The 60948-nt window shown below is 42.6% G+C and overlaps 2 protein-coding genes across 2 annotated transcripts; one reads left to right on the forward strand and one right to left on the reverse strand.

Moving 5' to 3' along the window:
• Positions 1–14428: 14428 nt before the first annotated feature.
• On the forward strand, positions 14429–25528 carry ASB8 (ankyrin repeat and SOCS box containing 8). Its single transcript, XM_049783233.1, has 4 exons — positions 14429–14466; positions 17255–17415; positions 20148–20252; positions 23748–25528. Exons 2-4 carry the CDS (start codon positions 17287–17289, stop codon positions 24378–24380), a joined length of 867 nt encoding a protein of 288 aa, XP_049639190.1. The 5' UTR covers positions 14429–14466; positions 17255–17286; the 3' UTR covers positions 24381–25528.
• A 1352-nt stretch (positions 25529–26880) lies between these two features.
• Positions 26881–60349, reverse strand: PFKM (phosphofructokinase, muscle). The gene is made up of 23 exons (XM_049783205.1): positions 60284–60349; positions 56614–56706; positions 44455–44528; positions 43534–43611; positions 42018–42207; positions 41622–41787; positions 38908–38952; positions 38424–38532; positions 38023–38118; positions 37693–37785; positions 36915–37040; positions 34843–34907; positions 34304–34367; positions 33069–33218; positions 32572–32642; positions 32131–32218; positions 31896–32048; positions 30965–31129; positions 30547–30608; positions 30203–30314; positions 27780–27879; positions 27592–27697; positions 26881–27401 (listed from the first exon to the last, which is right to left on the reverse strand). Exons 2-23 carry the CDS (start codon positions 56696–56698, stop codon positions 27257–27259), a joined length of 2343 nt encoding a protein of 780 aa, XP_049639162.1. The 5' UTR covers positions 56699–56706; positions 60284–60349; the 3' UTR covers positions 26881–27256.
• Positions 60350–60948: the final 599 nt, after the last annotated feature.

The raw sequence follows: 60948 nt of genomic DNA on the forward strand, positions 1-60948 counted from the left end.
TTTGCAGAATGACCCATGTACATTGGAGAAGAATGTGTACCAGTTTTCTGGGGATGGAAGCCATATATATATATATATATATATATATATATATATATATATATATATATATATATATATATATATGTATGTATGTATTAGGTCAATTTCTTCTATTGCTACTTTCAGTGCTAGTATATTTTTGTTAGGTCTCAACCTGGTTGACCTATCAAGTGTTGACAAGGCAGTGTTGAAATCTCCCACTATTATTGTGTTGTTTTGATATCTTTCAAGTCTACCAGGTGTTTTGAATATTTTGCTGGTTCCTCATTGGGTGTATATATGTTTAGGAGTGTGATTTTTTTCCTATTGTATATACCCTTAATTATTAAGAAATTTCTATTTTTGTCCCTTATTACATTTTTAAAGTCTAAAAGTCTGTGTCATCTGAAATTAGTATGACCACTCTGGCCTTTTTTTTTTCTTCCCACTCTGGCCTTTTTTTTTTTTCCCACTCTGGCCTTTTTAAAGGAGCTGTTTGCTTGAATGATTGTTCTCCAATCTTTGAGTATGAGTATGTGTTTGTTCTGACTATTTAGATACGTTTTTTTGTAGGCAGCAGAACATCAGATTCAGCTTTTTGATCCATTTTGCCACTCTGTCTCTCTTAATTGGTGCATTAAGTCCATTGACATTGAGAAACATGTTTGTCATGGGATTTAGTGCCATCTTTTAGTAGGAGTTTGATGTGTCTTGTGGTCTGTTTTTGTCTTGAAGCAGATCTTTCCGTTCATCCTTTAAGGCTGGCTTTAGGTCTTTGTATTGTTTTGTTCTGTTTTTTGGACTACAACCGGTGATGCTCAGGGGTTACTCCAGGTGATGCACTTAGAAATCACTGTTAGCTCAGGAGCCCATATGGGACATCAGGGATAGAATCCAGGTCTGTCCTGGGTCAGCTACCTGCAAGGCAAATGCCCTACCACTGTACTATCACTCCAGCCCCAGGTTTTGAGTCTGTAATGTTTCTAAGCTGTTGTTTATCAGTGAAGCTCTGTATTCTTCCTTCAAACCTGAATGTAAGTCTGGCTGGGTGAAGTACTCTTGGATATGCATTAATTTTGTTTAATTGTGTGTCTAACTTACATGACATATTGGGGCTTTTATTGATATGTTAAATTAACATGTTCATTTAGGCTTTACTTTTCATTTGTTCAGCTTTTATTTAGTCACTTCTGCTTTTTCTTTCTGGGCCACACCCAGTGATGCTCAGGGGTTATTCCTGGCGATGCACTCAGAAATTATTCTTGGCTTGGGGGACCATATGGGATGCTGAGGAATCAAACTGCAGTCTGTCCTTGGTTAGTGCACACAAGGCAAATGCCCTACCACTTGCGCCACCTCTCTGGTCCTACATTAATACATTTTATATATTTTAAGTCCTAAGAATTTTGTAACTATAGTTGCTATTAAAATTGAATATTTAGGAGGGGTCAAAAAATTGGATATTTATATTCTAGTCTGTATTAATATCTATCTCCTCATATTTATAAAGCTTTTGATAATAAGTTGCTTGTTCATATAGCTACCTTACTATTGATCTTTTATAGTTTGCAATTTATTTTTATTGACTTGTTTTCATTTTATAGACTTTATTTCATTTTATTTGCTAGGTATTCTAGACTTGCTTTATTTTCATTACTAGTATTATGATCATTACAATTTGCATATCAATTAATTTCTTTATAGTTATGCTTTTGAAAATAAGTCTAACAGCATGTTAAATGTTATAGGAATCCAGGTTTTATTTTAACAATGAGAATAAAATAAGTGTAAGTGATGATTAATAGTGTGCCTCATGATATTTTATGAAACTATTCTTCTTCCTCTTTTAGAAGTAGTATTTATAAGAAATACCTCTTGCATTTTCTCATGCTTTCCCAGAGTATCTAGTCAATATAATCACAGGACTTTTCTTATAAATAATATTACTAAATCTATTAATTTATTTCTTGACACTTAGCCAACTTTACATTCCTTAACCAATTTTCACTTGGCCATGACATGTGAAACTATTTGATTCAATTTGTTAATGTTTTATTTAGCATTTCTGGATTGATATTCCTATATGAGTTTGGTTTATGGTTTTTCTCTCCCTTGTTTTTAAAATCTTTTTCAGACTTGTTTCAACGATATATTTTACTTCATTGAAAATATTTTTAATTGTCTCTTTATAAATTTTGAAACAGAATGGGGACAAACGAAATAAAGGAAATGGGGGTGAAAGAAAGTATAACTAAGTATGTTTATGGGTCCCAGAATGTATATCATCAGTAGAGTATTTGTCCTACATAGAAGAGGCCCTGAGTTCAATCCTTAGCACCATAAAAAAATATATATGAAAAAACAAATATACTTGAAATTATCTGTATAATTTGGGGGATATTTTTCAACAATATTCTAAGCGGGGGACTAACCCTAACCCTAACCCTGGCATCCCATATGGTCCCCCAAGCCAGGAGCAATTTCTGAGCGCCTAACCAGGAGAAACCCCTGAGTGTCACTGAGTGTGGCCCAAAAACAAAAAAAAACAAACAAAAATACTCTAAGCAAGGAGCCAGAAATATAACTCAATGTACTTGAGAGCACTTGTTTTGCATGCAAGAGCCCTGAATTCTATCCCTAGCACTATTACCAAAACATAATCAAGAACACCAAGCACCAAGCCGGGAGTAATCCCTGAGCAACACCAGTGTGACCCAAAAACAAAAACAAATTCTAAAGGTCTAGAGAGATAGTACTTGCCTTGCGCACAGCTGTCCCAGTTTGATTTCTGGAATTATATATGTTCCCCATGTTACACAGAACCAGCAGTAAGCCCTGAGCACCACAAAGTATGACCTCAAACTCACCTTTAAAAATAACAGGCGTGACTTTCTCATGTCCAGGTCTGTTTTTAGGAAAATTTTCCTTGATCTTCCAGACTGAATGATTATTCTCTCCACACTTCCTTTCTAGAATTTATCACTACTGTGAAGATTTAAGCAGCTAAACAATTTTGCATCCCATGTTTATTTCTCACACTAAATTATCATTTTTCTGAAGGCAACGGATTATGTTTATCTTATCCTCGATGCAGGATTTTCAACTTCTATCATAAAAATAAATACAGTAATAGGATTTGTAAAGTGTTGAAAGAATGAATGAAAAATCTAACCACTAATTATTAAATTCTGGCAAGAAGCAATAAAAAGCAAATGCTCAATTTCCCCTCCAGGTGGAGACATACTCTTATCAAGAAAACTAGAATAGCAAGAAAGCAGAAAATTGAGGTCCACCATAATTTGTTGTTCAATACCCTGAAATTTATTCAAAGAATCCAATCATTTCTTTGCAAGTAGGAATCTCTAATCTGTATAGACAACCTGCTCATTCCAGAAAATGTGTTTTATCTCTGTTGATTTCCTTTCAATAGGAAATCTTAAAAGTTTGCCTGCTAACATTAATCTAAGCCAATCTTGGTTTACTAGGTAAAGTCGTTGCTACTGCCAATGGTCCTTGGAAAAAGTTTCGTACCCATGCAACAAACAATATTAACAGGTATTCGTATTTTCTCTGTAACTTTTTTCAAAAATATTCAGGCAATCTTTCTTTATGAAGTTTCCAAATTATTTTTTGATAATTTGAAATTTTTCTTTTAAATTTTTTTGATAATGTAACAATATGGTATCCTGAAGGCCGTAAAGTAAACTGTGAATAAAAATCTAATGAAAAGAGTGAAGTGATTTATAAATTTTCCTGAGTTTTGACAAAAAAGAAAAAGAAAAAAGTCAGAGTGCAGTTTAAGAATTGAGAGCATGTCTGCCTCTCAAGAGTGTCTGAAAGAAGCCCTTGTTCAGTCCTAGGGCCACATCTTGGGAGACTACGCCTGCTGCACGCTAATACTGTTCTTTCCTCCATTGAATCAGTTTCTCGAAGACAAGTTTGAAAGTGCATGAAAAAAGTTTAGCGAGATCTACATTCTTTCTCTGAACTTCCCATCCCCCATTTTTCTTTGCTCTATTTCCAAAGCTCCCTTAACAAATTTTCTTTTAAATGTGCCTCTAACTTGTTTCTCAGGATCAAATACATAGACACATTCTGTATTTGAGAGGTCGGTTCAGTTTGGTTTAATTCAGCTTGTATTTATCCAGACCCACAATGTAATTGGGACTGTGCTATGGGGAAAGGTGAGTATAAAATCTCAATCTCTGTCTTCAAAGTGCTTATAATATACATGGGAAGACTAGGCATTTGTTAGTTGCCTTAAAGAAATATAAAATAATATAAACATGGCATAGTGAACAGCATTAAACTATCTTAATAAACTGCTTCTACAAATGTGCTCTAATTTTTGTGCAATTTTCCCTGGGGTAGGTGGCGTTACTTGTATCGCCTTGTTCAGATTAGTAAAATGAGACTTAGATAAAAAAAAAAAAAAAAAAAAAAAAAAGAAATCTAGATAAGTCAAGTAAGTAAAGCTACTCTCAAAACTGGAAATTGGGACCCTATAGAATTTGCATGATATTGTATTATTTCTAAAACAGGAATATACTATTCAGCAAGTAACTTAAAATGAAAAAAAAAAAAAAGAGGCCAGAGCAACAGTGAGTGGCTAAAGCACTTGCCTTCCATGTGGTGGCTGACAATGGTTCGAATCCTGGCACCACAAATGGCACCCTCATTGCTACCTGATATGGTCCCTAAGCACACAGCCAGATGAGGCCTCTGAGGACCCTCAAGTAAAACACTTCAAAGTGAAAACACACTATTTTAGTAACACATTATATATTGAAAACAATAGAAAAGTTATTTATCCATTAGTCTAATACTTGGTATTACTGTTTTTCTGCCAACCTTGCTTATTTTGACAGATTCTCTCTTGTTCATATGGTATCTCATACATCTTTTTCTTTTCTTTTTCTTTAGTGATGAAAGAAGAATTTATTTAGAAGGAGTCACTTTTTTCTTAAGTTCAGGGGCTGGAGCTGTGGCACAAGCGGTAGGGCGTCTGCCTTGCACACGCTAACCTAGGATGAACCTCGGTTCGATCCCCTAGCATTCCATATGGTCTCCCAAGCCAGAAGCGATTTCTGAGCATAATAGCCAGGAATAACCCCTGAGTATCAACAAGTGTGGCCCAAAAGCAAAAAAAAAAAAGTTCAGAGGTAGAGCATGAATAATAATTTTTATTATAAAATAAAATAATTTTTAATTTAAAATTTTTATTTTAAAACTTTTTTAAAAAATAAAATAAAAAATAACTTAGCCATTAGTATTAGCTTGGCAGTTCCTGAAAGAAGAAAGATGAGGGCTTTTTAGACAGAAGAGTGACTGGTGATTTCTTGCAGAGGCAAACATGTTGTTGAAGTTTCTTATTAGCATTTTTAGAGAAGTTGCAAGGTAAAATTCTGTCCTTCAGTCACTGTATTTCCAGAGAATCAAAATCAGGAAAGAATTTTCAGCCAACAGGCAAAGAAAGGACTACTTTCATTCCAAACAGGAGTTTCTCAAGAGCTTATGGCGAGGAGGTAGTGGCCAGGTTCTAAAAGCAAGACTTTTTTACAAAGAAAGATTTGTAACCTGAGCACTTTGATGGCATCTATCCATGAGACTGGATCCATGTTGAATAGTGACAGTGGCAGTCATTACAAGCAAAATGTAAGGATCAAATCTCTGGTTCAAGTTTAAGCCAGAAACTGAAATAGAAAAAAAAAGAATTGTGCTTTTAGTCAACACCAAAACTTCTTGAGAGCAGAATTGCAATTAGCAAGGGAGGCATCAAATTACTTAAATGTCTTATGAGAGACATAAAACATTTTTAAAAATAAATAACAGTTATAGTTATAATAAAAACATGTATATAACACAAAAATATATAGAAAATGAGTAGGCTGTTGAATTAAGAATCATGGAATATAATCAAAATACATTTATGTTTTTGTTTAAAATTTACTACCTGAAGCTTTACTATAAAACCATAGTGATCAAAACAGCATGGTATTGGTACAAAGACAGAGCCTCAGACCAGTGGGTTAGAACAGAATTTCCAGACATAAGCCCCCAGATATACAGTCAACTGATATTTGACAAAAGAGCCAAGGACCTGAAATAGGACAAAGAAAGTCTTTTCAACAAATGGTGTTGGTACAACTGGAAAACCACATGCAAGAAATTCAAAATTGACCTATACCTCACTCCTTATACAAAAATCAACTCAAAATGAATCAAAGACCTCGAAATTAGACCCGAATCTATAAAGTTTATAGAGAAGAAAATAGGTAGAACACTCGAAGACCTACATATCAAAAAGGCCTTCGAGGATGGAGCACCAATGGCAAGAACTTTAGCGTCAAACATAAACAAATGGCACTACATCAAACTAAAAAGCTTCTGCATGGCAAAAGAAACCCTACTTAACACAAGAAGACAGTTAACTAACTGGGAAAAAATCTTTTCACCCATCAGATCAGAAAACGGGCTGATATCCAGAATATACAGAACACTCAGAAAGCTGAGCCCCCCCCCCCGAACCAAATAAAGCCATAAAAAAATGGGAAGATGAAATGAATAGACACTTCTCTGAGGAAGACCGAAAGATAGCCAACAAACACATGAAAACATGCTCACCTTCACTCATATTAGGGAAATCCAAATAAAGACAACAATGAGGTACCACCTTACACCAGTGAGGATGGCTCACATCAAAAATAATAGGAACAATCTATGTTGGCAGGGATGCGGCATGAAAGGCACTCTCATCCACTGCTGGTGGGAATGCCCCCTAGTCCAACACCTATGGAGAACAGTCTGGAGAGTGCTCAAAGAACTCAGAATTGACATGCCATTTGACCCAACAATTGCTCTCCTAGGTATCTACCCCCAAGTTGGAAGGACATTCATTCCAAAGTATGTGTGCACCCCACTATTTATTGCAGCACTCAGTATAATAGCCAAGTCTTGGAACCAACCTCAATGTCCAACAACAGATGAATGAATCATTAAGATGTGGTATCTATACACAATGGAATACTACATGGCAGTCAGAAATTATACAATCACAGACTTTGCAGCAACTTGGATGAACCTAGAACATATTATGTTAAATGAAGTAAGCCAGAAGATGAAAGATAAACACAGAATGATAGCACTATTCTGAAGCACCTAGAACATATACCTTATATACAACTAATACTCAACAATCAAATAACAGGGTTTAACAGGGTAGAAATCCCAAACACTGTAACAGTCAACATATACCGGAGAGCAGTGCCCAAAACACATAAAAGAGGAACAACACAAACTCTTGACTACACACTATACCACAAAAAAAAAAAAAAAAAAAACAGCAACAGCAGAAACAGCAGAAACAGCAGCATAGAAAGACCAGGTAAGTAATCAGCCTTCTATTACAGAGGCCCATAATAAGCCTTTAGGGATCTTATACAGGATTACAAGCAAAGGATACCATGGGAAACCACTGACTCCAATGGAAGCATGCCATAAAATAAGATTAATAAAATAAAGATTAATGCCTTAATCTTTCTATACTTAAAATAACCTCTCAGCTTTTCTGTCTACAGGCGTTCTTGGATACAAAGGGTGGACAAACTAAGATTGCATCTCTGGGCTCAATCACACGAGATACCATACCCAGCTTTCACTACGAGAATGTCCCGATAAAACTCTTTAACATTCCCTTTATCCTAGGTAATACCTTCATTTAGGACTTGAAGCACGTGACCACCCAAACCACCAAAGCAGCAACTGTGACCTATAGACTTATATACAGGCCCTACTCATCGAATACACTAAAACAAACTAGCATTCCCTCGCTCTTTTCTCTACTCTTCTCACTACTGTTTTTTTCTTTTTCTCTCCTTTTCTTTTTAATTTATTTTCTCTTTTCTTTCCTGCCCCTTCCATATACTTTCCCCTTTCACGCCTTTAAAAATTCGACTATCCCTTCACCCCACAATCCCATCCAGATTCCCCACATTAAAACTCTTCACCCTCAGTTCCTATTCCATTAGGCATCAACAATGACCTCCTACCCCAGCGAACCAGTACCCAGCACCCAAGCGAAGGGACAACCAGTCAAACCCACACCTCGCCCCCTACAAAAAAAGGCAACCAACTCCCCTGCTGACTCATGCTGCGTGGTCCTCCTTACCAACCCTTCCTAACGTGGACTGTTACTTGAAACCGGACTTAGCTCTAAAAGTATCCCCCAATGCATGAACTCTTCCCAAGTCCTCCCTACCGCAAATCTTTTGCCAATCTCAAGAAGGTCAGGTTGGGAGATGAAAAGGCGCCTGGGAACCCACACACCACAAGAAAATCTCAAAAGACAATGGGGAAACCTATACACCATCATAAGTATAATACCTGTATTACACTACCTCTTTACCTGCTTTTCCCCAAATGCAAGATACTTTCTTGTATCACCTTGTTCCTTTATTTAATTTTTTACTTCATTTCTTAAAAATCTTTTTTCTTGTCATATATACGTGAGCACATATTTTTTATTTCTATTTTTATCTTTTTTGGGTGTGTGACATTTTTTTGTTTTCTTCTCTCTCCATCCTCAAATGCACCAGCAATATAATGTAGCACCATTTCTCCCTGCAAAGGCACACTAAAAAAAAGGGGGAAATCTTACATATAAAAACTAGCTCTTATTTATTAGGGATAAGAACTCATACTTGTTTACAATACAGGGGGATCTCCCAACTTGAAAATATGTCACATGGACCCAACTTAGACCCCAGGTGATTAGACACCAACCATCCAGCCTTGAACCCTGAACCACAGACATAGAAATGACACACTTCTTCACAACAGCCACAGGAAACAAATCCCAACTGGGACATCCCTAACAGTGCTCAGACACCAGCAAGTGCCAGCCCTAATATGATACCCTGACAACGAGGAAAATGGGAACAACTTGACCAGCTAATGATAAGACAAAATCAGAAGACTTGTCACCCTTTGGTCTGTCCAAATGCCAAGATCGCGATTTATAGATGACTGGCTGACAGAACTATGGCCAGACTGTATGTATCCTGGGACCAATAAAAAAAAAAAAAAAGCCCTAGTCTAGGGTGTGAGTTACGACCTGCATAACAACTATGATCCCTAGTTCTAGAGGTCTGTCTGAGACTATTGCAACAGAAGGGGGCCTCTGGAAACATAACGGAAGACGCTATCCCAGGCCCCTTCCTAGGATCAGCGAAAAGACCAGGACCGCCAACCACAGAAGATGGATTAAAATGACACTGAGGGAACAGAACTTCTAGAACCACAAAGAAAGACATAACCGTAAGTTCAACTCCTTGACTCGTGCAGATACCAAGACCTCTAGATACAGAGGTCTAATTTTATCACCCAGGACGGAGCAGAAGTCTTCCATACACCACAAAAGCACCAAGGGGAGAGTAAATGAACCTGAAAGGAGTCTATAGTTAATCCCATGACAATATACTTCAAGGGTGGAGAAACTCTGTATCTCTTAGGCCAAGAAAATTCCTTTTTGAATGATCCCAATATTTACTGTGCATCTGCAGGAGGGGAAAAAATCACAAAACAATTTTTTATTATTATTTACTTATCTATTTTTTGTTGATTTCATTGTTGTGGTTTGGCTATTGAAGTGGATGTCTCCATTTATATTTAGTTATTTATTTTCTTCTTTTCTTATGTGCTCTGCCACATTTTTTATCTCAATTTCATGGCTTTCATATGGTGCTTACCCTTTTGTTTTGTTTGTTTGTTTGTTTGGAATGCTCACTGGATATTTTATTTGACAGTTCTTTATGTACTGTTGTGGTGTTTCACCTTCTTTTTCCCCTTCGTCTCTCAAACCAAGGATGAAAGCCTCTAGAAGGACTCCGCCCATTTCTGGAGTATCTGATTCTCTTTTTCTTTTTTTCCTCCAGGTTATTACTTTTCTCTTCTTCAAACAAAACCGCATAACTTGAACTATCTAGTCCCGCCTCCCAATTGGGGGGGGGAATAAGGGAGGTACCAAGACCAAATAGGTGTAAGACCACTAAGTAGTAAGCTAGACACAGAGGGGACCACTTGTTCTAGCAGCCCCGGGGGTAATGGAAGAGGCTATGAGAAGAAGGATGGGAACGGAGGTGGAGGGAGGACAATTCGGTGATGGGATTTCCCCTGATTTTATGTTAATATGTACCTAAAATATTATTGTCAATGATATGTAAGCCACTATGATTAAAATAAAAATTATATTTAATAAAAAAAATTTACTATCTGAAAAAAAAACTTGGGTAAGGATAATCTTCCCCTGCACGCACTGGAAGTATTAGGTAGATTCATGGACTTCTTTGTTCATTGTTCAATAATTAAAGATCCTTAGACCAGGGAGGCAGCTCATAGGGCATAGATACCTGAGCACTGCTGGGAGAGCTCTGAGCCTGGAGTAGGAAGTAGTTCCTCAGCACTGTTAGTTATGGCCCCAAAACCAAAACCAAACACACAAAATAATAACCACTTTAATTAAATCAGTTATGACTTAATATTTTCAGCCTGGGACCAGAAAGGTTTAACAACAGGTAATGTAATTGCCTTAAACACAGTCAATCTGGGTTTGATCCACTGCACTACAAATGATTCCCAAAGCACCACCAGGAGTAAACTCTGAGCAGAGATCCAAGAACAAGCCCTAAGCACTGTTGTGTGTGGCCCAAGTACCAAAATAAAAGTGTTTCCAGTCTGAAATAATAATCAAATATTACAGGCTGTCTTATATTTTTTCACCACCCCCATGTGAGGCCTCCTATGACTGGCAGATGCTCCTTCCTTAGGAATTAGGTAAAATCAAAATTTACATAAATAAAATATGTAAAGATCATTTCCATTTTTCTCATTTTAGAAATGAGAAATGAAGAATAAAAATATTGAAATAAAGTAACTCAATCTGAGACCTAGGTTTTGTGTACTCAGTTCTCTCTGCCACCACTGTTGAGGTTGGCACATGACATTGAACAACACTGCCATGACATGAAACCTCAGAGAAGGAACAAATAAATGTGTCTGGTGCAGAAATTTTCATTTGCTAAATACATTAATTCTATCACATCTACTGTGTACAAATTAGAGCATCCTTTTCCACAGTGGATTTTCAGTGAGAGGCACCCCCACTAGAACTAGACTTTATAAGATGAAAGTCAAAAATGCAATTGACAATCCCCCTTATTAAATCAACCATAAAAGCACCGCAAAGCTAGAGTGGTGCCAAGCAAAGCATCGCCTTAATGAATCTAGAGAAAGGAAGAAAGTTGGCCGGCCCCATATTATGAAATGGAATTGATTCCTCTTCCTTAATAATTGCCAAGTTAAACTGAAGCCAAATGGTCTCAGGAGAGTATATGTCATTTTTCTATTAATGAATCACTCAGTACTAGGTATAAATATGAAAGTATTACAAATACTGAAATGAGATTTAATCTGAACAAGAATGAAGATGGTTGACCTTTCTATAATTGTCCCTTCTTTGTATCCAGAAAGGATTAGGGTTCACAGAACATACTCCCCAGTTTGGAATAAACACCAACACAGGTAGTTCTTGCCTCCTCTGTGTACGGAGGTTTAAAATTTTATATAGTTCTAATTGGGCTCCTGCTTTAAAAGCAGCGCACATATAATTAGGCTGTTTTCCATCCACTCATACCCTCAGTGTAAGATGACACCTAATTATTAACTAAAAAAAGGCACCCCCATCTTGCTCTTTCCTTTAAACCTATCCATTTGAAATGTAAAAGGCACCAGAATTTCATTCCACCGTCCCCTGCCGGGTTGAATTTATACTGGAAAATAAAGAGAAAGTCAGTTTGGCTTGGTGTACAGTGTGCCCATGACTGACTCAATGATTCTCTCCTGGCTGGCTTGGTTCATGAATTCTTCATGGCTGCTCTCCCTGCTTCAGACCCTTCTGCTTGGGATTAGAAGTCAGGAATGTGGGGTGATTTCACAACAGGTGGGACCTATTTTACTCTCAGTATGAGCCTAGTGGTGAAGGTAGCAAACTCAAATGTCCACAAGCTCATTCAGGTTGTAAATCTATGTAAAAAATCTATGTAAATCTATGAATTAAAAACAATGTAGTTCTTATGTAACTATGATTTTAAGCCAACACCCCAGACTCCTTCCCAGTTAGAGCACATTTCTATATTCCTATCCCACAAGCTACCTCCCCAGGACCAAAGTAAGCTTTAATCTAAAATCTGGAATTAGCTCACGGGCCTATTGCAATTTTTTTAAGTTTCTTTAGAAACCATTGGGTTTTGAGATATTGAGATAATTCACCTTTTAACAGTTTAATATAGTTTATTAGGAAAAGTCAGACTAATTCATTGTAGCAGAGTGGCCAGAATTGGAAGGCACACCTGCATGGAAAAGTGCTTTGAGCTGGAACGCAAGGAAGTTCTCTCAGAGGGAAAATGAGTCTTTCCAGTTCTTCACACCATCAGAGATATATGCAAACTCTCTACCCCTTGCTCTACACTGACTAAATTTTGTCACTTAAAGTTTCTGTTTAATTGGGGTTTTTTTTGTTTTTGTTTTTTGTTTTTTGTTTTTTTTTTTTGTTTTGTTTTGTTTTGTTTTGGTTTTTGGTTTTTGGGTCACACCCGGCAGTGCTCAGGGGTTACTCCTGGCTCTACGCTCAGAAATCGCTCCTGGCAGGCTCGAAGGACCATATGGGATGCCAGGATTCAAACCACCGTCCTTCTGCATGTGAGGCAAACGCCTTACCTCCATGCTATCTCTCCGGCCCCCATCACTTAAAGTTTCAAGGGTGAGTGCAATACATTCTGGTTTAAACAAGAGTGTCATGAGCTAGACTTCTAGTCAGCATATATGAAGCTGTTTCACTCTTGGTTAGCCCCCACCGTGAATTGCTGGCTTCAGCGTTCCTACTTTGTAAGGAAATTGAAGCAAGCCTTCAACAGTGTCAAATCCTGGCAAAAGAGGTTTATTTATTATCTGCATGCACATCTTTTTTTTGTAATCCTCAACATTTGGGCTATCACACCTCTTGGGTAATAGTCTCTATCTAATACAGTTGCCTTGAAAAGGGTAAGCAACACTCAGGAGAGTTCTGAGCGTAGATGCATTTCAATATGATGACTAGTACAAGTCTCTCTCAACTGCCAAGGACACTCTTACTACCACCACTTGACAGTGTCCTAAGCAATGAGGTAAGTGCATCGAGTTTGGAAAGATCTGGGAATGAGATGCCTGGTCTCTGTTCTAGAGGGAAGTACGCTGAAGTAGCAGCAGGTTAGGGTTAAGATTAAGATTAAGGTTAGGGTTAGGGGTTAGAGGTTAGGGTTAGAGGTTAGGGTTGGGTTAGGGATTAGGATTATGGTTTATGTTAGGGTTAGGTTTAGGGATTAGGGTTGGGGTCAGGATTAGGGTTTAGGTTAGTGTTAGGTTTAGGGGTTAGATTTAGGTTTAGGAGTTATGGTCAGGGTTAGGGGTCAGGGTTAAGGGTTAGGGTTAATGGTTGGATTAGATACCCCCGGGGTCTGGGTTAGGGGTTAAGGATAATGGTTAGGGTTAGGGTTTAGATTATTGTTAGCTTTAGGGGTTAGGGTCAGGGTTAGGATTAGGGGTATGTGTAGAATTAGGGTTAGGGGTCAGGGTTAGGGGTTGGAGTCAGGGTTAGGGTTAAGGGGTAGGGGTAGGGTCAGGGTTTGGGTTTGGGGTTAGGGTTAGCAGGTAGGGGTAGGCTTAGGTGTTTAGGGTCAGGGTTAGGATTAGGGGTAGGGGTTAGGGTCAGGATTAGGGATTAGGGTCAGGGTTAGGGTTTGGGGTTAGGGTTAGTGGGTAGGGGTAGGCTTAGGGTTTAGGGTCAGGGTTAGGATTAGGGGGAGAGTGGGTGTAGAATTAGGCTTAGTGTTAGGGTACTGATGGGCACAGGGCCAGCCTGCTCTAGGTAAGGGTGGATTAGGGTTGGGGACAGGGGTGGGGTCAGGTGAGGGCTAGGGTTCATGGTTAGGGTTGGGGTTGGGTTAGGGGTTAGGGCCAGGATTAGGGTCAGGGTTAAGGTTTGGGGTAGGGTTGGGGAGTAGGGTCAGGGTGAGAGGGTAGGGTTAGCGTAAGGGTTAGCTCTGATGGCGCAGAGCAGAGCCAGCCCGCCCCAGGAAAGCGTGGCCCAGCTAAGCCCGCCGGCAGCCATTGTCCGGAAGCCGCCATGCCCCGAGAGCCAGCCAACTGCGATCCGGAGTCGCCACTGCGCCTGCGCGACGCCTCGGGCTGGGTGCGCGACGAGCCCGTTAACTCGGCCTAGCGGGACCCAGACGCGCCGCGCATGCGCCCTCCGCCCCGCCTCCGGCCCAGCGGCGCCCCCCCGCGGAGCTCGAGTGCTTCCGGGTCGGGTCGCGCCTTGACAGCTCCGGGACCGGCCTGGCCTGCGACTCGGTGAGTGCGGCGGGCGGGGGCGATCGGGGGCGATCGGGCCGGGCGTCGGTCCTCCGCGGCGCTCCCGGGCTCGGAGCGGGCGGCCTCCTCGGCGTTAGGGCCGCTGCGAGCTGGAAAGGGCCGCCCGAGGCCGCGCACCCCCTTAGCCGGGGCCACATTGTGGCTGCTGTCAGCAGGTGAGGGAGCGGATGGGGGCGCTTCTGGTGGGGCTCCCCACCGCCTGCAGAAGGCAGGACCCCCCAGTGTGCACCTCAGCTGTTGGGAGCCCTGTTGTCTTCCCGTCGCTGCTGCGAGACTGCCTCCCACCACTCCCCACTCTGGTGCTGCCTAGATCTCAATCCAGAGCCAGGTTCTCCTCTCCAGCGAGGAGCGAGGCCTTGGGGTTGGGGTCGGGCCGTGGAACACTTCAGGGGCTGGGCACTTGCAGGTAGAGTGGAGTTTGCACAGCCCTGACCTTTCTTGACTCGTTGTCCAGGTCTCCCCAAAGTGTCAGGCTTCCCCCGAGGAGCTTAGCACTGAGTGTCCCTCCCAATTGGATGCAGTGTTTAGACTGCTGAGGCCCAGAAACGGTGCTCAACCTCCTAACTGCATTCTTGCTCCCATGCAACACGCATCTCTGCTTTTTCTTTTTCGTTTTTGTTTTCAGATAGACGCGCAAGCTATATGTCCAAGCTTATTGATGATAAAATAGGGGACAGGACCTCCTTTGAGTCATTCATACATAGCAGTTGGATTTTGAAACTTGCATTCTCTTAACTGGCACTGTATGTTTCTTAAACCAAGTTTATAGTATAAACCCAGTTTATAGTTTATAGTATACTACATAATGTAAAGGGGGGTATTCCAAGCTTAAAAGCAAAATATACTTCGTGTGTAATGACCAAAATAACCAGCATTGTTCTCTTAGTAATTATATGGTGTGTATGTTGTGTTTAAATACTGCGTCTTTAGTATGTTTCAGAGTCTTCGTGATTAACTTATAATGGTTAAAAATATTTATTAAGAATCTTCTTTGTCTTTACATGACTGCAATCATGTTTGTAATCACGGTGTTTAAATAAAGATAATTAAGAAATAAATAACGTTGAAATTTTAACTGCAAAAAAAATATATATATATATATAAGAATAGAAAGAAAGAAAGAAGAAAAAAAAAAGAATCTTCCTTGTGCGAATCACTGTTGGAAACAACACTGTTTACTGTCGACCTCCCTCCACCACAGTTTCCATACATCCACCTTTAGCCCACCTAGACTGCCAGTGTAACAGGTCCTTTTTGTATGTAGCTTGTTATAGTTTGGGCCTCTTGATTCTACTCGAATAAGACCATATTTTCAAGAACACTTATACCTAGAGTGCTGGTACAGCTTACTATAGTTTGTTCATTCCTATTTTTAATAGAAATACTTCATCTTATTTTTGGCAGAATTAATCATCAGCTAATCTATTGCTGATGAATTCAGTCAAAATTTTTATGATTTCAGTTTAAGCATTTTGCTCTATGTTCTTCATCATCCTAAATTCTGCCATGTTGTTGTTTCAGTATATATTTACCTAAAGCTATTTCTCCGTTGTCATGATGAACAGCCAGGTTTTTAACTTTCATTTTACACTCTTAACTCTGCCTATTTGTCTGCAACTTAAAACAAATGTCCTGGATGTGAACTTTTTTTTTTTCAAATGTTAATAGGTGATTATAGTATAATTATTCTTTTGTATTCCCTCCTTACAGTAGACCTGGAATAAGTTCCATTGTCTCCTTTTCTAGATACATTTAAAACTATTTCACAGATACTTTGCCATTACTTTTTCCTCTTTTTATTTTTTATTTTATTTATTAATTTTTTTCATAGCTCATTTTCCTCTTTTTATTTTTTATTTTGATGGTTTTATTTTATTTTTGGTTGGATTTCTTTGTTTGTTTTGGGAGGGAGGCCACACCCGGCAGTGCTTAGGAGTCATTCCTGGCAGGCTCATGGGACCATGTGGGATGCCAGGGATCGAACCTTACTCAAGTTGGACACATGCAAGGCAAATGCCCTACCTACTGTGCTATTGCTCTGGCCCCACTTTTTTCACTCATTTTTGAGGAGAAAATGGCTTCCATCACCTTTAGACAAGCAGTCAATATTTACTAAATATCCACCTATGTGATATTCTTTGGCTGTTGTTCTTTGTTATTTGTGCAAAATAAGTAGAAGTCAAGGACTTTGGCTTATAGCTGATTAAAATTTAGATGGGAAAAAAGTATGAACAAAAATATACTGCAAGCTCAATTGTAACAAATAACCTAAAGACAGTACTGAGAATGAAGACCACAAAATTCAAAAGAGGAAAAGACTGTTGTGCATCCTCAGCCCTTAGAAAATTCATATGGGGACTAGAGAGACAACTCAGGTGCCTAACTTGTGCAAGACACCAAGTCCAGTTCCCAGCATTGAATGTCGTATCCTCCCTCAGCACTCAAAACACTGGATGTGGCTCTTATAAAAAAATTGCTTTATTCTTTTTTATTTTACCCAGTCTTGTCTATAGACTATGCAAACTACCTTGGGATTCTTGAGGAAATATTTTCCTAGACAAGGTCAGAGAGTAGAAACGGCTTCTGTGGGTCAGAGCTTTTGCATCTTGCTTGGCCCAAATCCCTAAAACAGACTATAACGAATTTGCTCTTAATTACATAATTTAGATATTAATCACTGATTTCCCTGACGTCCACAGAGAACTTCTAACTGTAGGTCAAGAATTCTCAGTGCTAATTATGTCTGCCCAAAATGTCTTTGTTTCAGGCAATTTGGAGCATGTGAAGAGACTCTGAGTCTTGATGAGTTCCAGTATGTGGTATATTATGCAGAGCATTCAGAGCAAATACTCTCTCTCAGAGCGCTTGATCCGGACGATCGCTGCCATTCGTTCCTTCCCACACGATAATGTAGAGGATCTCATCAGAGGGGTGAGTGTGCTTCTGTTGATGTGCATTCTCTTGAGAGGTGGAAATATTGAGGAAAGTGGAAATAGTTTTGAAGAATTCTAAAGTACATATTTGCACTTCTGGCTCAGCTCAGAAATGCACTGACCTAACCATTAAGTTATATTTTGCCTGGGCCAGAGCGACAGCACAGCAGGTGGGGCGTTAGCCTTGCATGTGGCTGACCTGGGTTCCATCTTTAGCATCCTATATGGTCTTCTTAGCCAGGTGTAACCCCTAAGCACCTCTGGGTGTGGCCCAAAAACAAACACGTTTTTTAAATTATATATTTGCCTCTGTTTTGCTTCTCTTTCCCTTTGTGTATCTGATATTTCTCTTTAGGAAATATATTCTAGATAATTCCATGCTCATGTTCTTTGTAAAAATCTATTTAGACATAGTATATATGGGATCCAGGAAACTCAAAAGGTTTCACATGTTTACTAATGGAGGAAGGAAGTGAATAAAGCAGAAGTGGTTTTGTATCATTGTGGTTTATTATAGTAGAATAGTTGCCTCTCATCTTAAAAGAACTTAATAGAACTTCTAGTTCTGTACGTAATGTTGACTCCTAAAACATATGTTAATTTTTTACTTAAGAGAATACATTAGGGGCCAGAGAGATAGCACAGCGGTAGGGTGTTTGCCTTGCATACAGACTATCTAGGAAAGATGGTGGTTTGAATTGGGGCATCCCATATGGTCCCCTGTGCCTGCCAGGAGCAATTTCTGAGTGTAGAGCCAGGAGTAACCCCTGAGCGCTGTAGGGTATGATGCCCCCCTCCAAAAAAAAATAATCAAAAAAAAAAAAAGAAAAGAAAATACATTAACTGATACTAGTCACTGCTATTTAGTAATTCTATGTAGAAATAATAATATCTTAGGAGCCGGAGAAGTGGCGGACCATGGTTCAATCCTCCGGTGTCCCATATGGTCCCCCCCAAGCCAGGGGCAATTTCTGAGCGCTTAGCCAGAAGTAACCCCTGAGCATCAAACAGGTGCGGCCCAAAACACCAAAAAAAAAAAAAAAAAAGAAAGAAAGAAAGGAGGGAGGGAGGGAGGGAGGGAGGGAGGAAGGGGGGGAGAGAGAGAGAGAGAAGGAAGGAAGGAAGGAAGGAAGGAAGGAAGGAAGGAAGGAAGGAAGGAAGGAAGGAAGGAAGGAAGGAAGGAGGGAGGGAGGGAGGGAGGGAGGGAGGGAGGGAGGGAGGGAGGAAGGAAGGAAGGAAGGAAGGAAGGAAGGAAGGAAGGAAGGAAGGAAGGAAGGAAGGAAGGAAGGAAGGAAGGAAGGAAGGAAGGAAGGAAGGAAGGAAGAAAAGAAATAATAGTATCTTAGAAGTTGATTCTTTTTTCTGTATATTATTACTGTTGAAGTTACTAGACAGTTTTTCCCATCATCCAGTTGTTACTTCTATATATTCTTTTAGCAACTTTGGAATCCTTATGAATAGCCTTTGGTTCTGAGCTGCTTGAGTTCTGTGGCATGGCAGAGTGATAGCACAGCAGGTAGGGTGCTTGCCTTGCACGCGGCTGACCCAGGTTTGATTCCCAGCGTCCCATATAGTTCCCCAAGTTTGCAAGGAGTGGTTTTTGAGTGCAGAGCCAGCAGTAATGCCTGAGAACTGTTGCAGGCCCCTCAATCCCAGAATATTCTGTGGCAAGCTGTGAGGTGAAAAAAAAGTCATATGGTATCAGAAGACTCAGCAGTAGAAACTTTGTCACGTTCTAATTCTAGCTCTGGGCTTAGTCATTCAGTGACTTTGGTCCTGCCATCTCTGTCTCCTTTATCAGATTGAAATAGCACCAACAGGGACCAGGTGACAGAGAATGCTGATGCAAAGAGGCTACTTGAAGATGTTTACTAGCAAACTGATGTTAGGACGCTCTTACTATTCTATTCATGATGTTCGCCTCCTGGATGGCAAAAAAAATATACCAATTCTCCTGATTCAGACTTGGTTTCCTTATTGCTTCAGCACCTGGTGACCACAGAAAGTGGATTCCTGGGCCAGAGAGCTAGTACATTGGGTAGGGCACTTTGCACATGGGGGATCTGACTTCAATCACTGGCATCCCATACGGTCACCCAAGCACAGCCCAGAAGAGCATGACTAACTCCTAGGCATCTCTAGGTGTGACCCAAATGAAAATAAAAACATAAACCTGGATTGCTTCTCCAGCTTTCCTGTTTGAGGATCCCACTGCTTTTATACATGTTTTTGTCCCCAGCAATATCCACATGACCATCTGGCAAGTTACCTTGTAGAGAAATTCAGAACTTGATCTCAATAGTGAATTATTCCTTTCATTCATCTTCAGTGTAATCTCTTGGTTAATATATTTGCATTATATTATTTGATTAATAAGAATAGAAACTGGGAGATGAGAGATGGCACAGCAGTAGGGAATTTGCCTTGCATGCAGCCCACCAGGGAGGGACCCGGTTCTATTCCCAGCATCGCATATGTACCCAGCCTGCCAGGGGTGATTCCTGAGAGCAGAGCCAGGAGTGATCCTAGAGCGCAGCTGGTTGTGGCCCAGAAACCAATCAACCAATCAATCAATCAATCAATCAATAGAGTTTAAAAGAAAAGGAAGTGAGGAAACTGTTTATAGTATAGTTGGAGTCAGAACCCTCTTCTCCCGACTCAAGTTCCGACTGCCATTCTCCTTCAGGAGCCAGATCTGAGCACACTGACTAACGTTTCCTTCTGCCCTAGGGAGCAGATGTGAATTGTACTCATGGGACACTGAAGCCCCTGCATTGTGCCTGCATGGTCTCAGACGCTGACTGTGTGGAGTTACTCCTGGAAAAAGGAGCTGAGGTAATGTTTTGGTTATTTTCAAAAACTTGACATCATTATATAAAACATGAGCTTCATATTTTCTTAGAGCTTGTCTCATCTCTTCCCACTTTCTGTCACATGGTAACACTGGCCTAGCCTATATTGAAGCAAATTGTTGTGGTTAATAATCAGTGATTCTAAGGATTTCATCCTTGGCTGTTCTTCCAAGCTGTCCACAGCTCCCAAAGAGGGAACTCTCTCTCTCATCCTCACTCTTCCAGCCCTCCTTCTGGAACTGTTTGTTATTTCTAGTTAATTCTGTCACTACCTGTTCACGGTCCAGGAAGTAGAAAGGAAGAGGCCCAGGAACTGTGATTAAATCTAAACTAGCAGTTCTAGCCACTGGTCCTCCAACCTGTGCCAGTGCACAGAAATTTCCTGCCACTCCACAAAAAAAAGTATTTTTTTTTAACCGGTAATTTTCAGCCACCAGTCTGCAGACTGGTATTCATCAGCAGGTATATAAAGGTTGAAAACCGGGGCCGGAGCAGTGGCACAAGGGGTAAGGCGTCTGCCTTGCCTGCACTAGCCTAGGACGGACCTCGGTTCTCCCCCAGCATCCCATATGATCCCTGGAGCTGGGAGTGATTTTTTTTTTTTTTTTTTGGTTTTTGGGCCACACCCGGCAGTGCTCAGGGGTTACTCCTGGCTGTCTGCTCAGAAATAGCTCCTGGGAGGCACGGGGGACCCTATGGGACACTGGGATTCTAACCAATCACCTTTGGTTCTGGATCGGCTGCTTGCAAGGCAAACGCCGCTGTGCTATCTCTCCGGGCCTGGGAGTGATTTCTGAGCGCATAGCCAGGAGTAACCCCTGAGCGTCATCAAGTGTAGCCCAAACCCCCCCCCAAATAAATAAATAAATAAATAAATAAATAAATAAATAAATAAATAAAATGGTTGAAAACCACTGATCTAAACCACATGAAACTGGTTAGCAAAAAAACATTAAGGAATAGCTTCCAAGGCTATGCTACTCAGTGAGTAAACATTTGCCTTGTATGTGGCTGATCAGATTAGATTCCTAGCATCCTGTTTGTTCTCCGAACCCTGCCAGGGATGATCCCTGAGTATAGAACCAGGAGTAAGCCCTGAGCACTGCTGAGTGTGACCCAAAAACCAAAAAAGAAAGAAAATTCCCCTCAAAATTGACCTATTTGGGGGCCAGAGCAATAGCACAGCAGCCAACACAGGACGGACGGTGATTCAAATCCCAGCATCCCATATGGCCCCCAAACCTGCCAGAAATGACTTCTGAGTGCAGAGCCAGGAGTGACCCCTGAGTGCTGCCAGGTATGGCCCAAAACAAAAGAAAATTTACCTATTTTATTATAGCTTATACCTATTTTCTCTATATATCAGAATACAAAAATACATATTGGTATGACCAGGACACAACATAGTTTTATAAAGGATTTAAACAGTAGATGCTAGAGTCAGAGTTCATGGATTTGAATTCCAGCTGTCTTTCCCAGCTTTGTGAACCTTAAACAAGTTACTTAACTTCTCTTTGCCTGTTTCCTTATCTGTAAAATGATAATGGTATTTTTTCCCCCCGTAAAGCTGTACAGTTCTTGCAGGACTCAGAGATAATACTAAATGGCTAAATAAGTTTACAGTTTTTGTGATTAGTGAGCAGCTTTCAAAGTACTAAGGCAAGTACTAAGTTGCTCATTTGAAACAGACATTGTGTGCCATCCCCAAATACACTAGTCAATCTTTAGGCACCAGCATGAAACCCTCTCCACCCAGCTGTGTTGTTCTCTACTTGTCATTATCTATTCCATAGCTTTTGTGAATGACTCTGAAGAAATCCAATGACCACTTTCATTGATGAAAGTGAAATATCCTGGAAGTTTGTGGTACGCAGATTATTCCTGGCTCTGTGCTCAGAAATTACTCCTGGCGGCGCTCAGGGGACCATATAGGATGCCAAGGATTGAACCCAGGTTGTGTCGCTTGCAAGGCAAATGACCTACCCGCTGTGCTGTCTCTCCGACCCCTCCTGGAAGTTTTTAACTAAATCAGTGTTTCCTACTGCCCGGAGTAAGGGGGGGGGGGGCACTGGAATCCAGGGGAGGGGTGTTAGTAGCCTTAGCTACAAATGGTGTTTCTGTTTGCTTAAAGAAAATTAGATTTCCAGGGACGTGGGGCGGAGTGATTTTCTTTTACTATAATGCCAGCAATAGACCAAATAAATTTGGGACTCTCTGAACACAATATATGGTTAAAATCAGTTAAATATTTTCACTTTTCTTTACTGCACTTTCTAGGGGAAGATAAGCTATTTGTAACTTTGGATTTTGAAGTTTCGGGAATAGATGGTTCCAATTTTTAGCAACTGTATTTCCAGCAGTTACAAATTGATACCTCTTCTATGTATTTTCTTCCATGTTCTCCTGGTGTGAGCACACAGCTTTTTTTTTTTTTTTGGTAACAAACTGACCTGTAGTTGGTCCGAGGGTTATATGTTATTGTTTTGTGGGGTTGTTTTTTGTTTTTGTTTTTGTTTTTTTGGTTTTTCGGGCCACACCCGTTTGATGCTCAGGGGTTACTCCTGGCTAAGCGCTCAGAAATTGCCCCTGGTTTGGGGGGACCATAAATGGACGCCCGGGGATCTAACCGCGGTCCTTCTTGGCTAGCACTTGCAAGGCAGACACCTTACCTCTAGCACCACCTCACCAGCCCCTGTATGTTATTATTAAACTGTTTAACAAATTGACCTGTATTAACAGTTTGAGTTCCGGTATTTGATTAAAGAAAACAGCAAAGCTAGAGGTTTTGACTTCATTATTTTCAGTCTAGTTGCTACTAGCCACTGGAGACAGAGTGATCTGGAATCAGATAACCTTTATCCTTGCTAGCACATTCGAGTTGCTTTCCATTAAACGTCTTTCAGGGTAGTTACCAACACATTGACTTCATCTTGTTTGTTTGGGGCCACACCTGGCAGTGCTCAGGGATTACTCCTGGTTCTGTAGTATAGATCATCTGGGGCAGGCTCGAGGCCCACCTGGGGTGCCAGGGATCAAACTCAGCCAGCCGCATGCAAAGGTTTACTCCTGATTCTGTACTCGTGGACCACTTGAGGCAGGCACATGGGATCATCTGGGGTGCTGGGAATTGAATCCACATCAGTTACATGCGAGGCAAGTGTCCTGCCTGCTGGATGAATTCTTGGCCCCCATCTTCTCCTTTACCTTTCTCTGTGAGTTAGTGTATACCGTATCAAAAACCTAAATAATACACACCAGCTAGTCAATGCACAAACTAGAAGATGGGTTTTCGGGGGAGTTATTTTCCTGTTTTGTCCTAATCTCTTGTCGCATCTCCAGTATATTCCCTGGAAACTGCTCAGATTCCTTTTAAAAACATCCCACAGAAAGGTAGCGATGAAGCGTAGGTAGGCTGCATTCTCCTTCCGTCTTCTGCGCAACAGTCTGTTTGCTAGAACGTATTCCTGCCTCTTTCCAGGTCAATGCCCTGGACGGCTACAATCGCACGGCCCTCCACTATGCCGCTGAGAAAGATGAGGCCTGTGTGGAAGTCCTGCTGGAGTATGGAGCGAACCCCAACGCCCTGGATGGCAACCGGGATACCCCACTGCACTGGGCAGCCTTTAAGAACAACGCCGAGTGTGTGCGGGCCCTCCTGGAGAGCGGAGCCTCTGTCAACGCCCGGGATTACAACAACGACACCCCGCTCAGCTGGGCCGCCATGAAGGGGAACCTGGAGAGCGTCAGTGTCCTCCTGGACTATGGTGCAGAGGCCAAGGTCATCAACCTGAAAGGCCAGACGCCCATCTCCCGCTTGGTAGCTCTACTCGTCAGGGGACTGGGAACAGAGAAGGAGGACTCTTGCTTCGAGCTCCTCCACAGAGCCGTGGGACACTTCGACTTAAGGAAAAATGGCATCATGCCCCGAGAAGTGGCCAGAGACCAGCAGCTCTGTGAGAAACTGACTGTCCTGTGCTCGGTCCCAGGGACCCTAAAGACACTGTCCCGCTATGCTGTGCGCCGGAGCCTGGGCCTCCAGTACCTGCCAGACGCAGTGAAGGGCCTTCCACTGCCAGCCTCTCTGAAGGAGTACCTGCTGCTTCTAGAATAGCCTGGAAGGACGCTCGTGCCATCAGCTCTCAGTGAGGGTCCCCTGAGTCCCATCTCCGTCTTGGAAAACCAGAAACGTGGATGTTCTCGAATGGTTTACATTCAACACATCACAACCGTACCCACCGCACCATCTCTCCTCCCCAAACCAAGCAACCAAACAAAAGAAATCCCTCACTTTGGTTTTCTGTTGATTGCTTTTTATATTGTATCCTGCAAAGGAATAGGTTCCTCCCCATTTCCTCCTCTTCCCCTTCGGGGAAAATGTCAGTAGTGCAGCTAAATTTCTCTAGGAAAATGAAATACTTTGAAAATGTGAGTTTGGTTTTCCTTTGGAGACATGAGTAACATTTCGGAACACTCCCTCTACAAGCATTTTAATTGATCTGTGAGAAAATGGGAGAATCCAGTTAGTAGTTGCAGCCCAAAGAGGGAGCCCCTACCCCTCAAAGGTGCGCTTTCAAAATTGGACTGACTCTAGCGCCACACATCATGGTAATCCCCTCTTTTCCATGGGTGTGCCCGAGGGTTACAGCAGTCACTCGACAATTTCAAAAAGAGAGCAATCGTCTTGCTGTTTTCCTTAGAGATAGGTTTGAAGCAGCCCTGAGACTACACATATTTAGAACTTCTGATATAGTTACTTCTCTTCATAATGCAATACATTTCTTGTATTGCATATTGAAGATGTGTGCTAGATAAGACAGATAGTCTGGGCTGTCTTTTTCCCAGGTGTCATCTTCATTACTTATGGTAAGTTCATTTTGCTAAGAGTTTGGAGTTACGTTTCTTTCAGTTATTTTGGAATCTTTGTTTTCACTGATTTATATGCATGGTAAAGAGGGTGGAGTTGGGGAGAGGGAGAAAAGCATTTAATGAGCTTCTTTTGAGATGGCCTGCTTACCCAAAAGATTAGTTTTAGTGAACACAAAAATACTCTTCCTTTTCATGTTCTTAAATTAGATCAAGTTGTTATTGCTCTTAAGTGATCTATATGCAAATTTGAAGTCTTTTCCAAAAAATTGACTAGGAAATATATTTTAAAAAGAATCTGCTGACAGCGAATTTGGAAAGTGTGTTTCCTCTTGCCCTTTGATGTTGGTGTTTTTGCTCACTTTTAAAAATAGAAATAAATAGTTCTAAAAGCAAGTTTGCTAATTTCTGCTTTTCCTACTTTTTCCACATTAGCCGTAGTGTCCTCATATCTGAAATGGGGCAAAGAATACTCTCTCACAAGCTATGTTAAGAATTGAATAAAGGGGCCGGCGAGGTGGCGCTAGAGGTAAGGTGCCTTGCAAGTGCTAGCCAAGGAAGGACAGCGGTTCAATCCCCCGGCATCCCATATGGTCCCCCGAAGTCAGGGGCAATTTCTGAGCGCTTAGCCAGGAGTAACCCCTGAGCATCAAATGGGTGTGGCCAAAAAAAACAAAACAAAACAAAAAAAAAAAAGAATTGAATAAAAGTATTTGAGACTTATGAACTTATTTCTCCTAAACTGTACAAAGAGCATTTATTTGGCTGGCATAATCCAAGACTGACTAGCTTTCTCCATCATAATTTAGGATAATTTCCAGATTATAGTAATAATTCCTTGCACAGCCAGAAAAAGTGATGTCCTAAAGCTAATCCCAAACTTGAAGCCTCTTTTCTGCTTCATCAAGCAAGTCAGTAAACTCCAACTGAGGCTGAGATGAATGTGTATGCTTGTGCCAGAAGTCGGGATCTAGTTGTTAGAAGCTAATCTGAAACCTGGCACTCGCAAGGCATCCAATCAGATAGGGTCCCATTGCATTGCATGAACAGTTGGATAATTAGGAAAAAGAGCTATTGTTATGGAACAGAAAACAAATTGAAATAGTGTCAACTCTCCCAAGCAGTATTTCAATGTACCCGCCACACTAGGTTTAAGACCTGGTAGCTCTAGTTCCCAGGCTTTCAAAATGGAAATAAATGTCTTGAAGCCAGGCATCGTACAGTGGTTCAGGTGCTTGCCTTTCACACAGCAGACCCAGATTTCCCAGTATGCCATGTGGTTCCCTAGGCACCTCTAGGAGTGGGCCCTCGACACTGCTCGGTGTGGCCCCAAAACAAAATAAAACAAAAACAGGTTTTTTACATAAAAGAAAATATTTCCACTTTCATAGAGTATAAAGTATAGAAGAAAAATTGAGATGAGCGCTCAGTCAGAAATAGAGATCATGGAATGATGGGAAGAAAGCAATTCTGGCTAGTTAGGTTTAATGATGATCAAGAGGTCAAACACAATTGGCCGTAGAGGATGCAAGTGGGACTAGTATAAAGACAAGCCAGTCTACTGTGTCCTAGGACTTTTTGTATTGAGCCGAAAGATGCTGCAGAGAAATAACCTAATATGCAGAGAGAAAGAAGCAGATGGTCAGATGGGCTTCTTTTCCCGCATGTCCTGTCTGGGCAGCATCTGGCACTTGGGGCTGGTAGCAGCACTTTCCACTCATGAAAACCATTAACATGAGAATCAAAAGCACAGTGACCAGTTGGCATTTATTAGTGTGGTTATCATTTGTCACTGTAGTCAGGGAGAATCAAGACTTCGTTATCACAAAGAAATAAATAAAGCTTACTTTTAGGAAAAACTAACCGAGTTACTGAAATCTAGCAGTAGCACTAGAGAAGCCCAGTCTCGTGTGACAGATGAAGCTGGGGTAGAGGTCGTGACAAATTTAACCTAAAAGGAGCTTTCACGCACTGCCACATGACAGAGCTGATCACGGCTGCAGCTACAGAATTAAAGGAAACTTAGTGGAAATAAATGAGCCAACACACTTGAGAATACATGGGCTTGGATCTGTTGGGCAGTGAGCTGATCTTGAACAGTCCATTCCCTTCACTCCAGAGTGTTCAGACAGGCACTTCTCCAGACCGCTTCCGGTTGATATGTTCCAGGTGGGCATGTTCGGAGGTATCCAAGTCAATCTCATACTTGGCTAGGATTTTTAGGATGGGCCTCAGCTTCAGCCACCACTGTTCCTTGGGAATGCGGTGCCTGGAAAGGGATGATGAGGGTGTATTTTAGTGCCCTGATTAACTTCTGTCACAGTAGGGGCTGGATTTGGGCACAGGCATTAGGGAAAGGTAGGTCAATGCCAAGACTTAACCGAACAAGTATTACTCATTGGAGACAATGAACAAGTCAAGAAGAATTTAGAACCCCTCCAGAAAGTCAGCATACTCACTCAAAATCTGTCTGATCCTTCAGCTCAGTCACTGGTTGAAAGACCAGGGCTCGTTTACGCATCCCCAGAACACAGCCAGAGTCTGGAGTATTGGCAAAGATACGCCCTACAACAAGGAATGCTCGATCAGCTTCTGGGCTGGAGCAGTAGCCTCTAGAGAGGTGCAGCTCACCCTCTTCCCCACCTACCATTACGGTAACTTTCTTTGATTTTCCCGGACATCCAGTTCATAGCCTTGGCACCCATCTTAGTGGCAAAGTTCCTGTCAAATGGAGTTGGACTCCCACCCTGCAATATAAATCACAAAAATTACAAGGAAAGGGCCAGAGCAATAGTACCGTAGGTACTTGCCTTGCAGGCAGCTGACCAGGGTTCTATTCCCCAGCACCACATATGGCCCCCAACCCCACCAGGAGTGATCTCTAAGCACAGAGGCAGAAGTAATATGCGGTGAGCACTGCTGAATGTGGCAAAAAAACAAATGAGAAATACAGAGGGAAGGACATTAATGAAGTGGCAGTACTATCTCAATACAGAGGGAAGAAAAAGAATAGCCCCTGGCTTACTGCCAAGTCTGTGAAAGGAAATGCTTTAATATGTGGAGAATCAGGGTGACCCAGCAGGGTTGGCCATTTACCACCAATAAATGTAATTAGTTATAGAAAACTAATCTCACAATTGTTTCCACTAGTTCCATAGCTGCCATATCCTTTCATTTGGCTTTCATGCTAGTGGCCTCTGGGTCAGTTCTTTGCCTCTCTTCAGCTTTTGTCCATCGCCATCATCAGTGATGTACAAGTATTTCTCTTTTTTGTTTGTTTTTGGGCTCAGGAGTTACTCCTGGCTCTACATTCAGAAATTATTCCTGGCAGGTTCGGTGGGTCCATATAGGATGCTGGGTATAGAACCAAGGTCAGCTGTGTGCAAACGCCCTACCCGCCCTTTTCATTCTGGCCCTACAGTTACGTCTTATGGTCCAATCGAGATGCTCTTGATAGCATCTCAGAATAAAATAGAACAAGTAGGTGGAAAAGTGGGAAGGCAGGGAAAATGGGAAATAATTCTTCATACTTTGTGCTCCAGAAATAGTTCTTCATTCTGCAGGGGTTTATAACTCAAACTTCTGGGAATTCATTTATGATTGTAAAAGGTGGAAAGTCAGGAGCTGGAGTGGTGGCGCAAGTGGAAGGGCGTTTGCTTTGCACATGCTGACCTAGGACGGACCGTGGTTGATCCCCCAGCATCCCATATGGTCCCCCATGCCAGGAGCAATTTCTGAGCACAGAGCCAAGAGTAACCCCTGAACGTCACTGGGTGTGGCCCAACCCTCCCCCACCAAAAAAGGTGGAAGGTCAGTGCTGGGCGTGTTTGGGATGTAAGAAGCCTCTGGCCCCCACTACCATCTGAATGAAGCCTACTTCAATGGGGATTGAGTCAGGGTGATAATTTTCTTTGCCTTGAAATCCCTAGTTGGTGGAGATGAAGCTGAACAGCAGCATAGCGCCTGCACTCGTTCAACATGTGCTTTATGATAAGCAAGTGTGGTGAGAAGGGCATCAGGACACACCCATTCTGGCTCTCAAACTTGGATGATCTGAAAAGTTTCTTCTCTCTGGATCTTATTTTCTTCATCTGAACCAGTGGTTCTCTCCTGGGATTATTTTTTCACTGGTGGAACATATGACAAGATCTGGGAACATTTTTAAGATGTTACAACTCGGGCCGGGCGGTGGCACTAAAGGTAAGGTGCCTGCCTTGCCTGTGCTAGCCTTGGATGGACCGCAGTTCGATCCCCCGGTGTCCCATATGGTCCCCCAAGCCAGGAGCAACTTCTGAGCACATAGCTAGGAGTAACCCCTGAGCGTTATCGGGTGTGGCCCAAAAACCCAAAAAAAAAAAAAAAAAAAAAAAAAAAAAAGATGTTACAACTCAGGAGAGAAGGGTCACTAGCATCTAGTAGGTATCAGGGAATCCATATGCATAGACAGTTAAACACAACAAGAACTTTTCAGCCTCAAATTGCAACTGTACTGATGTTAACAAATGCTGTCCTAGAGTCAGCGAGAATGCTCAGAGGGCTGAGCGCATGCTTTGCATGGCCTACGTTCAGTACCTAAAACCATGTGGTCCCCAAACCACAGTCAGGAGCGACCCTAAGCTCCAAGCTGGGAGTAGCTCCAAAGTACATCAGATATGCCCCAAAGCAAAAATAAAAGCAAAAACAATAATAGTCATAACAGCAATAAAATAACCAATGTTGCCTTAAATGAAGAGGACTACATAATCTCTTAAGGACTCTACCTTTTAAACAACTTTTTTTATTAATTTTAGGCACCATACTTTACAATATTGATAATGGCAAGGTTTCGTGCAAAAACCATTCCAACACTAAACCCTCCACCAGTGTCAGCTTCCTTCTACCACGTCCCTAGTGTGCCTTCCTCCAGCCTCTGTCCTATTACCCATATGGGTAAAGATTTGTGATTCTCTAAGTGTACAAGCCCATACGTCCTGAGGCACTAAAATTCCAGCAGTGCCTGTAGAAATCTCTGCGCTATTTGACGCTACGGTCAACTGGCGGTGGAGAGCAGGACCAGGGCACCTTCCTTACCTGCTGCATATGGCCAAGCACATTCTTCCTGCTGTCAAAAATGCCCTTCCCCTCTTCAGAGTACAGATTGAAAATGAAGTCTGTGGTATAGTTCTCATTGCACTTCTCATTCCTGCCAGGGGAGATCAAAAAAGCCTGTGACTTGGGCTGTTTCCTCGTCTCTCTACCCGCTTCTGCCTTTCAAGGCTTTTCCCCTCCTTTCTGTCTCTTCCCATGAACTAGATGTTCTTTCCCTCTGGGCCATCGATTGATTAAGGTGTCCCAAGTATGGGTCCATTCTGTGGGCGAGAGCCAAAAGCTGGCTATTATTTCTCTTCACTTAGGAATAAACCAATGGCGAGTACCTTAACACCAAGCCCCTTTTCACAGTAGTCTTCATCTTTTGCACCAGATGTTCAACATTTGCCTGAAAATAAACCGTAAACTCTTAAACAGTAAGCTCTAACTGCATAGATTTCTTCCCCACCAACACTTTCCAGGAGGAATGGGGACATGGAAAAGTGTTGGTTCCTAGCCAGTAATTGGTTCCTTGAACTATGTCTAGTCGTAAATGGCTCGGCAAAATGCCATCCTTCAAGTGCTCCAGGAGTTATATCCACACATGGAAGCTTATATTGCAGAATACCTGCTTGCTGCTCTTTCTAGAATTTTGAAGACCAACCACCTCTTTGCTTTGAGCTCTCACAACTCAGGTCACAGTGGGGCAAAGTCGGGACATTGGGGCGGGGAAAGCTACCTAGTAGGCTCTAGGTGTTTACCTACCTGCAGGTCTCGAATGGTGAAGGGCTCCTCAAAAATGTAAGCAGCATCAGCACCAGCAGCCAATCCTGCCATGGTGGCAAGGTAGCCACAGTAGCCACCCATCGTCTCAATGATGAATACCCGACGCTTGGTGCCTGCAGCCGACTGCTTGATGCGGTCACAGGTCTGGAAAGACAAGGGGACCACAGTTCAACAACAGGGGCAGGGATCTGATTCTGGTTCTTCCATGTCCCTTTGTCAACTGCCCAGGCCTACGAGGGTCACACATCTTACCAAATCCTTGTTTTGAGGTAAAGTGGGGACTTTGCCACCCGCACCAAAAAACCCTTTCCTTTTCTTTTTTTTATTTATTTAGTTTTATATTTATATTTTTCAGATCAAAGCATTTTATTGAGAGGTGGCGGTAGGGCACCTTCAGGAGTGGATAAGCCAATGTCCTCGGTGAGCCGGGATCTCAGAGCCCTATGGTCATAGAAAGCTTATTTATTGATTTATTGAGGGCGGGAGGTGGAGGTCACACTCAATAGCGCTCAGGGGTTCCTCCTGGCTCTGTGCTCAGAAATCGCCCCTGGCAGGCTCAGGGACCACATGGGATGCCAGGATTCGAACCACTGTCCTTCTGCATGCAAGGCAAATGCTCTACCTCCATACTATCTCTCCGGCCCCCGAAAAACCCTTTTCTGCAGAAGGAATTAACACCTAGTTATTCTGTTGATTCAGGAAAATAGTCAGTATACAGAGTATAGATGCACTTCTAGATTTCAGGACTAATAGAAAGGAAGAAGAAATACTATCCTGATGATGAAATAGTCTCTAAATCTCTGGACTTAAAGAAACATTTTTCAAACGTCATTTGGTTGGTATGTAAAAACTCTTGCTTATGTTCCAGTTCCTCATTCAGGTTACTAATGGGAAGTGGTGGGGCTCTCACCGTGCAGATAGTATTGAGAGCGGTGTCAGCCCCAATGCTAAAGTCTGAGCCAGGAACGTTGTTGGACACGGTAGCAGGAATGACCACAAAGGGGATGCAGAGCTCGTCGAACTGCTTCCTGCCCTCCATCAGTTCCAAACCGCCTGTGTAAGCCTGATAAGAAAGCAGCAGGGGCGGGAATGAGAGGAGAACAAGGAAAGCTGGAGGGCGAGAGGAGCGATGATAGAGCACTCACCTCGAAGCCCCCAATGATGATAAGGCCCTGAATGTTGAACTTGGTGATGTTAGCACTGATCTGCTCTATGTTCTTCTTGGGCAGAGTCCTAGATAAAGAGAGACAGACGGTTGCGGGTGGTCAGGGACGGGTGATGCTGTCATGGACTTTAGGGAGGAGACAGCAAAATGAAGCTTGAAAAAAGAGTTCAAAGGCAATTTTAACTTCTTGGTTTGTGCCCCTGTCCCTATCCCACCTCTCCCCCCTCTTGTCCAAGGATACACACCGGGCTCTAAAGTTGTTAGAGCTGCTCCAAGACATGGGCCTGTCTGCCCCCACTGAGTTTACAATAAGAAAGCGGCAGAGGACTCACAGGGTCAAAGCAGACCAAAGCAAGCTGATGCCACAGTCCAAGCAAAAACTTTAGGGAATGAGAAGGAGGTGTCCTGCAGAGCCACTGACCTTTTAGTCCCAAGTTTAGAGCCACCTTGGCCAGTCCAGCCCCCAACATAGCTCCAGCCGGCCTCCTCGATCTAGAGGCAACAATCACATGTATTAAGTCTGGTAGCGAAAGCACCGGAGAGCGCGTGTGGAATGATGCCATTTACTGCCTTCTACCCCCTCAACCACTCCTGATTTCGAGAGGAACTTGAAGCATCAGTTTCACCCACCTCACTGAGGGTCTTTCCTAGCTATGTACTGCACGTTCACCACTAGTAAGCACTATTCTGCCAGGCACTATCCCAACTTTCAGAATACAGAACTAAGACATGCTGCAAAGTGGTTCCTGTCAGCTTCAACGTCTTAATCTCTTTTTGATTGACCCCTGAGAGAAAGGACAAAGCAACAAGGGGCTGGCAAGGAAAGAAAATGGAAAGGTCACCCTACGATTTGATTTCCCTTCACTGCTCCTTAGCCCCAGGAAAACTGCTCTTGTGCCTTCCATGTAGGTCTCATACCTGCCCCTTGGCCAGGCCCTCGAAGCCGTCATGCACCACCAGTACTCGGTTGCCCTGGATGAGACCGATTCTCACAGTTGAGCGGACAGCAGCATTCATTCCCGCGGCGGGGGCCCCCACATTCATCACAGCCACTGTATGTGAAGAACCCTGTAAAGAAGGAAGCCAGGAAAGAGGAGGACAGAGACCCCAGAGGGGAGGAGAGCTGAAGTTTGGGCCCCTCAACAGTTCTAGGCTCAGCATAGCACAGTTTCTCCCAAGGAAAGCCAGCATAGTTGTTCCTTCATAGAGTGGAAGTAAGATTCCTTATCACAAATCAAAATATAAACCCAGTCCCAGTTCATTATATAATGAACAAGAGAATTCCAAATTGAAATCTCCCAAAGTATGATTCTTGGACCATGTACCTCAGAATCTATTTTAAAAGCTTGTTAAATCTACACAGTACTGGCGCTTATCACAAACATGAATCTCCTGTATCCTTAGTAAAATATACAAATACAGGGCCGGAGCAGTGGCACTAGAGGTAAGGCTCTGCCTTGCAAGCGCTAGCCTAGGACGAACCATGATTCGGTCCCCTGGCATCCCATATGATCCTCCAAGCCAGAATCGATTTCTGAGTGCATAGCCAGGAGGAACCCCTGAGCGTCACCGGGTGTGGCCCAAATAAACCAAAAAAAAAAAAGAAATACAAATACTTCTGATATATACTATACTGTATACTCCTATAAAGGAAGTAGCTTAACAACGCTCGAGTATTCCCACATTTTCCCAAAGGAAAATGCCTCTTCCCCTCTTTTCCATTCTTTTTTTTTGGGGGGTGGGGAGGGGTCACACCCGGCAGTGCTCAGGGGTTACTCCTGGCTCTATGCTCAGAAATCGCTCCTGGCAGGTTCGGGGGACTATATGGGGTGCCGGGATTTGAACCACCGTCCTTCTGCACCTAAGGCAAACACCTTACCACTTGTTATCTCTCCGGCCCCCTCTTTCCCATTCTTTAAATACTTTTATCTAGCCCTGAATTCGATCTAGGCCTTAGGTTCAAGATAACCAGAGGAAACTATAAACATCAGACAGTAGCTGGGGTGGCAAAGATGAAATTATCTTAGGGTCAGGACCTCAGAGGATGAGACTGGGTGAACAAAACAGACAAAGCTCTATGGAATAGAGACTTAGACCACTACATAAAGGCTGGGAGAAGTAGAGTGTCAGGAAAGGCAGCAACTCGCTAGTACCTTAGATACTGGAGGTCTGACGTGAGCCAGAAGCTTGTATACCTCCCAGTTGTTCATGAAGCTCCTGTACAAAGTAAAGAGACAAGTGGCTTGGGCCGTTTTTGATGGTTGGCATTTAAAGGGATCTGGTCTGAAGTTTTGCTCCCACCATAAAGTTCCATAGGATAACTCTAAGGATATAATTAGGGCTGAGCAGGAATGCTGAGGAGGGACAGCAGAAGGGTCCTCAAACCCTCCAAAGCAGTCTCCTCTCAGGCACTGTACTAGGCACAAGAGATCAAACCTTGCCAAGAAGAAACTTCCTTAGCTGGGGTTCCCTCAGAAATAGCACATAATGAAGGATTTCTAGGAAAAGTGAACCAAACCTCAGGGGCACCTCATGGTTAAATGTGTTGGACAACAAATGATTTTATAGAGTTTGTTCTCCAAGAAGAGCAAGGGGTTGAAACTCAAATTTTCGATGTGGAAATAGCAAGAATTTTGGCTTCATTCCAGCATATATGAGTTCTATATCGAGAAGTGTCTAGTCTTTTTCTCACCGGCCTCTCAGTTTCATGGCTTCCTCAAATTTCTTCTCGTCCATGGCCTTGGTAACATCTTTGGTCTGAGGGGGGAACAGAGCAAAAGTCATGACTCCAGGTTTCTGAAGGGAACAAAATCTACCCTGTGGCAGGACTCTGTTCATCTCCAAGTTTCTGACTAGATCTCACTGGCCTTCAACCCCCTCTTTTACACGCTCCCAAAACTTTCACAAAAGGAAAAGTATTGCTGTTTCCCTCAACTTCTCGAGTAAGGTGTGAAAAAAACAAAAGGCTGACTCAATGTTTTTCTGAGTAGAATCTGGGTAGAATGGAATAGCCATACAACAAAAATAGCATCCGCATCCAGGCTGCACTCAAGTATCGGCCACTAAGAAGCCTCCACACTACAGAGTAAATGACGATGATCCTACAGAGAAGCCAGTTAGGAAGAAAGGCTAAGCAGTGGCATGTGTTTCCCAGCTGATTTCTGTTGGGAGTCAGTGCTTTAGTTACCAGGCTTTTAGAAATGTAATTCTAAGCAAGGCTGGAGTTTGACCTGTAAGTCATTGGAACTTCCAAATCTACCAATAGGCCAGGAGATGGGTAGTCAGCTGTGGAATTCAGAACAAACTCCTGAGCTCCAAAGCCACAATATTCACTCAGTGTGGGTGCCGGAGAGGTAGTAGAGTGGGGAAGGAAATTGCCTTGCATGAGGCTGATCCGGGTTTGATCCCCAACATCCAATATGGTTCCCCAAGCCTGCCAGGAGGGATTTCTGAGCATAGAGATAGAGTCAGGAATTACCAGAGTGCCACCAGATGTGGCGTCAAAACCAAAAATAAATAAATAAAAATAAACAATGTGCACTCAGAAATCACTAAGTAATCAATGAAGTGATTATTCTTAAATAACAGGCAACATTTTCTAAATTCTCCACATTTTCAAGTACTGCATATAACCACTTGCCTATCTTCTCTACAGCCGAGTAATCCTCAAAGTATTAGTAACTTCATGTTCAGAGAAGCATGATTAAGGAATAAATGAAGAGGTATAAAGTTTCCATCAGTTCTTTTGTTTGTTTTTTGTTGTTGTTGTTGTTGTTGTTTTTCGTTTCTTTGTTTTGGGGCAACACCTGGTGTCGCTCAGGGGTTACTCCTGGTTCTGTGCTCAGGAATCAATCACTCCTGGTAGACTTGGGGGACCATATGGGATGTCAGGGATCAAAACCAGGTTGGTCCCCCGTCAGTCATGTGCAAGGCCTACCCACTGTGCTATTGCTCCAGCCCCTTCATCAGTTCTTAATAGTATTTTCCCTGCTTTAAATAAAATTTAATAAAATTATTGCATTTCTCTTCCAATAATGCTGAAAGCATTTACAGAAATATATAATGAGAAAGTAGGTCTTTTTTGTTTTTGTTTTCAGTGTCCTGTGTTTTTCTTTTTGTTTTGTTTTGTTTTGTTTTTTGTTGTTTTTTGGGTCACACTTGGCAGCGCTCAGGGGTCACTCCTGGCTCTATGCTCAGAAATTGCTCCCAGCAAGCCCCAGGGGACCATATGGGACACCGGGATTCAAACCACCGTCTTTCTGCATGCAAGGCAAACGCCCTACCTCCATGCTATCTCTCTGGCATCTAAAGTAGGTCTTATTAATGTAATAAAGTATGTTCTTTAGGAACATTTTACAAGACAATAAACCAAGACTTAAAGAAAATATAGTTATAACAAAGTACATTTTTCCCCACTAGGTGTCTCTTCCTACACCATGTTCCTTTCTATCTGCCTCCATCACAACACAAATGGAAATTGGTCTCATGCCCTGAAATTTCCACTTCAACAAATAGGTGCTTGGGCTTCAGGATAAAAAGGGAGATTGAGGGCCGGTGCGGTGGCGCTAGAGGTAAGCTGTCTGCCTTGCCAGCGCTAGCCTAGGACGAACCGCGGTTCGATCCCCCCCCCCCCCGCGTCCCATATGGTCCCCCAAGCCAGGAGCGACTTCTGAGCGCATAGCCAGGAGTAACCCCTGAGCGTCAAACGGGTGAGGCCCAAAAACCAAAAAAAACCAGGAGATTGAGGCCAGTGTCAGTACTTACCACTTGGACACACTCCATAAGGGGCAGACGTACAGCCTGGTTACCAGAGAGGCTCACCACACAGGCTGGGGTGTCTGGAGTCCCCTCCAAAAGAGCCATCACTGCTTCCACACCCATCCTGCTACCCTGCGGGAGTCCAGGGAACAAAGAGTCTGATTCAGACCTCCCTTGGCCTGGAAAGCCAGAATGCAAAAAACCATTTCCAAGTCACAGGATTGAGATCTACATCTGACTGCAGCCAAGAACTTAGTTTTTATTTCCTATCCAAATACCCGCTAAAGCTTGATGAATTTGTGTGTGTGTGTGTGTGTGTGTGTGTGTGTGTGTGAGTGTGTCTTTTTGTGATCATTACTCTAAGGAGCCTAGCTGGCTGCAGCGAATCATCTCTTCTTTAGTGATCAAGAGCACAATTTTGTCTTCTTATTCCCTTCTTATTGATAAAACAAGAAGAATATTTATTGCTGCTCCTTTCCAATGAAAGTAGGATAAAAGGATTCAAACTATAGTGTCTCAGGTTAGATCTTGGTCATTTTATTAATACTCAAAGCTTTAGGAAACTATTAGGCCCACCTTTAGGATAATATTCCCAACATTTTTTTCCATTCAAGTTAACTCAAAGGGATAAAATTGGGCCAAGGGTCATAGCAGTTCAGAGGCGAGTAGCAAGGTGGCACAAACAATGGTTTAAGTCAATGTCTTGATGAAGTGCAGCCCTTCCAGGGAAGGACGGCAAGTTGAAGGTTCAAAGAAGCAATGGGCACAGAGTCCCATGACTTACCAAGATTCGGTCAAAAGCTGATGGAGTCCCACCGCGCTGAACATGTCCCAGGACAGTGACCCGTGTGTCATATCCCAGCCGCTTTACCACCAGCTGAAAATAACAAGAAAGGGACTCAGTGAGGGAAACACACAGACACTTCAAAAGAGAACGAACAGAGACTCAGATAAACCATAGGATGGCTATCTCTTATCCTGTAATGCTTTTTTTGATGCAGAAAAATACAGAAGGGACCTTTAGAGAACTAAAGGAAAACTCAGAAATCACTAAGCAGTGGGGCTTATGATTGGGAATAGTTACAAAGGCTTCTCTGGCTTCATTCATACTAACGTTCTTGATGTCTTCTGAGGTGATTGGCTTCCCATTTTTGTCAATGGCACCCTCAGCCACAATGATGATGTTGAGACGAGAACCACGGGTCCTTGTCTAATCAAAAGGAAGAGAAATAAAGTCAGTGAAATTAAACTGAAGGGCAGAAAATTGTCATCAGTCAACTGGGTGAAAGTTTATGTTATTATTGTTTTGGGGGAAAGAAAATGGAGTGGGGAATATATGCAGCAGTGCTCAGGGCTTACTCCTTTTTCTGTGCTCAGGGATCATTCTAGCAATGCTCAAGGGACCATATATGGTGCAGGGAAGTGAGCCTACTTTGGCCAAGTACAAGGTAAGTACACTACTCACTCCACTATCACTCTGACCATAGAAGACTAAGTGGAAAGGGGAAAAAGTACCTCGCTGAGTCGACGACAAAGATGTTCCTCCCAGTCGTCATCTGGTGGACATTCAGGAATAAAAACCCAGTCTGCTCCACAGGAGAGAGAGGTGACAAGAGCCAGGTAGCTAAAAAGAGAATCAGAAGAAATCACCCAGGATGCTAAGCATCACAGTTTCACCCATACCCAACAAGTTCCTTTAGTCTTTACAGTAGCTGAAGGGTCTAAGAGTCCTTTGTTTTATACTTGAAAGAGAATAAGAAGCCATTCAATATCTGCCTGTCAAGAGTATATTCTACTAATGTTCACCTGTACTTGTGCACAAACAAATTTATACACATGATTCTGCAATGTATAAGGGAGGAGGAGTGGAGACTGAGAAGGAAGGCACACCCAGAAGATCATGTATTCCCCCCAGCCTGTTCAAGGAGACATCTCTGGATTCTCTAGGGAAGGGTTATTACAAGTTCAAAGAATAAACAAGTCAATATAAGGATCTTACCCACAGTGCCGGCCCATGACTTCTAATACAAATGTCCTCTGGTGGCTGCAAGAAACACACATAAGATTTAGTCAAGAGTTCAAATGGCCAAGTTCAACTCTCCATCCACATCTGTGTCCTCTGTAGAAGATGCATTTCTGCTCTAAGACCTTTTATCCGATTATTTAAGAACAGGAATATCTAAAGGAAACACTCTGCCTTTGAGGCAATCTTCCTACATGTAAGAAAGCATTAATATCAGGCCTGAAACCATAAGGTATATAGAACAACACGTAGGTAAAACACTATATGACACTAAGACTAAAGGCATCTTCAAGGAGGAAACAGCACTCTCCAAACAAGTGGAAACAGAGATAAACAAATGGAACTATATTAAGCTGAGAAGCTTCTGCACCTCAAAGAAAATAGTGCCCAAGATACAAAAGCCTACCACAGAATGGGAGAAACTATTCACCCAATACCCATCAGACAAGGGGCTAATATCAAAAATATACAAGGTGCTGACAGAACTTAATAAGTAAAAAACATATAACCCCATCAAAAAATGGGGAAAAGAAATGAACAGACATTTCCTCAAAAAAAGAAATACAAATGGCAAAAAAAAAAAAAAAAAAAAAAAAAAAAACACGAATAAATGCTCCACATCACTAATCATCAGGGAGATGCAAATCAAAATTACAATGAGGTAGCATCTCACACCACAGAGACTGGCACACATCACAATGAACAAGAACAATCAGTACTGGCGCGAATGTGGAGAGAAAGGAACTCTTATTCACTGCTGGTGGGAATGCCATCTAGTCCAGCCTTTATGGAAAACAATATGGAGATTCCTCAACAAACTGAAAAATGATTTCCCAAATGATCCAGCTATTCCACTCCTAGGGATATACCGTATTTGCCGGTGTATAAGACGACTTTTGAAATGAAAAAAAAAAAAAAGTCAACCGAAAATCGGGAGTCGTCTTATACGTCGAGTATATCCTAAAAAACGTCTTGACATGCCGCTAAAAGAAAATCATCTAGATATTGCCACAAAACAAATTTTCCAACTCGATCCTGCACTGCAAGGCTGCTCGGACCACCTCTCTAACTCAGCCAATCCAAGCAGGCTTTTGATGCATGCAAATTAGACTATGTCTGGACCCAAATCTACACTGTCACAAGCCTGCTCAGATGGGCCAGAGTCAGAGAGGAAGTCTATTACAGTAGAACCTTTGAACCTTTGCTTGTTGTGATTGACTCACTATGGTACATACAGTTGCAGCACAGGAATGTTCTGTCTGATATAGCGAATATAGGCCTAAGCCTATGTTTTAACTGTAAAATTAGGGGGCCGTCTTATACGCCAGCAAATATGGTACCCTAGGAACAGAAGAATACAATACAAAAATCTCTTCCTCACACCTATATTTATTGCAGAACTATTTACAATAGCCAGACTCTGGAAACAACCAAGATGCCCTTCAACAGATGAATGGCTAAAGAGATAGCATGGAGATAAGGCATTTGCCTTGCATGCAGAAGGTTAGTAGTTCAAATCCTGGCATCCCATATGGTCCCCGAGCCTGCCAGGAGTGATCTCTGAGTGTAGAACCAGGAGTAACCCCTGAGCACTGCGGGGTGTGACTCAAAAAGAAAAAAAAGAAAAAAAAAAAGAAAAATATACACAATGGAATATTATGCAGCCATCAGGAAAGATCATGAAATTTTCCTATACATGGATGTACATGGAATCTATTATGCTGAGTGAAATAAGTCAGAGGAAGAGAGTTTGACACAGAATAGTCTCACTCATCTATGGATTTTAAGAAAAATTAAAGACATTTCTGTAATAAGGCCCAGAGACAATAGAGTTAAGGGCTGGAAGGGCCGGAAGGACCGGCTCACAAAGAGTGGTAAGGTAAACTCTTTTAGGGAAATAACTACACTAATAACTAGCATGACAATGTTAAAGAATGAGAGAAGTAGAATGCCTGTCGAGAATACAGGCGGGGTGGGTGGGGGGAATTGATGGTGGGAATTTTGCACTGATGAAGGGGGGTATTTTCTTTATGACTGATGTCCAACTACAAGCATGTTTGTAATCATGATGCTTAAATAAAAAATTTATATTAAAGAAAAGAAAAAAGAAAGCTAGCTGCTGGGGTTTAATAGGCTAAGCACATACTTTGCAAGTAGGAGGCATAGTTCCTGAGCACAGCCAGGAACCTCCCTGAGCACTGAGCCCAGGAAACAGCCTTTGAATACCAGTGTTGCCTAAAATAAACAAACAAGATAAAGCAACATAGCAGTAAAAGGGAAATGAAATAAAGGAGTGAGAATGAGACTTGTCTGGAATCTTCTAGGAGTACCATGACATGAACATTACCCTCCTTTTCATCATTCCACAGAGCCTCTCCAAAACCCCGTAATCTCTAAGCATTTGTGTTAACGATCTCCATAATGCCAAGTTATGACTGGAAAAAACAGCCAGGGTTGGGGCTCCCGGGACTTGCCACAGTCTGGGCACTAATATGCATGAAAAGACACTAATAGAACCTACCAGGTGTTAAAGACCTCAGGGATAATGCTTGAACCACTAGTGGGCTAGACGGTGTCAAGAGGCAAACTGGTGATTATGTTCACAACAGCTCAAACATTTAATCTTCCTAGGTCCCTCAACTTTTAGCCTTTACCATTCTCCTACACTGTCTCCCCAGAAGTTCCCTTACCTCTGAGCAGTAGTTGTAATAGCATCTACAATCTCTATGATCCGGTGCAGGGCAGAATCAGTGCCAATGGTCATATCAGTGCCACAAAAGTCATTGTCAATTGAGCCCACTAGGCCCACGATGTTCAGGTAGCTGGACTTCTTGGCCTCCTCAGCTGTGATCTTACCTGACAACAAGAAGCAAAACAGCTGGGTGAGGTAACAGCACATTCAAAGGGAAGACTTCGGTGACAGAAGGAACTGTAGCCAATGAGAACTAAAAGCAATGATTGACACAGGAGGTAAAAGATGGCCTATTCGATCTGGGTAACAATTTCCTCCAAAGGGAGATGGTGGTGGGTTTTGGGGGATAGTGGGACACATTAGCACATAAATAATAATGATAAATGTATCTTACCTGCTTTTTGGAGGTCACCCAATAAGTCACTCCATTCAGAACGAAAGGTATCAGCTCCAGTGAGGCTGCCATCACCCCCAATAACACACAGGTTGGTGATCCCACGCTTCACCAAATTATGGGCAGCACGAAGTCTTCCTTCTCGTTCCCGAAAGTCCTTGCACCGGGCACTTCCAATTACCGTACCACCCTTTTGGGAAGAGGTAGAAGTTAGCTTCCCACATGACACCGCCAAACTTGCATTCAAAATGTTAGGAATGTTGCTTTGCTCCAATACAGTGAGGCTGACATAACCATAAAATTTTGGCTTCCTTAAAAGTCATTGCCCTTTCTAAAGAAAAGGGGAATAATGATGCCTGAGATATCAAAATGGTCACTCCTGTATTTTGCACATCTATACTTTAGGCTGCTAAAATCAAGTCTTCCTGTCAAAAGCTATGTCATCAAAATGATTGCCCTTGAAGAAAATAAGGGAGTGCATACATAGCTATAGATTTTTGAAATGGTCTCCATCTTTTACAAGTCTAAGAAATATTAGCAATGACTTAGTTTGAGGAAAAATTTTCTTAATCATTTGACAGTGTTGGATTACATCCAGGCTATCACTAGAATTCATCCCAATATGCCTAGTAATTTTCCCCCATTATGCTGTGATTTCTAATTTTAACTGAATAATACCAATCATTTCTACTTTGGTTTAAGGATCAATAAAGTTAGTGGAAAGAGCCACAATCAATAAGAATCAACAAGAAAAATTGCTCTGTACAAAAAAAAATCGAAATACTTAAATGTGCAGGAACTTATGAACCTGAGGTTTTCACAAATCACAGAATCTGCTGTCATCCACAACTCTGAGAGTAAAGACACAAAGAATTCTGGTTTATTCTCAGATCTCTTTATGCAGGTACAACTTTGCAAAAAAAATTACTTAGCACTGCATATTTCTTCCCATGTATTTCTAGGGGATTGAGATGAAGAGTGGGGACCAAAATATTAATTTGTAAGCTTTTCAGTAAGTCAGAAATGGGTACAGAATGGTTTGAAGAAAATAGCAAAATATTGTGGATGTAATCCAGATAACTAAAAAGCTCTCCCGGTTCCTTCCTCTTTAAATGATCTGGCTTCAGGCACAGCATCACCATCACATGAGAACAGGCAGGCATCAGCTGTCGCTTCTGGCTCTGACTCCAGTTGTCTGGGAAGGTTATTTTCAGGACCAGACCTTCCCTACGACCCCAGAACTGGACCTGCTCATATGCCAGTTCCCCAAGTCCTGTCTGTGACCTTTCTAAAAAGAACAAACAGTACTGTGCTCAAATCCCTCACTCCTCTCCTGCTTCAAAAAGCCAGCGTGAGGCTTCCTTTCAAATGCAAAGAATAAAGGACAGACATAGCCCCTCTCTTGTCACTGAATTCCTTTTCATCCTCCTACATCATAGAGAATTTGAGAAACTGAGTTCAAACTAGAGTAAGGTTAGGCAGAACAAATATGGGGCAGGAGTCCTTTGGAATATACCAGCTGAAGCATCATGGACACACTCTCCCAGGTGGCTTCCCTGATGTTATCTCCGCCATCCACCAGGCCTTGATAACCCTGTAAGATACAATATGCGCATTCAGTTTCTGGAGGTTTCCCCCGAAGTCCCAGAATTAAGAAGGATTCCCGGGGATAGGTTCTCTAACAATCAGCTCCCACTATCACTGATTTCTCAGTGCTTGTGAGATGATCATATTTAATATATTACAAGGAAGGAGAAGTCAACTTTTTCAACTCTTGTAGATGATCCACAAGTAATTCTTCCTAAATTGAATACAACTCCTCTTATTTTTGGTTCATCCTATTTCCTCAATCCATTTCCCATGAGAACTAGGTAACAGATGGGTTGGATAACAATAGAAGAAAATGGAAAAGTGTTGTTGGAGGGAAGAAGGAACAGAAATGTGACTTGAAAAGATAAAGAGACTTGAGAAGAAAGGAAGACAACCATATAGCACAAATTGACAAAATTAGAGAAAACTAAAAGAAGTGGCCCAAAAAACTTTAGAACATTGGGAAAACTATTAAAAAAAAAAAAACACTTCAGAACATTGGGAAAACTCTAGAAATAAAGTGTGTCTTCCATCTTCTGGATATGGCTCCACTTCTGGATATGGAGCTTTATTCTGTTGGGGGGCTCAAAGTTACTTCTTCCTTTAAAACACATATTCCTTTTTTATGCCTATTCCTGGGTCCCAACATTATTATTGGATCAAAAATGGGTAGTGACTCAAGATAAAATAGGGATGCAAAACAAATCAGACAGAGTTGGGTTTTCTTTCTCTGAAACCCCAAGGGCATTTATTATAAGTAGGAGGTTACGGCCTGAGGTTAGGGAAGGGGCAGGGAAGAGATTACACAGGAAACAGACTGACAGAAAACAAGGCAGACAAAACCAACCTCATGGACAAAGAAGACTCGGGCTCCTGTAAAGATACCAACTCGAACCACAGCCCTGACAGCAGCATTCATACCTGCAAGAAGGCAAGAAGTCAAGGGAGGATACTCCACCAAAAGCAGTCCTAGTCCCCAAGATATAAGACAGCCTCTTCCAGAGCTGACTTCTGAATTCAGACTCACTATTCTCATTAAGGCCTCCCCAGCAGACTTAGTAGAACATTGAATTCCTACATTCAATGTTAGTATAGCTCTAAATAACCTCATTCATCTCCCTTCCACCACCACCCCCAAATAAAATCCAAAATCCTGCCATTCTAAAGACCTTTTCTTGGCAGAATTCCTTGGAGAATAATAATTTGGCATGTTTATTATGCTATGAGATTGTCAGACATCCCATCATTGAATTCTCTCCACAATTCAGGAATTACCAGCACCTCTATTTTACAGCTGGAAAGTTAAGTTTAAAGAGAGCAAGGTCAGGGCCCGAGAGATAGGACATTTGTTCTGGGTTCAAAACCTGGCATTACAGCACCACCAAGAGTAATTCCTGATGTAGAGTAACCCCTGAGCAATATGAGGTATAGCCCAAACATTGCCTTCTCCCCACCCAACACACATGCACACACAAAAGAGAGCAAGGTCAGTCAAAAGAAAGACAGATTTAGAATGATCTCTCTCACATGTGTGATATAAAGGAGCATTGTAAGGGACTAAAAAATTATCAAAAACAACAGAACCTGAGGCCAGAGCAATAGCAGTGATATGGTGTTTGGCCTCGCACACAGATGACCCAGGATGGACCCAGATTCAATCCCCGGCATCCCACATGGTTCCCTGAGCCTGCCAGGAGCTATTTCTGAGTGCAGAGCCAGAAGTAGGCCCTGAGCACTGCCGGGTATGGCCCCAAAACAAAACAAAACAAACAAAACCACAAACAAAACCTGAGAAATGGTCTGTAGAAGTGAGTTACCAAAGGTGGGTGGAGGTAGGGTAAATGAGGGGGAAACGTGGGGCAATGGTGAGACAAAAGTGTGAGGAAAGATGTAGTGCAAGAAATGTTGCATCAGGAAACCCTACCATTAATAGAACATAAATCATTGTGCTTTCCCACCACCCCACCACCACCACAACATAAAATAAAAAATAAAATAAACTAGGACTCTCTAGACAACTCAGGCTGTGATCATGTGCACAAGAAGAATTAGCGGAGGCAAAAGACTCTCATTCCTTCTCCTGACTTCTACCTTCACCCTGTACATAGTAAGAACTCAAAATTTATACTATAAATCCTTGTTTCCACTACTAGAAATAGTTATGAGAGAGGGGAGGACAATTAAATAGAGGGGCAAACGATTCTCCTTTCCCTGGATGAGTAGTACACCTCTTCTAGCAGTTGCTCAGTGAAAAGAACTGTTTTTCTCAAGAGCAGCTCACAGAGAGAAGTTATCTTGTCACACACACAATGCATGGTGAGTATTGCAAGCATCTCCAGATTAAAAATGATGCCATGAGTTATGTGGTGAACACGATTTTATTGATGAGATACTGGAAGCATTCCTGGTATACCTTGTCATATAAAAGGGGGGCTTATATTGATATGCCAGGGACTTTACAGCTACTTTCTCCGAAACCCAAGGCTATATTTTCGTTTTGATCTAACGTTTATTCACAAGGTCCTGAGCCATGACTGCAGAAGTATAATGCCAGTAAGCAAAAAGAAGGCAGTAATTGAAAAACTTACAGTATCAACTAAAATCTAAAATATGCTGGGAACCTAGAACAGACCGCAGTTTGATCTCCTGGCATCCCGATGGTCCCCCAAGTCAGGAGCGATTTCTGAGCTCTTAGCCAAAAGTAACCGCTAAGCATCACCAGGTGTGGCTCAAAATCAAAACAAAACAAACAAGCAAGCAAAAAAAAAGAAAAAAAATATATATACCGTATTTGCCAGCATATAAGACGACTGGGCTGGGCGTATAAGACGACCCCCTCATTTTGCAGTTAAACCATAGGTTTAGGCCTATATTCGCTGTATCAGACAGAACGTTTCTGTGCTGCAACTGTATGTACCACAATGAGCCAATCACAACAAGCAAAGGTTCAAAGGTTCTACTGTCATAGACGTCCTCTCTGACTCTGGCCAATCTGAGCAGGCTTTTGACAGTGTAGATTTGGGTCCAGACATTGTCTAATTTGCATGCATCAAAAGCCTGCTTGGACTGGCTGAGTCAGAGAGGCAGTCCGAGCAGCCTTGCAGGGATTGGTGCAAGATCGAGTTGGAAAATTCGTTTTGTGGCAATATTCAGACAATGTTCATTTAGTGGCATATTGAAACATTTTTCGGGATATACTTGGCGTATAAGATGACCCCGACTTTCGGTTGACTATTTTTTGTTTCAAAAGTTGTCTTATACTCTGGCAAATACAGTACATATATATATGCTGGGGCCAGAGAGATGGTATAGTGGGTAAGTTATTTGTCCTGCTTGCAGCAGAACTGGTTTTGATCACCCGTACTATACATAGTATCATGAGCCCCCAGAAGAAATCCTCAACTACAGAGCTAGGAGTGAGCTCTGAACATAGTTATAGTTGCATATGTCTCCGCTCCAAAAAAGCAAAATATACCACTGCATAATCCAAAATTATCTGAAATGAAATAGAACCCAAAAGACCAGAAAATCTAGAAATTTTATATTTTGTTTTGTTTGTTGTTGTTTTACAGGCTGTCAAAGGTATTAGTAAAGGTATTAGTAAAACACTCCAAATCAAACTGAGGATTTGTTTACTCAGAGAACAAATACTTTTTGCTCAGCAAAACAAATAGCTATCATGTTATTGGCACCATATAAAGCACTAGAAGATAGCAGTGAAGAACAGAGACTCTAGGATGCAAAGATAAAGGAATCTGAGATGATTCAAGGAGTCGGATTCTTGCTTTGCACGTGCTAATCCCCTATTTAATTTGATCCCTGATGCTGCATTCCTACCCTAAGCACAACCAGGAGTGAGCCTTGAGTAGAGCCAGGAGTAAGCCCTGAGAACGGCCAGATGTGGCAAATACATACATACATATACATGTATACATATATAAACATTAATTTGAAAAGATATATGCATACCTGTTTACTATAGCACTATTCACAATATCCAAGATCTGAACACAACCCAAATGCCCAATAACAAAGAGTAGATAAAGAAATAGTGGTATATATACACACAACACAGCATTACTCAGCACAAGATGTGGATAAAAATCCTGCTTTTTCTAGAATTTGGATGAAACAGGAAGGCATTATGTTCAGCAAAGTAAATCAGGGGAGAAGGATAAATAGCTTTTTTTTTTTTTTTTGGTTTTTGGGCCACACCCGGCATTGCTCAGGGGTTACTCCTGGCTATTTGCTCAGAAATCGCTCCTGGCAGGCACGGGGGACCATATGGGACACCGGGATTCGAACCAACCACCTTTGGTCCTGGATCGGCTGCTTGCAAGGCAAACGCCGCTGTGCTATCTCTCCGGGCCCATAAATAGCTTTTTAGATCTCACTCAAATCATGATCTCACTCAAATATAGGGTATAAAGACACAAAGCAAGGAAATGGACAATAGCTATGAAAATACCCACTTGAATTCTAATAACAGAACTGAATGTATCAAGCAGAAGGATGGAGTAGATGGGACAGATGAGAAAGGATGTAGGGGACCACAATGAAGTGTACTGCAGGTAGGGCATTTGTCTTGCACGGGGCACACTCAGGTTTGATCCCGGCACTTCATATGGTTCCCTCAAGCCCACCAGGAATGAACTGAGTGTAGAGCAAGAGTAAGTCCTATGCACTTAGGTATGACCCTAAAATTTAAATAAAATAAAACTTTGGGAGAAAAAAAAGGTAGGGACAGTGGAGGAGTGTTTTGGGTACTTTGGTGGTGGTGGAGGTAAATTTGTAAACTAAAATTATAAACATAAGTATTATTATAAAGCATGTTATCTCAACAATAAAATTTTTTTTTTTGGTTTTTGAGACAAATCCAGTGATGCTCAGAAATCGCTCCTAGCTTGGGGAACTGTATGGGCCACCGGGGATCGAACCCAGGTCCAGGTCCATCCTGGGTCTGCGCATGCAAGGCAAATGCCCTACCACCGAGTTATCGCTCCGGCCCCAACAATAAAATTTTTAAAGGAAAAGACTTAGATAATTCAATGTAATAATTTATTTCGGGGTTCAGGGAGAGGGGACCTATTTAGCATTTTCAAGAGATACTCATATACAGTTTTATATCAACAAGACAAGCAATTCCAGCAGTGCTCAGGGGACCGTGTACAGAGTAGGAATCAAACTCAAACTTCCAGGTGCAGCACAAATGCTTAATCCATTGAACATAATTCAGTATTACCAATTCAGTATCAGATATGATATATAGAAATGTGCTACACAGACAGGTCTCGGGATGAAAGCTGGCTCTTATTCTAAGCCACAGCTGAATTGGGATATATGAGTAATAAAATTCATGGAGATTTTGAGCATTATGATTGTAGAAAAAGTTTTATGGGAATGAGCATTTCTTTTGAGAAAAGGTCTGTAGCTTTTATTTGATTCTTAAAGGATTTGTAACCTAAAAAAAAGTTCAAGGCAATAAAAAGTATTTGAAGTATTTTGATAATGGAAGGCTGTGTGTCAAAAAGATGACACTAGCAGCAATACAAAGGATAACGCTAGTGGCAAAAGATGCTGCTCAGTAGAGCAACAAAGGTGCCAAAAGAATTAGATGGCTATCTGGCAGTCTGGATGAAAATAATGAGGTCTTAGAATAGGAATATGGCATCGGGACAAAAATTGAGAAAGATATCCAGAAAACAAGCTATAGGACTTACTAAAATTGGAAAAAATAAACAAGATCTTGGAGAAGTAAAATGATATGCTCTCTGATTGACTTGGGCAAAAAAATCAAACTGTCTGGATTGGAGAGAGAGTGCAGTGGGTAGGGCACTCGCTTTGCAGCTGGCCAACCTGGGTTTGATTCCCAGCATATATATAATCCCCAAGCACTACCAAGAATAATTCTTTTTTGTTTGTTTGTTTTTGTTTTGGGGACACACCCAGCAGCACTCAGGGGTTACTCCTTTTTTTTTGGGGGGGGGGGCCACACCCGGCGGTGTTCAGGGGTTACTCCTGGCTATCTGCTCAGAAATAGCTCCTGGCAGGCACGGGGGACCATATGGGACACAGGGATTCGAACCAACCACCTTTGGTCCTGGATCAGTCATTTGCAAGGCAAACGCCGCTGTGCTATCTCTCCGGGCCCTCAGGGGTTACTCCTGGCTCTACGCTCAGAAATCATTCCTGGCAGGCTTGGGACCATATGGGATGCTGGGATTCGAACCACCGTCCTTCTGCATGCAAGGCAAACACACTACCTCCATGCTATCTCTCCAACCCCATACCAAGAATAATTCTTGAGTGCAGAGCCAGAAGTAACCCAAGCATCACAGGATATGCCCCCCAAAAGAAATAGTTTAAAAGAATAAAATTGTCATGTAATTAACTGAATAGAATATGGAAAGAGAACGGTGGGGATGATATTATATATCGATATGTTAGTTTAAGACTTGGGGTGTTGGGTAGTGAGAATACAGAAGGCAGGGTGCTTGCCTTGCATGTAATCCAGATCCAATCCCTGGCATCCTATGTAGTACCCCCAAAACCACCAGGAGTGATTCCTGATCAGAGTCAGAAGTAAACCCTGAGCACAGCTGGGTTTTTGTTTTGGGTTTATTTGGTTTATTTGGTCCCTACCAAATAAGAACAAACAAAAAACAATAAATAAAGTTCTTATGGGAACTTTACTTTCAATGTAGCCTTGAAAGATACTGTCTCAGGGCCAGAGAGATAACATGGAGGTAAAGCATTTGCCTTGCATGCAGAAGGATGGTGGTTCGAATCCCAGCATCCCATATGATCCCCTGAGCCTGCCAGGAACGATTTCTGAGCGTAGAGCCAGGAGGAACCCCTGAGCGCTGCCAGGTGTGACAAGAAAGAAAGAAAGAAAGAAAGAAAGAAAGAGAGAGAGAGAGAGAGAGAGAGAGAGAGAGAGAGAGAAAGAAAGAAAGAAAGAAAGAAAGAAAGAAAGAAAGAAAGAAAGAAAGAAAGAAAGAAAGAAAGAAAGAAAGAAAGAAAGAAAGAAAGAAAGAAAGAAAGAAAGAAAGAAAGAAAGAAAGAAAGAAAGAAAGAAAGAAAGAAAGAAAGAAAGAAAGAAACTGTTGAGAACATGCAGAATTATAAGGGCAAAAGATAAAACATGGAATCCTGAGGAAAAATAAATTTAAAGTGATGAACAGGGAAAGAGAAATTCCATGAAAGCCACTAAGGAGGGAAAAAAAAGGAGGTGGGCTGGAGCAATAGTATAGCAGGGGAGGGCATATGCCTTGCACAAAGAACCTGGGTTAGATCCTCGGCATCCCATATGGTCCCCTGAGCCTGCCAGGAGTAACCCAAGAGAGCTGCTGGATAATGGATGTTGGCTCAAAATTTAAAAAAAAAAAAAAAGAAGAGCCAGTACATCATAGCACCTTAAAAGATATGGGAATAGTTTTTTTTTTTTCTTTTTTTTTTTTTGTTTGTTTTGTTTTTGGGCCACACCCGGCATTGCTCAGGGGTTACTCCTGGCTGTCTGCTCAGAAATAGCTCCTGGCAGGCATGGGGGACCATATGGGATGTCGGGATTTGAACCAACCACCTTAGGTCCTGGATCGGCTGCTTGCAAGGCAAACGCCGCTGTGCTATCTCTCCGGGCCCATGGGAATAGTTTTAAGAAGCAGGAATAGTCCAATTCTTCTGATTATTGACCTAAAGGACTGAATTATGACAATGACACTAAGATTTACTTATATCTTGTTAGGGAAATAACTATGCTAACAACTATCACAACTATCTTAATGAGTGAGAGAAGTAGAATGCCTGTCTCAAATCCAGACAAGGGTTGGGAAGGACGGAGGGGGGCATTGGTGGTGGGAAAGTTGCACTGGTGAAGGGGGTGTTCTGTTTATGACTGAATCCAAATACAATCATGCTTGTAATCATGGTACTTAAATATTTTATATTAAAAAAAGACTTATATCTGAGGCAATGTCTATTGAACTCAGAGGCCTAAATTCAGACCTCAAGTTCAAAGAAGCAGAACTGAAAAGCTTTGCTGACAAGATACCTCAATAGGATACGAATATGCTTTGGATGAGGGAGGCCCAGGTTTGATTCCTGTTGCTATGCTGCCTCCCAAGTACTGCCAGAGGCGGCCCCTGGGCAATGCAGGTCCTGAGCACTAAAACCAAAACAGGCAAAACTGAAAAATCAAGTTCAAGCAAGGGGCCTTCCCCTCCTCCTCCACAAGGAGCTTTAGGAAATGCATGCATATATGAAAAGAACAGTCAAAGCAAAGCATGAATATTTTTTTAAAAATGAATAGTGAACTCAGTAAAATCAGAACAGATATGAACTAGTAATTGCATGAGATTCTCTATTGAAATATGGAATCTGGTGTGTATGTATATTATACATATATAGCATATATGTACAAGACATGCTATACATATGTAATTTTAGAAAAAAATCAAAGAGGGCAGGAGAGATAGTACAGGGGGGAAGCTGTTTGCCTTGCATGCTGTTGACCTGAGTTTGATCCCTGGTCCTATATATGCTCCTCTGAGCATCACCAGAAATCATCCAAGCATAGAACAAAGAGTAAGCCCTGAGTACTGCTGGGTATGGCCCAAAACAAAAACAAAAAGGCTGGCAAAATGGGCTGAAGTACATGCTTTGCATAAAGGAGGCCCAGGGTTGATTCCTTGGTATCATGCGGGTTCCTCCAAAGCAGCACCAGGATATTCTTAAGTATCAAGTTGGGAAAAGGCCCTGAGCACTACCAGGTGTTGTCCAAAAAGAAAAAGAAAAAGAAATAGACTTTATTATGAAATGTCTTGAACAGTATGAGTTGAAATGCTATTTCCTACTCCTACAGTGAATAGGAAAGGAAAGGAAAGTTTTAAGAAAAACAAAGTATGGGGCCAGAGTGATAGCACAGCAGTAGGGCATCTGCCTTGCACACAGCCAACCTGGGATGGGCCCGGGTTCGATTCCCGGCATCCCTTAGGGTCCCCCAAGGCTGACAGGAGTGATTTCTGAATGCAGAACCAGGAGGAACCCCTGAGCGTCGCCGAGTGTGGCCCAAAAAACAAAAGCAAAAACAAAAAAGGAAGGAAAGCAAATTATTTAATGTAATGCTAACAATAAATAGTGAACAGAAAATATTTTGATCCATTGGGCAGAGAAAACTCCCCAAGAAAATGTTCCTTTTCCTCTTCTACCTTCTTATCTCATACTTACCAGTGTCCACAGATCATCCTTCCTGCCTCTATGATTTTCAAGAAATCAAGTCTCAGGACCCACTTTCCACCCCAGCTTATGGGTTCTCAAACCCCTACTTACTTAGGAAAGCCTAACTGGGACACACTTAGTTTGGACTTGCAGAAATTCTTTGGGCTCTCCTAAAGAATTTCACTGACCTATTCTGGTTCCAGGTCAGTCCTGGCCAAGCTTCCACTAACTGCTCCAAGTTCCCTAATAATCCTCTATGAGCAGTTGTCTGACTTATTCGAAGCAACATGAGGATAAGATTACAGGCACCACCAAGAGAGTATTCTGGGTAAAGGTAGGAGGGACTCTGGAAAACATCATGATCACGTACTTCTGGCTTGGTGAGAAGAGGCATTGGGTATGATAGGTCTCTCTATGCAGTAGAAAAAAATCTAAAAAAATGAGTAGCTTACTGCTTTTGTGAAAGTAGAGGCTAAAATATTTGTATCTTGACTGATCTTTGAGTAAGACTTTTTCAATGATTTAATCCTAACATGAGGAAGGCATATTTGAGAAACATGTAGTTAAAAATGATCAACCCAGGGACTGGAGAGATAGCATGGAGGTAAGGCGTTTGCCTTGCATGCGGAAGGACAGAGGTTTGAATCCCGGCACCCCATATGGTCACCTGAGCCTGCCAGGAGCGATTTCTGAGCATAGAGCCAGAAAGTAACCCCTGAGCACTGCTGGGCGAGACCCAAAAAACAAGGAAAAAAAAAAAAGAAAAGAATGATCAATCCTAATTTAGCAATCCAGAGGGATAATAGGATCCCTATTCATATAAATCTTTCAAAGTAGAATAAACATGCAACCGGAATGGACTGCCTGCTTGAAGACAGCAAACTAGAGACTGAGGTTCTTTCCAGCAAGTGTGTCAACTTCATAGGAACAAATGTGGCATGACTTAGCAGGGCTGAGCCTCCATCTTGGAGCTTTGGTTTCAGAGCCTAAAATGTTTGATTTTGGGCCACTGTTCCTTTGAATGATTATTAATCTTGTTAAGTTCAGGAAATAACAGAGCTGTGACTTCTCCGGCTCTACAGGATCTAACTTTACTTTCCCATGTGGCCCAAAATCCTTAAGGAAAACACCTTTTTGGGTTTACTCGAGTGGGAACTAGGCACCATTAAAGCTAGCACTGCTGGCTGCTTTAGTTGGGGTAACTTGACTTTCTATTTTTCTTCTTTTGGTTTTGGGGGCATGGCCATTAATGTGGGCTTATTCTGGTTTTACTCCTAGCTCTGTGCTCAGGAATCACACCTGGATGAGTTAGGGAACTAAATGGGGTTCTTGGGATTAAGCCTGGGTTAGCTGTATACAAAAGAAGTGCCCTACCTCTTTTCTACTTTTTAATTTCCTCTTTGCATACTTCCTCCCTAGAACTTCATCCTCTATCACTCTAAGTCCCTACATGTCTCTGTGATGTTATGTGGACTAGCAGATTTCATACTTCACCCCTTGCCACACAAACATGTACCTATGATGTTGTTTTATTAACTATTCTCACTGAATCTCATAAATTCATAAATTAGCCGCACTGGATCTTCCAAAAATCAACTTATCAGTGATTTCTAGAAAAGATTATCCTTCCCTTGATGCATGTGATGGTTAAAATAAGAGGATCTCACAAGTTATGGTCAGCAACTGGAAGGACTCTGCTGCTCCTAGAACTAAGTTAAATCCTAGATCTCTTTCCTTTATATATACATTTGTTTTATTTTTTATTGGATTACTGTGCTATATATAGTTACTATATAAACATTTTTTTAAAACCTCTTTCCCTTTCTAGAGACCAGTTCTCTTTCAGAATTTTATAATTCTATCTATCTCACTTCGATTTTTTTAGCAGGCTCTTACTTCCACTAATATCATAATCCAATTCCACAGGCTATCCTACTAAGATTTTGGAATCTATACAGTTTATGTTCAAGAACTCAGTTGGCAAGGGACTCTTTCCTGGACACAGAAGTGATAGAAATTAGGTCAGCAAAGTTTCTATTGCCTCATCCAGGGCTTTGTATTGTAATCTGGCCTTACTATTACATAGTAGACCTCTGTGTCCTCCTTTATCAGTTTCTTATTGTAGACATCTCCAAATGCATAAAATGCATGAACAATTATAATTAAGAGGTGAAAATATATTTAAAACCTGAGCCTACTGATAATTGAGAAGCTTCCTAAATGACAGTCCTAGTATGATTTGTGTTAGCACTGTATCTTTAACTTCTGCCAGCCTGGTTGGCACACAATAGATGCTCAATAGTCCAATTTGTATTTATTAGTTATACATTTATTAAGTATTTCTAAGCACTTTATTTGAATGAGTTCAATTTTTTTGAAATCTGTCCTTCCCGTTAACTTTCCCTGATTAATCAATCCAACAAAGGCCTAAAGTGATTCAGAAATGGATTCTACTTGATTAATACACACTTATTTTTATTCAGGTACCTATGTAATAATTTTAGTAATGGTTGCATGTAATATCCTTCCTAATTACATGATAAGTTTGCAAAGAAAATTAATTCATGACACAACATAAGACAGGGCTTGTAGAGCTGGTACTTAGCAAAAATTGGAAAGCCCAGGCAAAGGACCACAGGGGAAAAAAAAGAAATATTTCGACTCTTTTTCTTATCAATATCTCTGTACCCTGGTTTCCCTTTCAAAGATACTTTCCCTCTCTTCAACACATTAGAAACCACAAGCTCATCTGAGAAGAAAAAAATGTTTTATAAAAATTACACCTTCTGGGGCCGGCGTGGCGGCGCTAGAGGTAAGGTGTCTGCCTTGCGAGCGCTAGCCTAGGACGGACCGAGGTTCGATCCCCTGGCGTCCCATATGGTCTCCCAAGCCAGGAGCGACTTCTGAGCGCATAGCCAGGAGTAACCCGAGCGCCACCAGGTATGGCCCAAAAACCAAAAAAAAAAAAAAAAAAAAAAAAAAATTACACCTTCTGGGGCCAGAGAGATAGCATGGAGGTAAAGTGTTTGCCTTTCATGCAGAAGGTCAGTGGTTCGAATCCTGATATCCCTTATGGTCCCCTAAGACTGCCAGGAGCAATTTCTAAGCATAAAGCCAGGAGTAACCCCTGAGCGTTGCCAGGTGTGACACCCCCCCCCAAAAGAAAAAACAAAAACACCTTCTGGGGACCAGAGAGATAGCATGGAGGTAAGGCATTTGCCTTGCAATCAGAAGGTCAGTGTTTTGAATCCCGACATCCCATATGGTCCCCTGAACCTGCCAGAAGTGATTTCTGAGTGTAAACCCCCTGAGTACTGCCGGGTGTGAGCCAAAAAACAGAAACAAAAAAAAAATTACACCTTCTGAAGCTGGAGCACAGCGGACAGGGCATTTTCTTTGCACACTGCAAACCTGGGTTCAATTCCTAGTATCCCATATAGTCCCCGAGCCTGCCAGAAGTGATTTAATGAGCACAGAGCCAGAAGTAATGTCTGAGCCCTGCTGGGTGTGGCCCAAAACACAGCCAACCCAGGTGTGATCACCAGTATCAGAGTGGTCTCAGAGCCCTGCCAGGAGAGATTCCTCAACACACAAGTTTTGTGAAGATCTGAACATGCAACAGAACAACAAACCAGATCCGAAAGCACTTGGGCAGTTAGACCTGAGAGGTTTTCAGAGAAGTCCAGGATTCCAGGATAATTTGCAATAAACTATAAGGAGGGTGATTCTGTTCTGTAGGTTATGGAATTCAAGAAACTCAGGGAGGTCTATATAGAACCCTCCTCCTTACCTTGGGCATCTCCACCAGAGGTTAACACGGCGATGGCCTTGCCAATCCCCAGAGTTTTGGCGGCATGGTGCTCTTCATGGGTCATGATATTCTCTGAAATTCAAGATAATGGTCAGTTAAGATACAGAAGGATCAAGGTACCACTTGATCAGGGAAGAACTATTAGAACCACTAGAGCCACCTCAGTCAGGCTCCCCACTCTACTAAGTCTAGACGAGGTGCTTTGGATTTCTTCCACAGAGTGACAAGCTAAAATGTCACAGTAATGAAGCCCAATGCTACAAAAGTCTTGGCTAATCCCTCCCTTGTCCCTCCTCCTAATTGAGGCCTATTTTGAGAAGAACTAAGGTCAAGGAGAAGGGCAGCTGACTAAAAGAAAATTCAAAAGAAGGAAAGTTAAGTTGGCCTCAGCTCTCTTTTACTGAAGAGATGAATTGTACAAAGTAGGAATCAGGCAAAGTTTGGGGCACTGGCTAAGAACCAAAAAAGCAAGGCTAGATGGATTGTTAATATTAAGAATAGGGAGCCAGAGCGGTGGTGCAGTGGTAGGGTGTTTGCCTTGCATGCGGCTGACGCAGGACGGACCTCGGTTCAATCCCCCGGCGTCCCACATGATCCCCCAAGCCAGGAACAATTTCTGAGCGCATAACCAGGAGTAACCCCTGAGTGTCACCAGGTGTGGCCCCCCCAAAAAAAAAATTAAGAATGGGAGGTCAGAAGGGCAGCTTGAGAGATAGTATAGCAGGTTCAGGACCTGCTTTACATATGGCCAACATGGGTTGGATTCCTGGTACCATACGTACACCCCCCATCCCAGCCTTAATCTGAGCAAGCCTGAATATAAAACCCGTTCCCCCACTAAAATAAGTAAAAGATTAAGCTGGGTGTTATGTGATAGGATTAATTAGAACTGGAGTTGGCGGTTATAAAGAGTTGACTAATTTAATGGTGCAAGGCTCCAAAATAGTTAAGGACTTTCTTTTTTTGTTTGTTTTGGTTTTTGGGTCCCACCGGGCGGCACTCAGGGGTTACTCCTGGATCTGCATTCAGAAATCGCTCCTGGCAGGCTCGGGGGACCATATGGGATGCCAGGGATGGAACCACAATCCATCCTGGATCGGCTGTGTGCAAGGCAAACACCCTAATGCTCTGCTCTCTCTCCGGCCCTAAAATAGTTAAAGATTTTCTATGGCTTCTCCCATCCCTCTCTGGCTCGCTGCCTCCCGAGCATCTTTTAATCCTTTATTTTTAGACCTCGCTTCTCACATTGCATATGGTCATGTGGAGGGAGTAACAAAATCCCTGCCACATACATACAGGACATAAACACTTGCAATTTTTGACTTCTCAAAGGAATACATGGGTCAGAGTGGTAATATAGCAAGTAAGGACTTACTTGCCTTGAACACGGCTGACCTGGGCTCGATCCCTGGCACCCCATTAGTGCCCTGAGCACACCAGGCATGCGTGATTCCTGGGTGCAGAGCCAAGAGTAATCTGTGAGAAGTGCAGGGTGTGTCCCAAAGACAAAAACAAAAGGAATATACTTTATAATCCATAAAATGTCAAAGTGATCCACATTCCAGTTACCTTGTCTAAAATCACCAGGAGTCGGTACCAAAGCCAACCCCAGCCCTTCTCACTTGTTGAATGGCAACAAAGAAAGGTTTCTACATTTTAAAGTTTTTCTTAAATATTTTTGTTTACTTGTTTTGGATTTCTGGGCCACACCTAGCAGTGATCAGGGCTTACTCCCAGCTGTCCTCATGGAGCACTCTTGGCAGTGCTTGGGGGACTATACACATATAATACTACCAGGGTTCAAAAAGGGGACCACCACCAGCAAGGAAAGAACTCTAGCCCTTGAGCTACCTCTCCTATGTTTGTAGATTGTTGACAATAAGTCAGGATGGTAAAAATTATGAGATATATCTTAGTGTCTGTGTCACCCTTTTGCTTTCACATATTACTTATGGCATGTTATGAGCAGCATGAATCATTGCCACCTAGTCCAGGCAGCCTATAAAAGACTGAAATATTTAATGTATCACTTAGCAGAAAAGGTTTACGCTCAGAGCCTTGGTTGATGTAAACTTAGATCCCAGATGACTACCAAAATGGTTTTCCCTAGCAAGACCTAAGAGTCCTTCAGGAAAGGATATGTTCATTTGGAAACAAACGCAAAAACCTCTACTTTGGGGACTGATAGTCTTGGGGTTAGACTGCCTTGTTTTCAGTCCTCAGCACCACATAAACCGGTTTCCCGGGAGTGACCTCCCAGCAAAGAGTTGGAAGAAGCTCAGGAGTACTTCTGGTTGTTAACCCACCATCTGCCTACCCCCAGCGCCGAAAGGCCAGGGGTGTGACACGGTGGAACCCTCTGCCTTACAGGTCTGAGTCCCAGAGTTATCTCTCCATCACAACAACGGAAAGAAACAAAAACTAAAGCGTACCTGCTGAGAGAATCAATGAAATAAAATAAAAATACAAAATGACGCACCCAAGGGGCCGGAGAGATAGCATGGAGGTAAGGCGTTTGCCTCTCATGCAAAAGGTCATCAGTTCGAATCCCGGCGTCCCATATGGTCCCCCGTGCTCGCCAGGAGCGACTTCTGAGCATGGAGCCAGGAGTAACTCCTGAGCACTGCCGGGTGAGACCCAAAAACCAAAAAAAAAAAAAAAAAAATGACGCACCCAAGTATGAGAAGGTAATGACATGTCGGATACAGCTATAGATCCATCTCCTCTCTACTTGCTATAGAGACAGACAAACAGGGTTGTCAGGAGACAGGCAGTGGCAGAGAACGGAAGAGTCTCTCTGTCTCTGTCTCTCTGTCTCTCTCTCTCTGTCTCTCTGTCTCTCTCTGACAACAGGGTTGTCAGAAGGCAGGCAGTGACAGAGAACGGAAGTCTCTCTCTCTGTTCTATCTATCTATCTATCTATCTATCTATCTATCTATCATTTATCTATCTATCTTTTCCCCTGCTATCTATCTATCTATCTATCTATCTATCTATCTATCTATCTATCTATCTATCATCTATCTCTCTTTTTCCCTGCTCTTGTATAGAGCATTCAAGTGCATGCCGCTGTTCTCCAAAGACTTAAGTGGCAGGTGCACAGAAGACGGGAACATTTTGGAAGGCAAAGATGAGCACGTAGGAGTCTGCTGATGCTTCTCACACTTCTTGGCTAGAAAGCCCCGCAGGAATCTTCCACCCCCAGAGATCTCCCTGAGGGAGCGAAGGCATCCTACCAGGGCTGGGGCAGTTTAGGCCCGCCGGGGTCCTCCCGCCTCCCTCAAGCTGTCCCCGAGGCCTGCACACAGCAGGAGAGACGCCTATGTAGGTCACCTGCGAGGCCCAGAGCCGGGGTGCAGGCAAGCGCGTCCCGAGCCCCGCTGGCAGGCAAGCACGTGAGCGGAGACGCTTGCCGGGGAGCCACGGGGGGGCCGCAGCATCCCAGGAGCGCCAGGCCGGGCCGAGACCCACCGCCGCCGGGCTCCGGGGACCGGGAGGAGCTCCAGGAGGAGGCAGGGAACGGGGCCAGGCAGGACCCGCTCGGCTCGGCTCGGCTCGCCCTCGCCCGCCCGGCTGCCCACCGAGGCGCACCCCACTTCTCCCCGCGGCCCTCCAGGCCTCCCCGCGCCCGGCCCCGCACGGCGGCCACCTCGCTCGGGCTGGGCCTGCTCCGATGCCCCGGGCCGCTCCGGCGTCTCGCTCTCGCTCCGGCTCTCCCGGCTGGCGCGACTGTCCTTGGGGAAGGGAAGGGAAGGGAAGGGAAGGGAAGGGGACGGGAGGAAGGGGCTGGGGAGTCGAGGCTGGGCGGAGCCAGGTGCCGGCGCCGGACCTCCCGGCCCAAGCGGCCAGAGGCGCCTCCTCCTGCTCCTCCTCCCGCTCCGCCTCCCCACGCGCAGCTTGCTTTGCGTCTGGGCATCCTGAGCGCCCGCGCCCATCGTCTGTGTCTGTTGTGGGGGCCATCAGATACTCAGCAGCGGCCCCAGGGTCCTCCTCCTCCCCAAACTGTGTGTCTTGGGGCGGGGGGGTTTCTTGCACGCGACCGTGTCTCATTCCACGCACGACCTCCCTCGCCCTCTCAAAGTAGGGAACGGTCTCGCAAGCGGTGGACCCGGGTTCGACCCCTGGCACAGCCCCTCTGCGGGCCACTGCACCCTGCTGGGAATGATTCCTGAGGTCAGAGCCGGGAGTAACATATGATATATATAAAATGCATTCACAGTAGCATTAAAGAATAACAAACGAAAAGAGTGAAATACCTCTAGGACCAATTAGAAACGTAAAAAACAAAAAACAAAAAACAAAAAGAAAACAATA

The sequence above is a fragment of the Suncus etruscus genome, chromosome 11, assembly GCF_024139225.1.
Source record: "Suncus etruscus isolate mSunEtr1 chromosome 11, mSunEtr1.pri.cur, whole genome shotgun sequence".
Lineage (NCBI taxonomy): Eukaryota > Metazoa > Chordata > Mammalia > Eulipotyphla > Soricidae > Suncus > Suncus etruscus.

Coding starts and splice junctions, on each gene's coding strand:
- ASB8 (XM_049783233.1), top strand. CDS start 17,287: ATGAGTTCCAGTATGTGGTATATTATGCAGAGCATTCAGAGCAAATAC. Junction 17,416..20,147: donor TAGAGGATCTCATCAGAGGG/GTGAGTGTGCTT, acceptor CTTCTGCCCTAG/GGAGCAGATGTGAATTGTAC. Junction 20,253..23,747: donor TCCTGGAAAAAGGAGCTGAG/GTAATGTTTTGG, acceptor GCCTCTTTCCAG/GTCAATGCCCTGGACGGCTA.
- PFKM (XM_049783205.1), bottom strand. CDS start 56,698: ATGACCCATGAAGAGCACCATGCCGCCAAAACTCTGGGGATTGGCAAG. Junction 41,788..42,017: donor GGGTGACCTCCAAAAAGCAG/GTAAGATACATT, acceptor TCTTGTTGTCAG/GTAAGATCACAGCTGAGGAG. Junction 31,130..31,895: donor CTCTCAATACTATCTGCACG/GTGAGAGCCCCA, acceptor TTGTCTTTCCAG/ACCTGTGACCGCATCAAGCA.